Below are 72089 nucleotides of genomic sequence, written 5' to 3' on the forward strand. Positions count from 1 at the left end.
TCCGCTCATCTTCCACTCCACGTGTCTGTGCGGGGTTTGAAACTGGTGGCGCATAAGAGACACGTTGTCCAACGACCGTGCGCTGTATCGTCGCATGCCCACCAGTTGCATCGTTCGATAGCCGCACTGTGAAAGAGACTCGCGCTAATGCAGATGATAATGGGAAGTAAGGAGCGTCGCTAGTTTGCTTCCATCGGGGCCGTAACACCGCCGCTATAAACCGAGTTGCTGAACCAATTCTTGCTTGTTGCTGGTCCGTTTCATCTGTTTGATCATGCACGTTCCTGCGGGTTCGTGCGAAGGAAGTGAAACTCAACCGGAAACTGTGCATTTGTTACTCCGCCAGTCCACCGTGTCCGGTGTAGAATATAATACTGCTGGAAGTGGGAAAAGTATAAAGCAAGGATTTTGTCGCATCAGAAGAAAGCAAAGTACCGCCGGAAGTTGAAAAGTTTTGCGTTTGTTTGAATTTTGCACGGAGATGAATATTTAGAAAAAATCCATATTTATCCCAGGCAGGAAAAGGTGTCCTTGGATAATACAAAATCTAAATATTTGTAGTTAGCTAAATTAATATAATCATTTTTGTGTTTAGTGTTTAATTAATCGCTTGCATTAATCTTTTAATCATTTTTGTATACTCGTTACTCGAAATATATCGATAATAGATTGTTACAATATTTTCCATTACAACACAATGTCAATTTATTGTTTTTACATTTATTATAGAGATATGTTTAATATTTCGTAAATTATTCATAAGAGAACTTAGAACGTCCAGGTTTTTTTTTCGAAAAAAATAACATATTGTGATTCGTGCGTTCTTCTTTAACTGTTCAAAGAGATCTAAGTCCGTTGAACAACATTTCTAATAAATGATAACCATAAAACTACAAAATTTTGTTTTATTTGGATTTTGTTAATTTGCTTTTAATGTAAACCATCCCAATCACGCCGATTGGTCGATTCACCTTTTACGGCGGTAATCAATCACTTTTTAAAGCAAAGCCTATTAAAAGGCGCAAGAAGACAAAACCAACAAATTCCCTCCACCCGGTGTGACTGAATAGGTCGCATGTGTAACTCTATTTCAGTTATTTATCTTAAATTTTTTTATTTTTATTATCAGTTATTTTTTTAATTAATTTTAAGTAATTAATATTTTTTTTTAGTTAATTTTTTCCTCCTTTTTATATAAAATCTTATTTTTTGGTTATTAGCTTATCTTACAGTTAAGTTTTACGAAAAGATTTGAACGCTCTTCTCTACGAACGCAATTCGTTCGTTCTTTTCAAAGAACCGCCAAAAGATCACGCATATGATTTTTTTGACACAATTTTAATGAATCATATTATTCATAAATCATATATCATACATCGTAATAATGCCTAACAGATAACTAAGATACCTAACTAATAGATAAATTGAACTAAGTCATTCAAAAGCTGACAAAGAATAAGGTCAAGCTCAACAGTCGTATTGAACTCGATGCTAGTGGCAATTGTGCAAGCGTTGCAAGAGTCGCAGCTACAACATTTTATAAAAACTTATGTAAGTGCTATTATTGTAAAAACATAATATATACATACATAACATAACATACATATATACATATATACATACATTTACTGTATAAAACGATAAGATCAAATTTAAAACGTACTCTGAAAAGGTTTTACTTATATCGCTATTTCGGTGAACATTTCTGCTGAATATTGAAAGTTTAATTGCAACTCATTTGGGTGAGATGATAAGTGATGATGATTCAATTATATACAATCCCAACGAGCAAATGAGTGAGGAGGGGCAGTTTGGGTGGTCGTGGTACTACACCATTCAGAACGCAATTTCGAATCAATTGTGAATGTCACTCGGGTCAATTGATGACACGTCCTGTTTAATTTGTGACCCATATTAATTCAATTAGAATCTCCACACCGGCAAGACTAGATGGCGCACAATTGCGGTCAGGCTGATGATGTTGTTGGTGTCTCTAGCGTTTATTACTACTGCTGCGTGGCGATACCAGCACCTTCACACGGTAGGGTAGGAGATAAACAGAGTCTCGATAAACAGATTTATCTTACGTATCACCTTTCTTGAGGTTTTGTGTTTGTTTTCTTTTCGTTATACAGTGAGCCATATGGTAGATAGAGCAATTGAAATGTTTTTTTAACAATGTCGTATACTAAAACCCACGTAATAGGTAATAGATATGTTGATGAGTTTCAAAAGCAACAACTAAACAATGCTTGTTTGAGTATGAAATGAAGCGGAAAAAAGTTATAATAAATGGCAATCAACATGTGGAGCAGTCTATTTGCAACACGCACATGAATCTCGGATTCGATACTGGTAATTGAAAAAATGGAAACCAATTTGAGACATCCCTGAGCACGCAACGAAGGTTGGACACTACTGGGCAATTTTATCTACCACGCTGTGGTGAACCAAAACACGACGGTCCAGGGAGAGATTATATAATTCTTCTAGCTAATAACAGCTTATATTTATGCACCGCACTTGATCGTTACTGTCCCGTGTGTTCGTTTCTGTACGCACTTGCACATGCGCTTCTGAGCTGCCCTTCAAACCGCGGTGGTTAATAACCTACGGCCCAAGCGACCTGATCGGCGAATGATCTTGCTCATTAGTATGCATGCTCTCGGTATGTGACCTTCTCACACGAGTTATGTTGCACCGTCCATACCAGCACAGCATGCGTTTGAAATGCATTTTAAATGTTTTTTCCCCTCTTATAACCAAACAATCATTAGAAATAAAAAAAGGCCCTCGATTGAATTGTTTCGAAGCGGTGCTGCATGTACCTATCTTGGCAATTTGTTTTCGGGTCGCATTGTTGCAAAAAAGCCGCTTTTTTGCATACCTGTTGGGAATGAAGAATAATGAAAGCCTAATTTGCCTACCTCGGTGCTAATTGTGTGAAGAATGGATTTATTTTTTTGTAGCAAAGTTATACCACGTTCCAAATCGAATTCTGTTAGCTTCTGTTAAGAAATAGATTCTGCTCGTATGTATGAAACATTCAAACTTCTGATGTTCCGTCGATGCTATAATGAAACTCACTTCTCACTTTACATCCACTCAAGTTTGCAATTATCGCTGCATTTATTCCGATTCCTTCCAGTGCCGTCCGTTCATGGTCAATTCTAGGCCAGCGTTTGGCGATTTGATAGAATGGAATGCAATGCTATTTGGAGGTTAGCACGTTGCGGTTTTTGTTATTGCGATGGCTGTTGTTTTGTATCATTGAGATGGTGGTTAGATTTTAATTTAAAAGTTGACTCTTCCGGTTCAATAAAAACCTTCCTTACCTTTTTGATTGGCACATATTAATAAAACAAATTTTTGGATAGTTTTTGGAGTTCAGAAAAAAATAATTACAATCAAGTTTAAATACAGTACCTTCTAATTTCTAAATACTTTTTAAAACAGTATTTATTACAAAAATATTTCAAACCGTAGTAACGAACAAGTTGAACTGTTCCAGCCGGTACAAATACGCAGCAGTATGAAAAACAATAAACCAAGTAACAACGCACAACAATGTACCGCTGTTTTTCAAGATGAAAAAGTGGAATTTTTCCTTAAAATACGCCGGCATTTGTAAACATTGGCAAACGACAGTGCGCCGGTATGATTATTCCATGGCAAAACAGCCCCCAACGAACTGATAATTGATGGTACCCGTGCTGCCATGCGGTTAAGCCAAATGAACACCGCACAGCTGTTGCATGAACGCGGCCGCACGCGCGTTTGGTGGGGACTCGATCGTTCGAACTCTTCGATCGTGTTGCTGTTGGCGTTGAACGCGATCGACTGCGCTGCGAAAGACGCGAAAGGCTTCCGTTTTCTTCAACAGGTTTGTGACCTTTCACGGTTCAAGTGATGTCGCTTGGAGCGCGTAGTTATCCGGTAGGTGGATAGGAGACACAAACAACTAAATGAAGTCTGTTTTGTGTTTGCTAACGTTGATTGTCAAACGTTGTAGATTTTCATTTCATTTCATTAGGTTCTCTTAAGTTTTACTTGATGATGCTGCAACGATATTATTCTATTTTTGGTAAATAAAATCAGGTGACGGATTAAAATATTACAATTGAAAAATATACTGCCTTGATCGCCTGATATCGGTGTGCAGAAATGTGAAACATCTGTAGCATAAGGTACCAGCAGCGTAACTGGTGCAAGAAGAAGCAAGATCACTTGGCCTAGGTAGCCGCTCATGCTTGCGTGTAGGTGTGGAATACGCGATCATACGTACCGTCTGCTGTGTACGTGCTTTTACGCGTACGCGGCATTGTGTGGAACTGGAATTGCCGGTCCCACTCCGACCAACGATCGATGCTCGGGCGGCCCAGAATTCATTCGTGAAACGACCGTCGTGAGCGCCACTTGTGCGAGTGCGAGTGTGGAACGCGACGCGTGCAGTGCCGTAGTAAGGGTTTCGGTTTTGTTTGTTTCCGTCCGGAAAGATAGTGCCGCTTCAAGGCGTTATTTGTACTGGCTAAAGCCGCCTGTCAACAGAAACGCATATTTAAGATTTATCTGGGCGAATGGTCACCAGAAATATTACCAGTGGCAGCCAGATTTACCCGTGCAAAGGTGAGACAAAACGCACAGTTACGGGCTGGTGTTTCGCAGCAAGTGCCGGTTAGGTAGCGTGGCGTATACAAGTGAGCGTTGTAAACACCGTTGGGAATGGCCTACTTGATGACCCACCAACGGCAACCGGAGCCATAATCAGAATATAAATAAGCGAAACTGTCAAAATATTTGACAAGTGCACGCAAGGTGTAGTGCAAGTGTGTTGGTGTAAAGATATTCTGGAGTTCGCGGTTTAGGTTTGCCTGAAATTGGCAGCATACATCAATTCCTGCAAATGTGAATCCTTTTTCTATGGTGAAACAGTGACAGAAGGTAGTGTTCTTTACGGTTTTGTGTGTTTTGATTAGCAACGGAACATCTGTCATTGGCGGCGAGAATATTCGTTTGCGTGCATTACCGAACCATCATTTAACTGAACCGGCTACAAAATGATAGATCCCAGCAGAAAGAAGCGTCCTGGGTAAGCATATTTGCAGCTTTTACTTGCAATCGAATACACTAAGCGTGTACCTTTGGAGGAATCATCGTGTAGATCGAATTATGGAGATGATCTTCGGCTGAATCTGTGATGTTACTAGGTGTGAAGGAATTTATGGGGCTGAGATGTTAACTGCAACCGAATTCCTGTGTTATCTCTACTTTAGTCTTTATAGCTAATAATTGAAACAATTGTCTCCTCGAGAAATGACCTACGTTGCAGTCTGTATTGTAAAGCTGAACTATAGGTGCAACAGTTGTTATTCGCCTTGTAAGGCTTCGTTTTATATCTTCGTTAGCCTTGGTTTAACTTAAATGCTCGATTGTTCTTACACAGCCACAGGGATCAGGCTAAATATTTGTTTGTTTGTTTTGCAGTATGGATGGCAAGAAGTAACAATAATTATATGAAACAATCAAAATAATTATTAGCTGTAATATAATTATTAATTTTTAGAGTTTAGAGTAACAGTAATTAAATTTTTAGTGTTTCTCTTCTTTTGTTGTTAAATATTATTATAATTGGACGAGATGTAGACAGTCAAAAAAATATGTTAATAGGAAGTATTAAATTAACAACATCTAATTTTAAATAACATTAAATCAAGCAACAACAAAAAACTTTCGAATTTAATTGAATCAGGCTAAATGAAAATATTGCTGATAAAATTGATTATGCAATTTTGTAAAAACAATCTGCCGTGTAATTCACATTACTAATTGCACATTAATTTCTCAATTATTGATAATGAAAAAAAACCGGCAATGACACTAAAGGACGATAATTGAAATGTAGATCATCTAGTGCGCATCGTAAGTATAGCCCCGCCAGACACAAGTGCGCCCTTGATAATCACTTCCAACGAAGCATTACTCAACACCAAGCTCTACGAAAGGGCGATCGCGATAGGGGTAGGATATATGCAAAGCGTAACTCGAACAAAACTTTCATCGGCACCCGCTCCGCTCAACAATGGATCGCCCTAAGATGAGACGGTGTTGATAAGGATTTCCCATACGCCGAACATGCTTTGTTACATATTCACGTGGACGTCCGCGTAGACGGTGTGCCAGCGAGGCTGTAATTGATTCGATCAAACAAGAGTTTTTGTCTCGTTTACTGTGATATGGAGTTACAGTTTAGCCAGTGCTGTGAGAGTTTCAAAGTACTGCAGCAGGCGGATAATAATTGCCCGAGCAATCCGTGATGGTATGCCGCATATTAGCAGCCATATTGTTACCGATGTGCATATTTTGCATCCGGGAAGAGCGGCGAAAGAGAGAGAACGCCATCTTACGGTAAATCACGTCCCGGTTCGTAGTAATTTATGGGAAGATCCCCCGCGTTAAAGCGCACACCAAACGGCGAGTTACATCCCCGGGAGTCACACGGGAACGTGTACGGAGTTGATGATCAAATTTAAACCGTAGTCATCTCTCTGACAAATCTTGATTGACGGTTATTCACCGCGCAGATGAGGGACGGAATTCGTCGTGGAATGTCGAAATGTCATTCGTACAATTAAATCGTAAGTTCTCCTTGGTGGACCTTTTGACCTTCTGCGCGGCCAACAGTCGCGGTAGGTTATAGTTTTCCAATTAGCACCATCCATCTACTGCTGCCGTGCACCTTCGGGTCCAGTCTTTGAACGTGTTAATTGTGGAGTGTCTTACACCTCCCCACCTGGAGCTATAACTCAGCGCAGACGGAAAAGAAGTGAAAGGGCATACGGACGACGCCTAATGAAAGAAGGAAATCGTTCGAGCACCAAATGAAAATGGAAACGGGAAATGGTAATCTGAGCGAATAAGTGAAGAACCTAATCGATTGATAGAGTAACTTAGCGTGAACAGCACGAGAAGCAGTAGCCAGAGGGAAGAACGAACAGAAAAGGTCCCTAGAATGTCAGTTGCCTTAAGAAATCCACCGGTACGCTTTCTGAATCATTAAACAGCAATTAAGTTTTTTTCTCTCTCTCTTTCGCTATTTTTTCGCTTTTCCTTTTCCCTGCCGGTTATCGGGGGTTGTTGCTTTCCATCCATGGGTGGCCAGTTTGGAGGTAATCCATTCAGCGGCAGTTCGCGCCAGTGTTCGCGGGGATCATTAATCCATTGTTTTATCCGCCGGGAGTGTTTTTTTGCTTTATTTGGGCACGAATTCTTCGGTCGACGAGGGAATTTCGGGCATTTCTAAATGGTGCGTAAAGGACACACGTCTGGAGCGTAATACGAACACGATTGGAAGCTTTGTACATTGTTTCTCTCCTTTGTAGCTCTTCTTTCTTCGGAACGATTTGGGGTTTTTGTTTGGTTTATTCATAATTTCGCATTATCCTAATTCTTTGTGCATTAAGTTTTGGAAAGTGTTGCAAGGATTTGTCTTGCGTAACACGAAAAGCACCCCAAACGGGTCACTTGAAAACGCTGCTGTCAAGATGCTGCCCGTCGATGCGGAACGGATTTGTAGAGTGAAATTGAGATTTATTAATAATTAGTGCGGGAAACTTTTGTTCGCTGAGCCATCCAGGGCGTACACTTAATCCTCATCTGACAATATACAACAGAGATTGTGTTTTTTTCATTTTGAATAGCCAAGTGAACAACAAGAGCTTAGCTGGAGCTTTCAGTGTGAAATGCTTTAGCTTCACGAAAGGTTTTTAAACAGAAGGTTTCTGGAATCGATGCTCCTACAGTAGGTTAGACAAACATTGCTGCTGGGTAAGGAAATTAGAAAGAAGACAGCTTTAAACATACGATTGCTGCTGCAACACTCAATCTCAAATGAAAGCTCTTTTTTATGACGTCCCTTTTGCCGTGGCAGCGTCTTCGATCAACGTCAACGCAAGGTGAGAGTTCCGCTCCTGCCAAAAGGGCATTGAGATTGGCCGCGTACTCGGATCGGATCGCTACAAGCTCGATTGGAGTGTGGCGGAAACGAAAATCACTTAACCGGATTAAATTGCGCCCTTTTACACTGGCCCCACCAACACCAACATCGTAAGCTTTGCCGGGTTACACAAAGCACCGAGAGGTAATAAAAACAAAAAGTCGACGTAAAAGTCAAACGGAGACGTCTGTGTCCCGCACACTTTTCGGGTACTTGGGCGGCCGGTGGGCGTGTTGGTATGAACATTTTGTGAATCATAAAAATGCGTTCGTGTAGCTTTAGTGTGGCTGGGTAGTGGAACCGGCCCGCGAGGGTCCGATGTGAATATTCATTGGCTGCGATGGTGCGAAGGGAAAACCCTTGCAGATGTATTAATTTGTTAAGTGAACCATCGTGTGCGGAAGGAGGAGGGTTTGTTTGGACTTTAGCGGGAGCGGGCGAAGCTCATGCTTTGTAAATCAATCAAAAGCACATGGCCCATGGGTTGGATGTTTTTGTTTTGTGTGTCTGTAGGAATTGTAAAGTGTTTACAGTGGCAAGGGAAAGCTGACGATGTGAGAGATAATGTGCTGTGGTGCAAGAGTGCACAATTCGTCTAACCAGCACATGTGGGATCAATAGGCACATATTATGCTTCTCAAACGTCTGGTGCAATATTCGAACGTTCGAGACTGGCCTTCCAGATGATGGAGCCTTGAAAGCTTTCGACTCGTGAGCTTTTTGTATGTTAAGAATACAGTCCGAGTTACGCGAGACTCGAGATACGCGAATCCGTATTACGTGAATCTCAAAATTTTGACTGTTCGTGTAATGTTGTATGTGATATTCAATTTTTATGTGTCAAATTTCAAATTTTCCCAAAAATACGTTACATCGGTAAAATTATAAACATGAATTTTGGCAACTAATTGCTCTAATTGACGAAATAAGCGTAAAAATTTCAATTAATAATGTGATTCCTTATGTTAAAAGAAGAAATCGACTCCTGAATACTAAACACAAATTCGAGTTACAATTTCTCTGGCACGCATTATTCGCCTAACTCGGCAAAATACTGTACAGCATAACGAGAAAAAAAGCAACGAGCAAATCAAAGTATTACAAAATTGCCCTCTGTATCGAGCAAAACCTTGCGTTACAAGTTCCTGGGTTCTATGAATTGGAGTTCTTGACGATCAGTGCCGAATCATTCGATTGAAGAAACTTTGGCCTGAAGGTGTTCAAGTCAGTGCTTTCAGAGAACCAATCGTTGAAGTAGACATTAAATTCATCGAACAATTTCTTCGAATCCCCGGTAAACTTGTTGAATTACTGGGAGACAGAAGACCAATCCTCAATTTTCCGTCATTCTAAAGGCGTTGAAAGCGTGATATAATGTTTCATCATTTATGCTTTTCGTCAATATTTGGACAACAACAACAACTTTTTCAACTTATTAGGTTGATTAACTAATTATATTCATTTTGTATAAGCATTTTAAATCTCATGCTTATAGAAATCGTATGAAAAAAACCCTCTCGCATATTTAAGTTTTTGTATCAAGACTGATACGCTGGAATGTTTTAAACTCCATTTAAGAGGGCTAACAGTATCTTTACTACAAAAAATAGTTTGTTTTGTACAAATTTTGAAGAAACCATAGGAGTAAAATACATATATGTATATTACGGTCAAGATCTCTTTGAAAGAACAGAAGCCCAATAATGTCTCATAACACCGTTTGTGCTTGTTTGTGATATATTTGCGTTATGTTTGTAATGTAGATAAATTTCTCTAAGTTCAAACTTCTTAAATTCAATGAACAAAAGACTGTTATCAACTCTATCAACATTTTAGCATCGATTTTCTGTACATTGTTCTTCAATATTATATTTACAACATTTACAACATTATCACACAAAAACTAGGACATTCTACCGTAATTATGCTGTTCATATCTAGTACTCTATGGGCCTTCCTACCTTCCCTAAGTTCCCGTATCCACTGAACTGATTAATCAACAAAACCCGACAGCAAGTAAATGGTGGACATTGTAAGCATGGTACCGGTAGGCAAAAAAGAAAACAATAGGCACACACTTTCCGCGTTACGGTGGGAGAAAAGCAATGAGGTGGCGCGTTTGCTTGTGCCGCCCAGTCGTCGTCCATCACTCGTGGGACGACTTCGACGATAGTAATAAAGCGGCTTGCATAACACTGTTTACCACAGCTGAATGGAAGCCGCAATCAGTACGTGGCCGAATTAATTGTCATTGTCACCAGTCGAACCGAGTCAACCTTTTACCGGCGGTTCCCAATTCCGTCCCTTCCCTTTCATGGCACCGATCGGTCTTTGTTGGCTGATAATGGACATTGGAGGTGGGTAGCTTCCTTTCCTTCACCTGTGAAGTCGTTCCGGCCGTACCATAATGACCACATGCTAATAAGCACTTTCGTCTATCAGTTGTAGTTAATTTTTAATCGTTATCCAGGCTCTAGCTAAACGAACGAAATCGAGTGTTTGAATGGTTCTACCTAATGCAGGTGGAGGTATGATTGGAACTAGAGATGTGCGCGCTAAGTAAGAGTAAGTGAGTGAGTTGAAACCTTCGGGAGAGTGAATGAGTATAAATAAGCACGAAGAGTTTTTATGACTCCTTTAACCACTCTTTTGCGTTTATACTCACTCTCACTCTCTGTGCCGACTAGAAACTCACTCACGAGTGGGTAAAACTGTCTTATCACTTCTTAGATTATAATCACTCTATAAGAGTGAGTGAAAGAGTATTATCACTCTTTTGAGATTATAATCTGTTGTTTCTCTTGTTGGATTGTATACATTGAGTAAAACAGGAAGAGTGTAAAAGAGAGTGACAGTGTTTTATAATTCATTTTGAATTCAAATCAGTGAATAGGAATGAGTAAAAGTGTTTTATCACTCTTTGTGGATTTAAATAATGCTGTAAGTATATTAAAACTGAATAAATAATAATGTATCACACCTACAGAATTATTTCAATCCAAAAGGAGTGATAAAACAGTTAAACAGTTGAGTTATAAAACTCACTCTTACAGAGTGATTATAATCTAAAGAGTGATAAAACAGTTTTACTAACTCGTGAGTGAGTTTCTAGTCGACACAGAGAGTGAGTGAGTATAAACGCAAAAGAGTGGTAAACACATTGATGCAGTGTAATACTTTTTAATGAATCTCAAAAGAGTGAGTAAAGGTTTCAAAACTTTCAACCCACTCTTCGACTCTGATTCAAATCATTGAAAAGAGAGATTATTCTCATCTCTAATTGGAACACAAGCCATTAATGAATGAAAAAAAAACTTCCATCTTTTTGAACCAACTTCTTGCTTTTTGTGAGTGTTTGTGTGTAACTGTACGCCCTTCAAGCGCTTGCCATCGGAGGAAAAAAAAACAAACGCACTCGGTACATGATTACTGGCCAGCCACAAATCATTACGGAGTCTCTCACTTCAACGTTCTGACGCTTGAACCTTGGACCCACATGGAGGAGGACCACTGGATCTTGAGGAGATGTAATATACAGCAAAACCGTATGGGGGAAACCCACAAAACGACACACACACACACACACACATGCTTTAAATAGTTTTTCCCACTCTTCACAACTTCAGGCCGCCCTGTGGTCAGTCGATTTGTAATTCTTCGACCAGCAATAATAAATTTGTAGCATTAGCCGGTTTCGTCAAGCGATCTTTTTCTTTGTACCTTCTTCTTCTTCTCCCCCCTCAAACCTATGTTCCTTTCTTCCGGGTCATGCTCGGGTGGTTTGTGGCCACCCCAACCAAGCACCCAAAACGCACGGCCACGAACCACGAAGTACGGCGGCAAGTACGCCCACGGAACCGGTTTTTCGCACAATGACTGGGCGCTCTTTTATCTTGGGCCCGAAAATAGAACTTCCTTGAGGCTTCATTTGATTGGGCGAACATCGGGTTGGTTTGGCACGATTAGCACCTCTTGGGGGGGAAGTAAAGCGATTAATTGCCGTGAAGTCGAATATTCATAACTTTCACTGAATGGTAGGTAAGTTTTATGGTTTCGCAAAAACAAATTGCGTTCGGTTGGCGATAGCACGACAATTAGCAAGTCTTTGTGTGGTAATATGTTTATTAAATTTATCGAGGGAATGTTTTTGATTGATTTGATAATAGCCCTAGCAAATAATTACCTTTTTTTGGCGTTCTGTTCGGCCATGCTTGATGTTCTCTTTTAGGGATAAATATTGTTTTTTTCATTCTCGATTTATTTCTTCCTATTTCTGCATCAATCCAATCTTAATAAGCAGCATTTTTTTAAATTACCCCAAAGGCAAAAAAAACCCCAAAGAATGCTTATAATAAACCGTCTGTCAAGTTAGTAACGCCATCGAGGACTAATAAAAGAAAGCCTTCGGCGCGTCTCCCGCTGACAGCTAGGACAGTAGTTTCCGGTTGCGTGAAATACACCACCGGCCATTCACTTACTCACTCACTCCTGGCTCTGCAAGGCAGCATGGTGTTTCAGGCGGCAGGCTCATCACGATTGACGCGCAATGACACCGTCCAAACACCCGCAATGCGCCAAGGTCAGTTACACGGTGGGCATCAACACGGTGCCGAACCGTCCGATGCGCCTCCACGGTGACAATTGAATCAGCATCTGGTTTAGTGTCATTCGCCGTTTGCCGCTACCTTTCGCAGCAGCCTGGCTGCATTGCCGTACCCTCCGGCCAGCCAGCAGCCAGAACCTAGCGCAGCGCGAGGGGAACAAAGGCCGCACGAAGCGCGTGAAATTTAATAAAGTTTATGAGCCCCCAAGGAACTGCAGCAGTGGATGCCCGATGCCATTTAAGGAGCGACGGATCGGGTAAGCGAAACGGTTTGTAATCGTACCATGCCGGAAGGGAACAACCATCGCTTTTAGCCTGACAATGGGTCGATGGCTGTATCGCGGCTGGTCTTCCCGGAGCCGGAACTTTTGGCCGAACGCAAAACGGGCTGCCTAACCGGCGAACACAAAAAAGAATGATTGGCAAATGTTGACGGTAATGTTGCCGTATTTTGTGTGTGAGGTGGGGGCGTATGGTTCTTTTTTCCTCTCCCTCCCTATATTTTTGCCATTTTCAAACTTCCGCGAACTCGTCGGCATTGGAAGCCTCAGGTGATGTAGTGAAAGTTTTCCGTTATGTTTGCTACAAATTGAGATGGGTTTAAGTTCACCTCGGTTTTGGGGTTGTTTTTCTTTTTCCTTTTTGGTTGCTTGCATCCAAGCGGAAAGGTGAGTTCGGAGTGTTTCGGACTTAATTTAATATTTATTTTATGACCTTAAGCATAGTGCATGTTCAAGATTCCACCAGTTGTGCAAACAATCGTCTTTTGATATAATTTTTGCAGCGGGACAAATTATGCGGAACCTATTTCCTGGAATGGTTTCTTTATTGCAGATGAGTAAATCATTTGACCTGGGCTTACGAGTGTAAATTTCGTTTAAGAGCGGGGAATATGGGCATTATGGAACTTTAAATTACGATTTCAGGATACGGCTTTTCCCGAGTTACGCTAATAATGCGTGCCAGGGAGATTCGCGTCACTCGAATTCCCATCCATTCCGTTTATATTAAGTATTCAGTATTCGTATTACAAAAATCCACATTCAAAATTACACGAACTGATAAATTTTTGAGTTTCGCGTATCGCGAATTCGCGTAACTCGAGTGTCGCGTAACTTAGGAAATGATTGTACTCATCTGATACAAATCAACGTTGGTTAAATTCCTTAATTTAAATTATTGATTATAGTTTTTTTAAAAGTTCAAATCTTTCGAATACTTTCAACATGTTTCAATGTTTTGCTAGATCGGTTGAGTATTTGTTGAGATAAATCTCTTGGAATAGATGTCTGAAGTATTTCGAGTATAAAATGAAAGCCAGAAATGGCACGCCTAGACCCATTGAGGCTTTTGGGCCGATAAAGAAGAAGAAGAAGACTATTCGGATATAAAGGACTAGATGACTATTCGAACAACATTTAGGATTAGATGACAATAGTAAGCTCTGCCCCATCAGATGGTAGAAGGGTTCTATTCAGATTGCTATTTTAGACGATATTTAATCTTCGAGATACATACATAATAAAAGCATTTAAGATACATTTAGGGAGCTCACTATTTTAAATTACCACAAAAGCTGAGCATGAGATTGAAATTTATATTTTTTTTAGTTTTATTATATTTCGTACGTTTGTCTGACAATATGCTGCATCGACGATTCTTAAAACTAAGAGAATAAAACTATGTGAAAAAACTGAAACTAAACTTATGCTAATTAGAATTAAAAGTAGAAAACTACAATCCAATTTAACTTTATGCTTTATACATCCTCACAACAGAAAGAAAAAGAGTAGTAAAATAAAAAGAGGAAAAAGTAGAAAAAGGAAATATTACAGAATAGGTCGAAAACGATTACGATAGGACGACAGAGTGTGGTTGAAATCGAAGCAATTAAACAGGAATGTTTAGAAGAGGGCGAGTACGGAGAGACCAACGCGGGGCAAAGCAATCGCAGACAGTAAACCGGGAATGGCCATAGAATCTTATATCAGTGCAGCAATAATAGCAGATTGAGCTAATGGTCGGTGATTTCCAAAATTTTTCAGACCCAAAGCACGGTATCAAGCCAGAGAATAGTACACCAGAGTATTCGCTCGAAGCAAACCTTGTGAAGGACCTCTGACACTTTCCAAGCGATTGATGTAAAAACTTGTTAAGGGACACCAGATTGTTGAGCAGTAATCTAGTCTCGACCTAACCAACGAGCAGAAGAGCCTTCTGATGCACAATGCCTACTCCGTCAAGCCATATGGCGAGGTCCTTGATTAGAGTAGCTAGAGACCCTGGGGCATTGACAAGCTGGAATAGGATAGGAATAGGAATATAAGATACCTTTAACGTGTAAATGATATATCATTACGTTTTTCCCTACATTGGTCAATTAAAAACAAACCAGGAGGAAAAACGATCTATAATTTCTTGGAGAGTCGAACAATCCTCAGAGTAAGACACTGGGAGAAACATTTTTTGATCATCGGCGTAGAACAAAAAAACAGTCGAAATGTAACATTGTACACACATTGTTGATGAACAGAACAAACAGCAAAGGACTAAGGATACTTCCTTGGGGTTCACCTGCGCCGGAGAAAAAGGTCTTTATGTTTGACAGGTTATGAACGATCGCAGAGAAAGGCTCAGAGCAAAAATATAAGGGTTTTATTTATATGGAATGCAATCGAATGCGAACTTGAAGTCGGTGTAATCGGCATCGACTTGTGGGAAAGTATCTAATCGTGTGTAGATCTATGAGGCGTAACTCATAACGTTGGAGGTTGCGAAAGAATTCGTGTTCCCAAGGGATGACTAAAGGGAACACACAATTTATTAAGAAAGAATGGTGTATGATCTCATGTGCGCAATTCCGCGGTGAGACGATTATACCCCTTTAAACTCATTATGGAGCTTAATTTATTTGTTGTAATTTGTAGTTTGTTTAAACCTCCTTTAAATTATCTCGTTCAAACTATTTTAAAAGAATCTGAGTGTTAAGATTCTTTGCCTAAAAAGTCAGAGTACCGTATTTTAGCTTGTATAACGACCCCCCGTGTGTATCGACCCCCTAGATGAATTATCCTTGATTTTTGGAAAAAAAGATTTTATTTCTTTTTTTTTTAAACAATTGGAACAATTTTATTGTTACATTTAATTTCGAACATTACAATTCATAATACTCTTTCATATCGTCCTCACTGGTGTTTTTAAACATATTTTCATTGTCATTATCCCCGTCACCACTATCTTCATAAATTGCATAATCCTCAGTCCCATCAAGATTGTTACTGATTTCGCATATTTGAAAGGATTTGACGACAATCGCTTCGATGACTCCTGACTATGCAGTAATGACTCATTGTCAAATCGGTGGAATGGTGGATTTTTCTTATTCTTCCTTATCATACCCTTAAACGGTTGTGGTTGAAGCTGACTGGTTAGACCTTCAGGATTGACTTCCAGAAACGTTTTGCTTTGAGGAACAATATGTTTAACTTCTGCTGGTAGATGACCTCTCAATGCATTCAGTACTAGCATTGCTGATTTTTCATAAGAGCTCCAGGTCTCTTGTTCCAAACAGTTTTTAAACCACAGATTCATCCTTGTCTTATCCATCCATCCTTTTATTTCAACAAAACGTCCTTTAATCCATAAAGCTTGAACGGAAAAGTTACTACCCTTGTATAACGACCCCCTTAATTGGTCATTTTTGACCTAAAAGGGGGTCGTTATACACGCTAAAATACGGTGCTTCAAATAATTTGAACGAAATACGAAATATGAACGAAACATATAACAAGCTTCTTTTAATCAAATTTTAAATCATTTATTTATTTAAAGCTCCATAATTAAGAGTTCAATCAAACTAAACAAGTTAAGAATTTAATCTGATGCTACATTTAAGGTCCGTTTGTACCATCTTGAGTTTACAACTTTTGTTTAAGACTTGTTTGTTAAGTTTTAATTGGGGCTGGATTGAGCAAGAGTTTTCGAAGTTAGTAGTTAAAGTTATTTAATTCTCATAACCCTGTGACATTGCAAACAAAGAACTGTCGACCGGCCACAATCTGCCTCCTTTTGTTAGGTATAGACTTTTATTGGATGTCAGTCCTTTGCAACAGGAAAATATCTCGATGGAATTTTGTATCGACTCTGACGTGTCCGATCCGAAGACACCCTCACTAAACCTGCGGACTTTGAAATATTTTCAAATATTGATGTCTAAATTCTCTTAAATATTTTTTTTGTACTTGACTATAACTTCAGAGAGTCCTAAAGCACATAGAGAGTCCTGGAATTTCACAATAATTCTACTGACGTCAATGTAAAGGAATGCTTTTGTGTTGGATATTGCTGATAAAAGTAATGCAGATGAAAGACAAATGGAGCATTACCACTTCTCAAGAGTAAAACAAATTTCTCACCTTCATACAACGGCACCCCGATGGAGTTGTGAGAAATCAGCGTTTAATCCCGTACTGTTTGCGTCAATTACAGCTAAATCATTCAATTAAGAAGAATTATTGATCGATTGTGCTCCAACCCTTATTTGCGTTCGGTTGTCGTCCCTGCACCTCAAGGTCAGCAGGGTAGGTCGCCCCACGCAGTACACTTGCTGCAGTTCTTCTGGTTCTCGGACTCCTCCGACCAGAAGCGGTTGGGATCGTTATGCAGATTCGAGCAAGTGTAACGTGTGTGGTGTGTGTCCACCGTGGGGAAGTGATTGACGTGCGACTCGCGGTTGCAACTCGCGTTTGGGGCACCATTTTCGTTCGGAACTGCGTAGTGGGTGATTTGAATTTCGAACGGCACGGACGTCAGCATTCTGGCCGCGGGTAGCCCGACGCTGTGTGGGCGTGAACCAGTGTGCTCTACCGGCGATGAAGGGGCTTGGAATCAACGGACTTTTGTCAGGCGGATATAGCAGTTTCGAAGGAATCGTAGCCCCCGGGGGGGCGTGTGAAGCGATGAGTCGATGTCACGTGTCGGCTTAGTGCCCGGGTACGGTCGTGCTCATTTGTCATAAGTAGTAGCACACAAAAAAGGGGCACACAGTGTGTTATAAAGGTGAAACTAACAGGCAGCGATAATAGCATCACTCTCCTCACAATGTCCACCCATTAGACAGTTCTCCGTCACGAGTCTCACGAGCGTGGTACTAGTAGTACTAATGGGAAGCCGTTTTTATTTTGCCAAATTCTGCACCTTCCCGGGAAAGCCCAGACTCTTCGCACTTGGCGCTAATGCGGTACTTCCTGATCGTGATCCCGCTCGTGTGATTGCGGCTCAGGCTTAGCAGGCTGCGCTAAACGAGGTGCTGCTTCCGGAGCTCGTGACAGATGGCACGCTATCCTGCACGGGGGGTATTCCCTGTATTCCACGAATTAACGTCCCGTAAATAACGGAAATCGCGGCCTAACTAATGCCACAACACGCGGGGGTGGCAATCAATTGGATTTAATTGCCGCTTCCCGTGGTTGTTTGGGCTACACGTTGGACAAGGGGCTTTTGCTTTTAGCCGGCACCTGTGTCACCTGATGGCAGGTGGATCGGCACGATTCATCGAATGTCTCATAGCACACAACACACAATATCGTCCAGCTCTGGTGCCGCTTCTGCCGATCGGAATTTGTAAAGAAATGTTTCATGCGCCAGCGAGCGATTACGAGCGACAACTCTTTGATGAGTGAGTGAAACGTTTCTGCTCAGATTTCTTCACAACACGTGACCCCGGAACGTGGCGCACTACGCAGCGATTTAAATGCATTTAAAGCGTTGATTAGGGCTGGTGTGCGGCGCATCCGAGATGAGGTTGCGGTTTTGCGATGAATTCTGGTTTTCAATTTAGAAATCGCAGCGCTCACTATGCAACGGCAACGGCGTTTCATCAGTGAGTTTAAAAGCTCATTTTTCAATTCGACAACGCTCCATTCATAGTTCCCACTTTGAATTGATTTGCTGGCAATACCTAACCTCTTTTGTTGTTTTTTTTCAGCTGTCACTATAGAATATTACTTTTTTTTTTAATAAAGTCCCTCTCCTGTACTACTGAACGAACCTGCTAACGAACCTGAAGGTAATATGCTTATCACTGGTACGAGATGCAACACTATCAACCTTGGCTCATCAGAGACGATGTGCCAGGCTGTTCATGTTTCTGATGATGATTATATTTTTGTACTCCTATTGTTGCCATACCGAAACCTATTAGCGCGGGACAATGTTCGTGAACGATGGCTCACCGCGGCCAGCGAGTGCGATAAGAGGCCAACCACACTCATCCACTGCAAAATGGGGTGCTATAGCTATTTAAATTAACCGGCTTATGGTCTTAAATCACGCACCACAAATGGGTTTATTTGTTGTGGGTTGTTTTTTTGTGTGTCTTGCTGAGTTGCACAGCGTTTTTTTGTCTATTGGACATGGACGGCCCTTCGACACCATTTTCGTGAGATAGTCATCTTAACAAATGATTAGGCTCGTTAAACACCTTGGCTTGGGTGGTTGTTGGTGTGCGATACATGTGTCTGGTTGGTCAATTTGATGGCACGTTACTTTAATCGACGTTTTTGGAACGTTCTTGAAGTTCCTGTACTACTATATTTGGAAGGGGGCCTGTTGCAGTCAGGTTGCGTGTCATTGTATTGTTTGTAAAGGCTCCCACTACACACTCCACATCAGTGGCTTTTGTTGTGTTGAATAATGTATTCTTTAATTTTATTACGTACAATATAGCAACAATTATTAGTCGAGTTCCGTTTACGATAGATATATCTCAGTGTCATGACCTGTTTACTTACCTCCACCCATGCTATTAGAACTACCCGCAATCTCGCCATCCTGCACCCGGTTCCTGCTTTGACACGCAATGATGGATGCCTAGACAAATTAGAGTGATGAATTCCGGTGCAAAATTTACATAATCTCGCAACTCGCTAACCACACGATAGGACCCTATTACAGCACACCTGTTGCCATTTGAACTTATATTTCAGCGGGGGGGTTTCTTTTCGCATATTTCCCACCGCGTGCTCTGCCCCACGCCGGTTGAGAACATGTTTTATTCATTTCTCTACTGCCCGAGTCGAGGTGTGTTGTGCGATTCTCGAAGTCGTTGATTATTATCATCGTCTCAGCGCCGGTAGTGTGCCCATTGCGCTTCTTCGATGCACATCCCTCCGCCCGTGAGGGTTGTGAGCTCATGGCTAATGAGGATGGGTGAAAAGTCCCCAAGCAACGGCGCGTGGGCCAGATTGAGGCGGGCTTTTTCCTTTTCCCTTTTACGAAACCGTGCAAACCGATTCGCTCGCATCTGGTCTTAACGAGCCGGGTCGTAAAAACCTGTTCGTAGGTTACAGCGCTTTCGTTTTCTACTCGTCCGTTCCGCTGTGCGAAGAGATAATGAAATAGGTGGCTTAATGACTGGGTGCCGACGGAACTTTCCTCAGTTTGCAATGCGTGTGTAGGCATAGAATGAACGTGGTGTGAACGTGCTGAAAACGGTTGAAAACATTTGCATGGACTTTGGCCGATAAAAGTTTAGAAAGTTCTAAATAGGGCGCACATGGCAGCCAGATAGTGAGAAAATTAATAGTTATGTGACTTTATGCTTGTGTTTCGACGTAATTATCTAGTTTGATGGAACATGTCCAAGCTTAAAATTCATTGTTGTGATAAAAAGGACGAGAATGTTCAATATTAAATTGTTGCGTGTTTCAGATTTCGTTGTATCAGTGACAATGTAAATTAATTGCTCTCAGGTGTTGTTTCATTTTTTCTAGGTACTAGGTTTCTAGGTAGGTGATTTTGTTTTTTTATATTGTTCAAGAACGGTCAGGCCGTATTGCTTTATGTGTGCTTTATGCTCTTTGATACATTACAAACACAAATTTCAAAAGGAAATTTATAAAAAAAAACACCCCAAGGGATCAATTTTTACCCCCGTTCATTTACCGATTTTTTTACTTAAAGTATCCGTTAAGCACATCGTACTACTGTAAAATTGACTGTTTAGCTTACACTCAATTACACTGTACACTGTATTTCGTTTAAATGGATCGATGGATATTTTATTTGAAGCCAATAGCCTGTTTAGTTGGTTATCAAAATCAAGCAAATAAGAGCATGAATGACTGGATTATATCTTATCTGATCATGATATTAAATCCCAATATCATTGTCTACATTTGTTAACACTTGTTGTAGTCTACGATGCATGCAATTGATCATGTTATTTAAACTATTTGGTTCGATTTGGCCCGTTCTGATCGTATAGCCCCTGGGAATTGCTGGGCGAATTCGTTGTTTTGTGTATTTTTAAACACATTTTGTTTAAAATTCTTCAGTCACTGTCAGTCGATTCATAAAAGTAAGTTTATTTTTCGTCACTGAATAACATTATTGCGCAGTCTTCTTGGACAAAATACTGATCGTATAACCTTGAACTGTACAATGGCTGATATTTTGAGGCATATCAATAAATTATAAACAAAATACAAACCATCACATTTCAAAACAAGTTGTTGACTTGAAATACGAAATAGTCTCGTAAGTTCTTTCATCGCAAAACAGTACTTGCCTGTAGTTGTCATTTAAACGGAGTATCCGGTAATCCCAATTATGGAAATTGCAGTAATTGATTAACTATTTACAATGATCGACATTATTTGGAAACTGTGCATTTAATAGAAAAGTGGTGTCAAATGTTGCTACTACTAGCACGTGTAAATGTTCTTCCAGAGCAATGTTTTTCCAGAGCAAGGAAGCAGAGATTCTACTCGTTCCCAGCTCAAGCAACCGCTTGGACCTGTTACAAAGTGTAGTAAAGAGTGTGTGGGTATGCGGTATCTATGATAAAGTGGTACTTCTGATAAATGAAACCAAAATTATGAATGTTTTACAAAATATACATCCAATGTACAAAAAATGTTGCAGTGCGCTTCTTTTCCCATCCTGTTGGGATTTATCCGACACAAATGGCACTGCGTATATAAACAAATTTTTAGACTTAATTCTTAAATACCTCGCAACTGATAAGCAGTGTATAAAATGGGATGAAATTGGAAATTTTCTATTCAATAAGTATTAAATAAATGAAACTGCTCAATTTTAAATAAAATGGATAAAATATCCGAATAACGAATGAAAAAGTTGTCCGTTTTAGACCGCCGCCGTCCCGTAGTGCAGTAGTGATGGTACCGCATACGTTTATACTCGCCGGAGCGGATCGGAACGTATCGAGCAGCTCGAATAGTTCGGAAGCAAAATAATAGCTGCATGAATGGTTTAAAAGCATATTTATGTGCGGGTTTCTGTGTTTTTAGATTGAAAAAACTGGATTTGGGGTATTAAAATAGATTAAAAGCGTTTTTGGATAGCAAAGTACATGAAATGAAAATAAAATTGTTCGTTCAATGCGCGTGTAACTGAGCTGTCAAAATTTCTCACCGGAACGGAATGGAACAATTAACCAACCGCTCATTCTAGATATTGCCCTCATGACGTGCAGCTCCCACACGTCAGGAAAATATAAACATCTCGTCTAGCTTAATTTCATTGTTTTGAGTGTTTTCGGTTTTGCAGTTTTGATGTTGTGAATTAAAGTGCTTAAGGATTAGTTGTTAGCAATCTTCCATACATTCCTGCAACCACCAATTCCGTGTACACGCTTAGTAGTAGTTATTCGAAACCAGTGTTTGCCATTTGTTTGCTTGTCTGAAGAAGCACCACTCATCGCAATGGTGCCTGTTGTTAATTTTCCTCAGCAATGGTACGGTGTCGGTGTGGAGCACTAGTACGGCCGGAATCGATACGGTACTCGCCACCACCCTCGGCACGACGGTAACGCCCAAAACGTACAGTACCGGACAGCTACATCAAACGGGTCTCAGCCATCAGCCGAACGGAAACGGAAACAGTCACAACGGGGCCGTGCATCATCACCCGAACGTAGGCAACGGGACGGGGCTGAATCACGCGCACCTTCACCTCGGCAGCAACGGTAACAGCCACAGCGGAAGCATCGGCAACAACAGCACCCACAGTCTTACACCGCACGCCGGCCACGGCGCTCCCAGTTGGAACAACCGAACCAGTATTTGCAGCACGCACAACAAGGTAAGAGTGGCGGGCCGTAGAGTGCTAATATGTTACCCTGTTTTTCCCCCTTTTCGGCTTTTGAATCTGTTCCATTGCTGCCCGGTGAGTTCGTGTCGGCAGCGGGATGACGCATTTGCTACTAACGCTCGCCACCGTGTTTGGGTCACTTTTACGATCGCGTTGGGATCGTCGTGATCGTTCATCGAAATGTAAATATTTACCCCGGTACCCCGCGGTATACCGTTTGATACATGGAATTGCGATTGCAGTATTCCCCGGATTGCAAGTGGCCTGTTTCTGCTGGTAAGCTGCACACGGTGCTTCATAAATTAGAAATGCCGTTTTATTAACGGAGGGAAGATTTATTTACCGTTCAAGGGAACATCACTTAGAGGCTGTTGGGATGCGCCAATGTATGGATATTTTTGGACTCAAGTTCAAATAGGAAGATTAATATTGTTAGGAGATCACTTGTGCAGTTGAGTGTGATATTGAAGCATATAATTATGAAGCTTTTGATGAACAGTTTGGCCACTTATCACCTACTTTGTTGGAATTAGAATTCATTGATCGCTTGCCTGACGAGTGTTATGAGCACACTCAAACCAAAGGTTGATAGCAAGAGGTTGTTGGCCGACATGTCCCTGACCGTGCTGGCGTGCTGAGGAATGTTTTCGTCTAAACAACAGCAGGGAAAAAGAACCCTCCCACAGAGATGTTTAGTGGGAATGATTTATTGTTCTGTTCGGTGTGCCAGAACGCGTAGGACAAGCAGCTAAACCGTTTCTTGGGAAACGTGTCGTCTTAACACTTTCTTCCGCACACCAAAACCTTTAGTACACGCCGAAGCATAATCTGTATGTAACCATCACCACCTGTTGCGAGTCGATGCGATGCACTGATTGCAGTTGCATTCTCGCGCTCTAGAATAAATGCATGCAGGTGTGCGTTTGTGTGCGTATCGCTTATCGATGCTGCCACATCCTACCGCGAGCGGTGGTGGGGCAATCATTCTGAAAATGGGCTATGATCAACGGCCACGTGAGCTGGTTGAATGGCGGGTATGCTGGCGCGTGCGCTCACACACATACACTGCTGTGGCTGTGCGATCATCAATTTCCTTCCTTTTTGTGAGCGGATCGGGTGGGCGAAGGGGAAGACAGGACAGGGTAGGTGTGGTTCTCAGCATAAGACGGCTAAACCGGACACATGATAGTCTGTTCCGCGGGTTAGGTTACACTGGGGACTGGGTTTTGTAGTTTAGTATGTTAGTAGTGTGGCTGGTTTCGGTTCGGCTCTCGTGCCGCGCGCGCTCTCTCTTCGGCCGTATGCGTATGCGTGCTCGCTGCCAAATAAGCGCAACTCCTTCGTGTTTGCCTAGGGACGCCGTACGCCTTCAATAGACGGATAAACCTTGAACCGTCCGCAGGGACGATGGAATATTAATCTTTTTCAAAAACACACGCATCCAGCGGACACGAGTAGCGGCCGAATTGTGTACTTTTTTTTGTGATCGTCGGGCGCAACATTGATTTGGTTTTCGGTGTGTTACATTGACGAAAAGGAAGAGCATTGTTCGCGTGCAAACGAATTTAGCTGTGCGATCGATCGTACTACGTGGTGTGTTGTAACATGTGATTTTGTTGTAAAGCTGCAACGGTTGTTGCATTCGTGGGTTCGTGAAAAGTGTGCATTGTGTTGTATAAGCTGCTTGAAACCAAAGTATCAAAGTTGAAAACGTTCTGAGTGGAGCGATAAATTAGAATAAACAATATTGTTTTATTTGCTATGAAATGTTGATATCTATCTTGCTTATCTATTGGATATCCTCCACCACTTATAAACTTTATGAGTAATATTGTTTACTTCTTATCGTAAACCATCCAGCCGTGTCGTTGTTATAACACACATTTCACATCCATTTTTCTTACCAACCACTCGTTACTTCCCACCGTGCCCTCTCTCTCTCGAATGTTTGACCCCGAACAGCTGCTCGTTCCATCATCTCGGTACGCCACCGTGGAATGTGCAAATCGACGCGCATGAATTAACCCCGTGGCGGTGCTCTGGACTCTTGCGGGCGATTCTCTACGTTTTTTTTTAGTTTTCCCACGGAATGGCTTTGACTAACGGACGGGAATGGCTGCTCTTGGTGCAGGGTGAAAATTGCAATAAAAAACCCCTCCACAAATACACACCTAAAAACACACACACTTTACGATCATCTGTGGTGGTAACGGTAGTACGACGTGCAAAAACAAAAACGGAATGTTTGGTGATATTTTTGTCAACGAAATGTGTCGCCGCTAGTTGGCGCCCTGGTTTGCATGTGGAACCATCACATCGCAGATCGTTTCCCACACCACTACATTAAGTTCGAACAGCAAACACAATGATCATGTGTTGATCGTGATCATCGCTTTTCACACATTTGGGAAAACTTTTGCGCTTTTCTTTTTTGCAGGTAAACGTAGTTGGGGACACTTTCCTTTGTGTGTTATTGAGAGAGAGAGAGAGAGAGAGAGAGGGAGTGGTAAAGAGAACATTTGGTTGAGTGAATGATCACCTGCCTTGCACATCTGGTGTAATTGAGTTTCAACGTGGGACGTGCCATGATTTATGCGGTCCTGACGGTTTAATGACACAAACTGTATTTGTTCTGTGCTGTTTTAATACAAAAGTTTTGCAGATTAAAGTGGATGAATTAGGGAAAGAAAAAAAACAGTACTGCAGCACAAGGACAGTGATCAGAATGCTCGTTAAAAGATTGCATAGCTTTAGAGGTTGAGTGAGTTTTCCCTTTTGATGAGAGGTGCACGTGTTGGTTGCACACCTTCCACACAAAGTGCTTAGCGCCAGCATAAGATCGCAATATTCGTCGCTCCCCCCTTTCAAACAACACACAGCACGACATCCGCGACGTCGCGTGTGTGAGTGGGGAGTAATCTGGTGAGAAAATCGTGTCCACATACAACGGACGCCCGCTCTCACGGTAGCCCGCGAGAAAAGACTGCCCGGTGTACCGATCTCGCGATCGCGCACCTTGGCCGCGAAACAATGCATTTACATCCGAGCTGCTCACAATCGAACCTGTGCCTGAACTCGCCACTGTACCGCAATTTCAACCATCCGGTCACGGCGACAACGACGGCACACAGGGTTAGTCCGCAGCCGGCCCCGAAGGTACGTACGTGCCGTTCGCACTCGTCGTCGTCCGCGTTCGGTGCTGGTGGTGGTGCATCATCCGGCGTGGGAGACTTCTGGACCGGTAGTGCACATCCGAACAGCTGCACCGTTAACACGGGCCTGCTCAGTGGACTCGGTCCGGCCGCCAGCTGTCACGGGGGCGCAGCGTCATTCTTGGCCCAGGAAGCGATCGTAAGCGTGTTGTTCAAACCTTCCCATTCCCATCCCTGTTCCCTGCTGCACGGTTCAAGTTGCTCCGCTCAAGTGTCCACCGATTGCTTATCGCTTGTATTGTTTGTTTTTTGTATTTTCAGCGACGATCCAACCTGAGCACAATGTCACAGACGGGGGATGATCTGCACACACCAAACTATCTGTCGTGGCGCAAGCTACAGCTGAGCCGTGCGAAACTAAAAGCTTCCAGTAAAACGTCCGCGCTGCTGTCCGGCTTTGCGATGGTAAGTGAAACACGGTACAAAACACCGAAAACCGTCACACGCGGGGTTGATGTGCTCATCGGCCGTACGGTCTCAATGTCGTGCATCATCGTTCTATCAACCCCAATTCTTAGGGGGTCAGTGTCAGTGTCGTTCAACGACACACTCTAGGAAGCGCCGCACGCTATGTGTGGCAGATTCTTTCGATGCCTTAGGCGAGGGCTGACCGGTTGCCGGCCCCCACCGGGTTTTCCGGTGCGCCGCCGGGACTGGCACGATGATGCTGCTGGGCGGAACGAACGAATTCATGCCAGGTTGTGGTTCCCCGTTTATTTTAAAAATAGTTTAATCCTAACGATCTGCAGGGTTTTGATTCAACCTCGCAATATACAAACACGCTGCCCAGGTTGTGTTTTGATCTTTCATTGAGGCCCCGTCTTTGAGCGAGTGGAAACCCGTGGCAAGGAGGAGGTACCAATTTGCATTGGCAACAAACATACGCGACAACGACTCGACGCATTTCGCCTCCTCGCCCGTTTGCACTGTTACGCACTGTTTTTTTTTTGTTGGGCATCTTAATGCCGGGCCGCGGTCACCAGCAAACCAGCAACACACAAATCACCAACGATCATAAAATTTCGTGACCGAGCGCTCGTGATCTTTTGCCGTGTGTGTTCTGTTCCGTGTTCTGCTGTTACCGAGGTACACATTCGTAAAAAAGGAATAGAACGTGGGTACCGAACACAACATGCGGCATCCATTTACCGAAAACAATCGCAACAATGGCGGGAAACATTCCAATGGCTCGAGGAAACTATAAGAAATTCGTGGACCATCTCATGCTCGACAGGATGATTATGATTAACGAGTTTTTCTGTTGGTGGACATTGTAACCTGGTACCTGGGAAGGTTTACTGCTGTACGCTCGAGCGACATAAACTCTATTTTCGCATGTTGATATGAAAATATGTATAATGCTTTTTATTATTGCTTTTACGTGTTTTATTCCAAACCAAAAGAATGACACAAAGTACCGTGAAACGAGAAGATCTCGTTTAACTCTTCATTATACCTATTTCAAATGGTGATTGTGAATGTGATTTTGCATTAGAATTTAGATATAAAGAATCACTTTTCAAGTTCCAATAATAGCAGAGTTTATCGAATACTGATCCATTTATTATACATGGTGAACATATTTTTAGCTTGAATAAATTTAAAATTTCTTTTGAAATAGACTGGAATAATTTAACATTGTATAGTGCTATAGCTATAGTGGAAACGTAAGCAAAGAAACGTTAGTAAAGGTGTATAAAATCTTTAATATCCATCATTGCGATCGCCTCCCTTTTGACATTTAAAATATTAAAGTCAATCCTTACAAGGTTGGACCAAAAACATTCTATCGTTCACAAGTGAAGACCATACGAAAGATGGCGATTTTTGGTTCATTAAAACATTATTAGAAACCTACCGGAATTATTGTATTTTGGGACGCTGTTTAACACAAGAGGATGATTAAAAACTTCTGAGCTAACTTACTACTGAAGAACTACCAATTTGTTACGTACCTCGTGGTACGGGTTTAATTTTTCCCATAACCTTGCTCGGAGGTTAAGCTACTTGTAACTCGTAGGCATTTTTCCACTCTGAAACCCCTTGAATTGAACATTATCAATCAAAAGTGCTAACAGAAGATCGTTATATTCTTCCCAGGTGCGATTTTAATTTTAATCGGCTAATTTTTCTCCCGTTCAGTATATAGCCGAAATGAGTTAATATAATTGATGAAGGTATTTAATTTAATTGTACCTTCATCAGTGAGATTTTTATCCGCGAACTCTACAACTTTCTCCTAGATTTCCAAGATTTTGTAGATCTCTGTCTGCTCTTCAAAACAAATTGCAGAAACTGCGAAAATATGGATTTTCGATTAACTGGGCGGCGCCGGTCTTCACACGACAGGATCGGTCCAAAATCCCATCTGGACAAATGCTCAATACGCAGAATAGCCAGGTGTGCTAAATATTTCATAGATTGTAAAGCCGTGTCGTGTCCAGCGGTGGTGTGTGCGAATGTTCGTATCTCGAAGCGAAATATCGCTCGCTTGGTGGCTCGTATCTGAGGAAAAACCTTTTCGCCAGGGTACTAGTATCTCGAGTTAACATTTTTTTGACTATCCAAGGAATAAATTAATCCCTCTCCAGTCATTTATGAGGTATGAAAGTACTACACATGATAATTATTTACATCGTTCTCGGTGTCAATATTCATCTGGTCTAGGGGTTTTCTTTGCCATTTAGTCTGTTTCTCTGATCTTCAGGTAGAGCTTGTAATTAGAACAAATCTTTGAATGCAGCTGTCTAAATATTTTCGTATCGCCGAATGCAAATTAACTGATAACGTTATCAAATGTTGCGTATGCTCGGTAGGATAACAATAGAACACGACTCTTGGTGAAAGGGTACTGATTCTTTTTTCATTGTTATTATTTAATAATGCATTAGTCAGCTCATTTCCTGATCATTTTGGGTTCTCCTATATGTTATAGTATTTGTTTGAATACTCCTCGAATATTAATTCGATACTTTTTTTTGTAATTTTAGGTCGCCATGGTGGAGGTACAGCTGGATGAAAACACCAAAGTGCCATCGGAAATGTTAATAGCGTTTGCCATTTGTACCACGCTGCTGGTCGCGGTCCACATGCTAGCGCTCATGATCAGCACCTGCATCTTACCAAACATCGAAACAGTCTGCAACTTGCACAGCATATCGCTGGTGCACGAGTCGCCCCACGAGCGCCTACACTGGTACATCGAGACGGCGTGGGCATTCTCTACGCTGCTGGGGCTGATACTGTTTCTGCTCGAGATTGCCATCCTGTGTTGGGTGAAGTTTTACGATCTCAACACGACGGCCGCCTGGTCGGCATGCATCGTGCTCATTCCCGTGTTGGTGATCTTCGTAGCGTTTGCGCTCCACTTTTATCGCTCGCTGATGATGCATAAGTACGAGGTTACGGTTTCCGGCATACGAGAGTTGGAGATACTGAAGGAGCAGATGGAGCAGGATCATTACGATCAGCAGCAGCAGCACCATCACGGGATACTGCATCCGTCCGGGCTGCAGATCGTATGATGCGTACCCATCGTTCGATTTCCACTACTACTTCTTACAAATTACACCAACTGTGATTTCATGCTTCAACATAAATCTTTATTGTTTTCCTTTTGTTTTTGAACCTCGATTAGATAGGGTCCTGTTTATTGTTCTTGTGTAATTGTAGACCATTTTGTGTAGACCCATACTGTCACAAAACAGCCACTGTACGATACCTCCTAGTGATGAGCGGATGAGAGACCCTAGAATACTGTTGTAATCGATTATGTTGTTTCTCTGTCCCCATCTCCCCTAACCGTTAATGTAACGCATACAAAAAGACATCGCGCAGGAGAAGAAGCTATTGTTACTTACCCCCTAACGAACACGTGTAGAAAACTAATTTAATTGCTGCGAAATATATGACGAGTGTATGTGAAACGTTGCAATACACAGTGCAAATAAATCACAATTACAAACATCGTAACACGCTGCGTATGTTATTTATTGATGGAGAAAAGGAATAATTTTTCCAATAAATTATTGGAATGATAGTTTTTTACATGATAGCTTCATGATAGTTTTTTACATAAATTAAATAACAAATGAATGAAACAAGATATTTTGTGACGTTAATTTACGTTAAATGTACGTTAATCGTACGTTTGATCGTTATTTTGATTTGGGTCTGTGGTTTTAATTAGAGAGAGCGTATTTTATTTTATGCTGTCATCATGTGGTACATAAACCATCAAAATCATCATCATGGTTGAAGTCGTTGAAGTAAAATTAAATAAATGGATTTGAAAATAGTTTCGTTCGAAATACCGTGCTGTTTGAAAAAATTAATCTCGTTCGATTTGAAACCATGTTCGAACACAATGACTCCGGGTTCGAACGCTCCGGAGAAGAACGACTGTTCCGACAAGCGGGAAACGTCAACGTACTGTCAATTTCTTAAAATGGTAAACAATAGGAGTCTGAATTTCTAGAGAAACAGTTTGGCGGTGTCTTGTGGAAAGAATTATTGAAGCTACATTTTTACCATGAACGAAAATTCAAATAGCCTGCATTCTAGTTCAAAAGGGCGAGGAATTGAAAACGACAGCGACATCGAGTTTGTCGAAACAAACGTTTCAGTAGTTTGTATTGATGACGATAATGTAGACCTGACGAACTCCGAAACAAGCGGTAACGCACCGCTCGTAAAGATTCACTTCAAAACGCACGAAGTGTATCAGAAGCTACAAAAAGCAATATCAACTGCATTACAAGCAGTCTTTCAAGAACACCTACCGAACCAACCGGTTACGATAAAGCCGGGTAAAGATGGCTGCTCGATGGAGATTAATGAAACGATTGCACCGGCGGACACGGACGCTGTCGACTCGCTGTTCGTCATTGACTCCACACCCATGAAGAATAAAAAGAACGATGGTCCGATACCGAGTTACAAAAAATCGCTAAACAAAGTATACGATGGGCAGACACCGCCAACAGCTTCCAGCTCCCTATCGAAGCGGCCAAAAGCGAAGCAAACCTGCTGGAACTGTGAGGGTGAGCATGCACTGAAAGACTGCAAGGAGCCACGAAATTATACGCGGATCCGCCAGAAGAAGGAAGAGTTTCAGAAAAAGACCGATCGCTACCACGTAGACCAGGAACAGCGGTACGGGCATTTTGTGCCCGGCACATTAAGCTTGGAGCTGCGTAACGCTCTTGGTCTAGGGCCCCGCGATCTTCCACTGCACGTGTACAAGATGCGCGTGTATGGTTATCCGCCGGGATGGCATGAGGATGCAAAAATTACACATTCCGGTTTGCAGCTGTTCGGCTCGAACGGTGACGCCGTGCAGGACTCGGATGACAGCGATGGCGAGGTGGACAATGCGCGTATGAAGTACGATGTGCGCAAAATAATTGCCTATCCCGGGTTTAATGAGCCACCCCCTACGGAGATGTTTGACGATTCCAAGTTCTTCAATATGCCACCTTACACCGAAGAATTAGGACGCGACAACATGATTCGTCGTCTAGAGGGCACGTTGGTCGGAGGCTACCGTAGAAAGAAAATGAAGCTATCGGTCGAACCGGGCGCGGAAAGTGTTAATGATTGTACCGCAAACACGGAAATCATCGACATGGATGCGATGGAAGGTAGTCCTGAAATTCCGCCGGAAGTTCCGAAACAGGAAGAGCTAGAGGATGGGGAACTATCGTCTGACAATGAATCAAATCAGCGAACGGCTGCCGTGGACGAAAGTGTCATTTTGGTGGAGAATCCTGTGGAGGTGATCACATTGGATGTTAGTATTGTAATGCTTTTCATAAGAAATAGCACAACAATCTTGTCAATTTGTTAACTGTTTCTTTACCTCACAGGATACACAACCACCCGTTCCGGAACCCGCCCCTCCATCGCCCACTTTGGCCGATTTGCAGGAAAAACAGAATCGACTTGTGGAAGAGTTGGCTAACAGTTCCACTGCAACCGAAGACTGTTCCTTTATGAATGACATACTGCTGGCGGAGAGACTCGCGACTGAAGCAAATACCTCGATGGACACGTTATCCGTCCCGATGGAGCCACCGTGTGCATCATCTATGCTTCCACCACCGGTACCTCCATCGAAGCCACCGTCTCCACCGAACGGTAGCACACCCACATCTGGGCCATCGGAACGACCGCCCGAACCGGAAACGTTTGATCTCGGCGAGATAGCGATGAACAAAGTACCGTACATTGACGAACCAGCGAACGTAGGCTTGAAGCGAATGTCACTTGGTACTCCGATTCTGAGTGCGTTCACACCGTACAGTACGTTACCGAGCGGAGAAGCGTTTTCGAAAGGTGTTAGCGATGTGATACATTTCGAGAATTTACCCAACTCGACGGGCAAATACAAGCAGATGAAATCCCTCCTGTCGGATGTTCGGGTTAAGATGCACCACCATTTGCGTGAGACGGAGGATGGAAGTTAGGACGAAAAGGCCGAGAGATTTACAGAATGTAAGTCCAGATGATTTGCATTTACAGTTTAGCAGGGGATAGCTTTAAAGGAGTACTGTTTAAACTATCAGAAACAGTTTTTAGGCCCATTTACACGAAAAGAAGTATTCTTGATCTATTTTCGAGTTAGCGACTCTTCTTCGAGCAGGAAATAATATCCAGCAGCTCCCTGGACATAATACGGTTCGTTAATGCCACATTACCAGATTTACACGTTTGCAAGCAATATTTACAAAAGGATTGCGAACCTTTTTGTCTTTTTACTTAACGATGTTTTGACATACGATTTATCTATTATATGCATTAGAAAGGACTTGACCGTACTTGCGAATTTACCCTGTGTTTATTATTTTGCATTTCGAACCTTTCAGAATCCACCTGTACGTTGAACTTTTTCTTTAGTATGACAAATCTTGTAAAAAAATAGCTTCTATTCGAAGCTAATTAAGTACAATTGATATGGTAAATATTACGAAGTTTCTATAATGATTACATGCTTTAGTATTATAGTAGTTTGAGTTATTTGGTTTTAATGCATTTAGATGAATTTATATCACTGTTGTAAAAAAACATCCCTCTATTTCGGTAGTCGTTTTGGGCTGTGCTGTTTCCTTATCCTTCCTTTCCTATTGTTTGTTATTGCAGAGCGAAGCCTTCAAATTGGAATTGCGAAGTAATTTCTTTGAATTGTCAGCAACCAGTGTGCAGTGTGCGGGATTCATGGATCGCGAACCAGTTTATCGTAATCGGATTACAATCAGAAGACTCAATGCGTCCTCATCAAAATACATACGTTTGCCATACTGCGCGGTCGTCTTCTATTGCTTGGATTGCTTTGTAATTACCTGTTTTCCTATAGGCGATCTACATGATTTCGAGAGTTGGATCTTATCGTTTCTTTTGGTGTAAAACCTATTCATGAGGTTAGGTTCTCCATGATCGGCCGGTTGAGATTGTTTTTCATCTTATTGTATGTTGTGTATAACATTATTCTACGTCTAGAGCTTAAATTATAGAACAAAACATATTTAACATCCAGTATCACCTACAGTTAAGCTGAGCATTCATTGTAGTCTCTTTGAAGATGAAGTTAACCTTAAAATACCTCTTGTTCACCAAGATCCCCGTTTGGACATTAAAACCTCAGAAAGTCTTGAGCCGTAGGAAGGTCTTCTCGTTTCTGACTTATCTTGAGACTATTTATTCGTAGTTGATAATGGTCAAGCTGGCGTATAGAGGTTTTATTCGCAAGGGTGATAGTGAGTAGCCATAATTTCTGTGCATGTGAATGTGGATGAGAATGTTGTACATCAAGGATCTCTGTATTACACCTGCCACCATTAATGTTGTCAATATTTACTATTTTTGTGTCGTGATACTTGAGTAAGCACAACGACCAGATGCGTCCAATACGACAACAAGCCAGATATGTTTGCTACAGCGGAATTTTGCTCGAAGTTGTTAAATATATTTTTGGAGCTCATCGAGCTCTGCTGTGAGTTGATCTTTATAAAAACTTAGATAGGTCTTTGCACGGACATAATAGATTGCGTTATATATACTCTAGTGTGTAAGGAGTTAAACATCTATAAAATTTATTTGGTTCTAAGTCCCCTGAGCTCGCATGAATTAGATACTTGATAGCGCCAAGATTGCACTAGACACTAAATCTAACAGATCAGTCCCAATGTGCATCATGTTGTTGCAGACTGTCTCCCAGATATTGATTGTACATCTTAACATCTTTGGAATTGTATGACATGGTCACAATGGTTGAAACTTCGGATGTCGGAATCAAACGTAGAACTGAATTTCGATAAACCACTTTTGAACTTCTATGAAGTGTGGTTCTATGGCATGGTTCTACCAAGTTTCTCGAGGATCATTGATGGTTCCCATCTTCCATGGCTGCTTTGTTGAAGTTATTGAGATTTACTTTGTCTTGTCTGCCTATTTGAACGACCTCAGAACATAAAAGTCTACCCAATATCGTATCTTCTCCTGTTCTCCCGGTTAAATGGCTTGTAGATATAGAGCGTTAAACTTTGCAAGTGAATTATAGTAATTAAAATTGTTTCTTCTAGAAGAATATAGCATTCTACAAGATCTAGAATTTGAGACTCGAGCTGAGCTTGGTTGCCAAAGCCGGATACAATCTCTTCTCGCTTCTCAAGATATTTCGAAAGTTTGAAGGAATATTACCCAAGTTCCTAATCTGGTTACATGCAGCTCAAACGAAGATTCCAGTGAAAGTTCCCGCTATTGCCAGCAAGTCCACGCCATCTACTAGTCCGCTTAGAAGATTTAACCTAGAACAGGCAAACAAATTCACGGAAGAGGTGATGACAACGCGAAGGTGATGAGTTACTCCAAGATAATATTGAGGAAAACGGATAATGAGCGATTCATTATATCACCAATTACCGTAAACGGAAAAAGGAATTAGTGAGCGCAATTAAAAGTTCAGTTTGTGGGAGTTTGTAAAATTGAAACGTACGCGCTGTAAAGTGAAAGTGAGCTAAAATTATGTAAATTTTGTTAATAAGCTGCCCATAATAAGCCATTACGTACGTTTCGAAAATGTTTCGGGCATCATCCATCCCGGCGCTAGTTGTATCGTGCGTGGGGATCTCGATAGGATCGTCCATTCCAGTTTCAAAAGTTTACCGCCAGACGCAGTTAATGAAACGAAATCATCACAACACTTTGTTATCTTCCATCGTTCCAGGAGCCGCGCTAAGACGACGCACGCTGCCGAACGGTGTTTGACCATTTGCTGCATTTGGTGGCTCATCCAGCCCCCGTCGGGGTCTCGCCGGGATGCTCAGCTGGCGTTGTCTAATGTGTACTTTGAATATTATATTTATTACCTCTCGCATTGCAATGAAATTGTCGTCCTCGATGGGGTAGTAATAATTTTAATAAGAGATAAAATATAATTTCACAAGCGCAGTAGGCGTTGGTTGGGGACGGGATGAGATGAAACGGCTGACGGACTGCCTGAAACGGTTAGGTGTGTTCGGAACCTTGCCAACTAACCAGGTGGTGTAGCAAACCTAGGGAATATCAACAAACAACAGGGTAGCCGTAAAACTTTGGTCGAAGCTTTCGCCTCGCCCGTCGTCAGGTGGTTTCCACCGCCATGCCCGGGAACCGGACCCCGGGGGAGGGGTGCGGGATGCGTTTGACTTGGTGGTGGAGAATTTATGTTGCGAAGGGATTAAATTTTACGCTCCGTGAATACTAAAGAATAATTAATGACCGCACCACCACGCTGACGATGGGGAGATTGGTTGATGCCGATGCCATCCGGGTGCTTCCGGTGCTTTTGGCTCGGCTGTCGTCAACACAATAATGCACGAGCCCGCGTTGACTGGAAATGGGTGGAAAATTAGCCGTAACTGCGACTATCCGTCCTCTCGTCTCCTCTGGCAGCCTCATAAAACGCTCACAAAAAATGACTTACCCATCGAATGGCCACGGTATTTTGTTGCACATTCGGTCTCGTGTTGCTCGTGTTTGCTGGGGTGTACACCTAACCGGGGGAGGGCGACACAATCTTGCAAACGCAAACGGCGAACCAACGGGGAACTCAATTCATTCTCCCATTCATCGCTCCAACGCTGGGCTGGTTTCGCCGGTTACAGCGGGCGAAACAGGGCGAGAATAATGTTCGGGGGCAATGTTTTACCTCCACAAGCTAATCCTTCCTAGCTGGCGCGGGTGCTGCTGGGACCTCTCAGTGGATCCCACTGACAGAGGCATTAGCGTGTTAACACGCTGCACGTGGACAGAGGACACGCACAGAAACAAATGCTCTTTTAATTCCGTGGCGGGAATAATCAGGGCGGGGATAAATCTCTGGGCTAGTGGGCTAGCCCTTTTTGTCTTCCGGCGCTCGGTTGGCCGGTGGCGAATTGATTCTTTGGCGTGCGAAAAGCGACGTTTGGCAGACCTCGAACTCGCTTGGGGGGGCTTGGGGGTGTGTTGTCTGAGTGGCTCGAATTTACTAGGTTGTATTGGCATAAATTCCGATTTAAATTATTTATTGCCACCCGTTGTTTTCCTTCTCACACCCCCCTCCGATTTCCCCCCTTTTTGGTTGTCTTTGTCGCGACAAGAAGGGAGAGAGAGAGAGAGCCTTGCGTTGTTTGGTGCGTGTGGCATCGAATAGAAACCCATTAGTTTGGAGCCTGGGCCCAGCCTGGTCGTATTTAATGCTGGAGTTGGGAGTGAGCCACCCCCATCCCCCACCCCCCAATATTACTAACGATTGGCCATGGTTGGTCTTTTGATTGCGGAGAGTTGGTCGCATCGGTTTGCCTGTGTCGCACTTTGTCGGTGGATTTTTGGTGGAGCTTGAGTAATGATGCCACTGCCCAACCGGCGGCACCCATCGATACGGCCTGTGTTCCTGTCGGGTATCTGCGGGTCCAAAGAAATGTGATACTGCGACTGTCGTCGTCGTCGTCATTGGCGTTGGCGTTGTTGTTGATGATCCTATTTACAAACGCCAAACCGAATTTCTGTGCCACGGCGTACGGAACACGCAGCGTGGGGTACGGAAGGGACCCGCTATTTATTAGACCAAGTACCGAAGAAAACGCAACAAAACAAAAACCAACCACCCGCCCGGAAACGCCGGACGCACGTTTGCGTTTTGGTCGGTGCGTGGCGCCCGGGACGGCTCGATAATATTTGTCTCGAGCAATTTGGGCAATTGAGCTAACCGCACACGGGCGGGCAGAAAGGCGGTTGGACGGAACCAGGGGGCGAGACATTGCAAACAAAAGCCGCGTTAAAGATTTATGCAGTACTTTATCATCGTGGCAATGCTTATTTCGTTCCGCTGGCTGATTACGAGTGGTGAAATCATTTTTGGGTGGCGTGCCCCACGCATCGAAGGTCCCACTGACGGGTTGTTTGGGGGGGTGACTTTTCAAAAGCGTGTGCAAGTGATAGAGTTGTAAAAGCGAACGGTTTCCACCACCACCACAACCGCACCGTCGATAAATGGCGGGAGCGTTTCGTTATTAGAAACTGTAAAGCGCCCATTTCCGGTCGGTCCGTGGCTGTGTGTGCGTCGAGGAAGGATAAATCATGGCGCCTTCGGTTACCGATCGGTGGCTGACTGGGAGGGTGGCCTGGGTAGGGGAAGGAGGAGGACGGGCGGCTCGGAAGAGAGTAATTGAATTTCAAATTTATTGTAGACTGCCGGCAGCATTCCATCAACCTGATGATGCCGGATGGACTGTGCGAATGCCATAAAGTGCATGTTTAGTACTTAATGGCGTGATTTTCGGAAGGCCCCCACCATGGCAGGCAGTGCCCGGTAATGGATGATGCGCCGTATTCAAATTTAATTTGGCATGTAATACACGCACTTTTGGCGGTGCGAACTATGGCTGCGGTGCGTTTGTTTTGCTTTTTATGGCAACTGGCGATGGTTGCTTTGTTGTTTGTGCTTCCTTCTTTTTTTCTGGTTGTGGTATGATGGTTGTTTAATTTTATCTGCCCGTGTGTGTGTGTGTGCTAAGTGGGTTCGGGTTGCGGGTTCTGCAATGCGTACGAAGCAACATTATTAACGCGCACAGTTCAATCAAAGCTGAATGGTGAAAATTGTTTTTTAGTTGTTGGTCTCATTAGGTAGGCGCTGGAATGTGAATTAATTCGATTAATTTCACAGTAATTGCACAAAAGAATTAGAATGATAGCATCGTTAGCACTGGAGTAGATTAAATCGTTTGGGTACATTACATCAATGATTATTTGGGAATATTTGTTACAATAATTGCCATGCTCCTTACTTATATTCCCTTAAAATTAATTTTTATATACAGTGCGTGCCATAATTATAACCGATGCCGGTTTTTGTGGTTTTAGATTTGCTTAAAATTATGTTATATTCTTCTTTTTCTTTATCGGCAAAACAACTTCAAGGGGTCTAGAGGTCTGCCATTTCTGCCATTCTGGGACTTTATTTGCCCGCAGCTGGATAATCACAGTCCTGCGTACGGGGGGATTGGGCCGGATGGGTTTTTCCCCGGTGCTGTCGTGTGAGGATCAACATCGTTAACACCATGCCACTGGGCCGCCACAATTCATGTCGAATTATCTTACGTGAAATATGATCACGGACGCCTTTCGGAGTTTCATCCCCAGAAGGTCAACTACGACAAAGCTTGTGCAATTCATGAGCAACTGCAAGTCGACGCCATTTATACGGACATCAAAGCTGCCTTTGAGAGTGTGTCTCACATTAGCTTACTTGCCAAGCTCGACAGGTTAGGCTTACCAAGGCCTTTTGTGACATGTCTCAGATCATACCTGACCGATCGTTATTACTCAGTAAGGTTGGAAGGAGAATCTCCTTCAGTCGTTTGCGATCATCAGTGCTCTTTAGTTATGAGCTAAACGACCAAATTCTCGGAAGAACTGAATGCGTCAAGGACCTCGGCGTGCCTATTGATAGTAGACTCTCTTTCGATGAACAGCTTGATCATGTTGTCGCAAGATGCAACCCACTGTTTAGAAACGTGAACATGAAACGTGAGCTTGAGGACCCTTTATGTGTCAAGACGTCGTACTGTTCATTAGTTTGTTCACTGATGAAGTACGCCAGTATATTGTGGTGGCCTTCTTCGATTCGGGCCTTTGCGCGTCTCGAGTCCATGCAACAAAGTCCATCTGTTCGTGCCTGCCAGGACGCTTTGTTCTCGGGCAATGCCAGCCATTTCGAATCCCAGGACCTCATTTGGCTCTCATGACCCGCTGACGCGTATGTGTCGCAAGCTCAACTCCGTGGGCGACAAGTTCGAACCGGGTATATCAGCGATGGAATTGACTACACGCATCAATGTCTTACGAACCTGCCATTCAACCTACTTAGCGTTCTGTCTGTCTTGGGGTTTGCATGCAAAATGTTTGCTCTGATGGAATGCATTGTTAAGTATAAATTAATATGTTACACGTTTACGATACCGAGAAGGTTTTACAGTCCATCGGTGAATAATAAAGATTAAAGATTAGTGCTCGAAAAGAATGCCGATGGTGTTTGGTTGTGTGATTATGACAGTGAGTAAAAGGTCCACAACGACTTATCAGATAGCGCTAGGGAAAAAGAAAAGCGACAGACAAGAGGCAGAAAAAATGGAAAATCCCGAGCGTAAGATGCGCCTGCGTTCTCTCTTAGAAGAGAGACCAACCTGAACCAACCTGAAGAATAAAGACCATGTTTTTGACCAAAACTACCTCTTCCCCCCCAGAAATCAGTGCCCTTTTTGCTAAACATTTACTGCAGTGTAGTTTATGCTCCTTCGGATAGTCCAGCTACCTCGGCTCCTGGTGCCTAGTGTTAATGCCTTCGACTGTCGTATCATGCTGATGAGCACTTCAATTGTTCATGCGGCGATACCTAATCATCCTTTTCGCCCGGACCTGGCGGTATAACAGCATCTATTCTTGAAGGTTGTAGTGATGTCTTAGCTCCCATTTTCTGTATTTTTTTGTCTTCCTTTACGTTCGTCCTTGTTTCCCTGTGTTTGGAAACAGTACTGGTAAATACCAAATGTTTAAAAGGGTAACTGTAATGATGTTACTAATTACCGCGGTATTGCCACCCTTTGTGCTCCCTCCAAAGTGTTTGAGTGTACAGTTTATTGTGCAATCGTTTCATGTGCCCTCTCTACCATTATCCCTCCGCAATACGGTTTAACACCTTAGCGATCTACAGTAACAAACCTTTTATCTTTCACATTTCGTGTTGACACACTATTTACTTATTTCAAAGTGGCGTACGATCGACTATTGCATTGGCTGTTACTCTAAAAATTAGAATTCAATTCTGAGGTCGGCAGACCCGTTGCTAACTGGATTAGCTTCTTCTTGAACAACCGCTGTAACCGTGTTAAAGTGGGATTTTGTGCACATGCGTGCCTCAAGTTAATGTACTGAGCTCCTTGTTATTTGTACTATTTGTCAATGATGTTGCTTCTGTCCTTCCGTCTGACGCATTCCTCTGCTATGCGGATGATATTAAAATTTTCCTTGCTGTCAAATCTATTCACAACTGTATGTCACTCCGAACCTTCTGCAAACCTTCTGTCGCCTAATACGTATCAAGTTATTTCCTTTTGCAGATCCCGCAATCGTCTAGAATATAACTAGAACCTTTAAATTTTAGGCTTTTTTTTACAGTTTGTACCACCTTTGTTCCCATGTTCCCTAAAGTCCAGCCTCTCAGACAGGGGTTATTCCAATCCTGCACCTTGCATGAACGTACATGTTGGGCCTCATTAACTCTATATCTTCTAGGTACGTCGTGGTGACATGGCAAGATCACCAATCTGTTTCCAGAAAACTCGGTGAAGGGCTACTTTCCTCCATCCTTGACTGCATACAAACTCCGGACAGTGCCTCGTGCCCAACGACGTTCACCTTCCTTGTAGGACATGAGTTCGTCCGTGTCCCAGGTATCGTGTCCTTTAGGCCTTGGCCACCGTCAGGATGTCTGCTCCGCCAACTAGCTCAGCTAGCGAGCAGTTTGTTTTCCTTCTTCATACGCACTTTTCACAAATACCCCCATAGTTTGATTCGTAGCACCAGTCGTTCCAAAATGGCGATCGTAGCTTGATCGTTCAATACCATATAGGACTTCCGGACGTATCAGTGTACGATTTATGCTGTTTTTCCTGTCTTGTTGAAGTCTTCTGAATCATAAGAGTTTGTGCAGCCCATAGTAGGTACGATTTCCATTCACAATGTATCTTCGGATATCAGTGCTTTGGTTCCTCTCTGAAGTTATGATCGTGCCAAGGTAGCAGAACTCCTCTACTACCTAGTGTTCGTCACCGTCAACTGATACTGTGCTTCTCAGTCGGTCTTTATCACGATCAGAACGTCTGGCAAGGCAGGTACTTTGTCTTTGTCGCATTGATTCTTCATTCAATCATTAAGGCTTCACATTTCAGTCGGGTGTGCGCACACCGCCGCAGAACACTAACTCTATATCATCAGCAAAATTGGGAAGGTTTGGGCCGTGTGATTTGAGAACCAGAGTGGCATCATGGCGTTCAACACTCTGGTAAACTTCAAAATCTGTTGTGTGAAAAACATGTGATATAGACCATCTTAAGGGTTCCGGTACTGCTTGCAAGAATAGTAAAGGTAGATGTACATACTGAACGTGCGTATCATGGTTCCTGTAGGCCATATCACGACGTTGAACTCCACGAGGCTAGAATGCGAAGAATTCCGTGTGATCCTTTGAACACAGTGGAGGATCAATCCCCTTGAAGGCCCAGTGCGGAAATATAGTTGGGGCCTCTAATTTTAAAAACGATGCAGGAGGGAAAGGGACCATTGAGGGGACTTGAACTGAGACAAGGTGAAAAGCGCAATAAGAAGGGGCCTACTCCGCCTACCGTTTGATCCGCCGCTGTTTGAACATGAGTCATTTAGTATCAATGACGTACAACCGATCACTATTTTGACTGGCGATATATCCGAAGAATGAAGATACTGATCAGTTTATTGTCAACGTGAAGAAATCAAGCAAGCGCGGTTTAGCACCGACCCAAATGGCCTACCAATGACGCAAATGTGGTAAGGAGCTATCCGGCATAGGTTTTGAGGTTTTGTACAGTTGTGAATCCATAGGTTCTTCTGCGAATCTAACGCTTTCTTGGGTGTGGTGTACTCTGCTATTGCCGAATGTAACTACATTATGGCAATTTTAATAATAGTGATGGTTAGTAAAATTTAAAAATGATATTAATAATAATAAGTTGGTGAAGCTGCTGTTGAGAATAAATCGACATTGGCATTATGATAACAATAAAAAAGGAAAAAGAAATACTTATATGAAACATATAGACAAATTTAAAAGAAAATGACAAAAAAATGAAAATAAAATAAATAGTAGCTGGTAATTTATAAATTTTTAAGTAGCATTAATCAAGCATTAAAAAACCATCGAAAAAAGTAAATTAGCTACGAGTTTTGACGATTTTTAAATACCTTATGTTATGCTATTATTATCTAAATAACAAAATCTACTGAAGTCTGTAGACTTGAAAATTGAAGAGTTTACACAGGTTAATTCCACACCCCGATTTCTGAAACAATAAGGGTTAGCAAAATACAACAAAATTTGCATATGTTAAGGTAAAATTAAATTTTCCATAAGCTATTCCAATACTGTTTTATTATTACCTTCTGAATTTCAGGCGATTCCCAAAAAAAGAGTACCTATTATGTTGTGGTAAGCACTGCATTAGCTTTATCATCGTATACAATTAGTTTGGTTTTTAATTCTTTCAGTATCGTTTCATTTTTCATTCACTGCAGGAACCACATTTTGTGAACGTTTCATCCTCCAACGTCAGGTGAAGAAATCCTCAAGGTAATCCGAGAATGTGAAGGAATTCATCCCGAAGAGTTTAGCTACCGTTGCTGCTGCGAGGCATTATGCTTTCGCCTGTCGCGTCCAGTTAACTACTAACTACTCGTGTTCGGGTAAACTAATCCTGCCTGCATATAAGGTATGTGTTATGGGAAACTTTTAATGGAGCTGGTTGTGTGATGAAGAAACCCCGCGCCCACGTTCACATGTGCGTTTCCGGGAGCTAAATTTGTGCCGCCCAAAAAAGGCGGCCGTACACACATACACACACACATACCGTAAGCACACGGATCCAGGACGAATCCAGAAACGATGCACGTGAGATATGTGGGACAGGTTGAAGAAGATGGATTAATTGAAAAGTTTGCCGCGGTATCCGTACGTTCGTTCGTTTCTGAGTATCTCCTGAGGTGCGCGCTTAGTAGTTATCCCATTCAGCTGTTCAGCTCCATCGTCATCCAACTTGCTCATCCTGCCGTGCGGAAGCTTAATTCGTGGCTAGAAATGATCGGTGCATCCATGTGTTATCAGATTTGTGCTGGAAGTTGACGTAAATCTGTTTCGTGATTGTGAGTGTGTGTGTGTGTGTTTAATCCGTTCCCCCACCGTCGAGTAGTTGACGAAAGATTTATTTTGTTGCTTGTAACTCCGTCACTGCTTTTAGCGTTTGCTGTTTGAAAAGGCGCTCTTTTTGGCAGGCGTGTTTGTGCTGATGGGGGAATTTGTGTAATGTGAGTCTCATTATATTTTAAACATAAGCGAAATTTGTAAAATTGGGTTAACAACAATAGACCATGTAAAGAGTGCTTTTGAAATTTCCATTTCACTTTCTGCTTGATATTGTTCTCCTAGTTTCTCGAGATGAAGCTTTTAGCACTGAAATGAAATTAAAGAAATGATGAGGTTGTTTAATTTATATGCACGAAATAAATTCGAATCTAACTGTAGCTAAGTTTAGATGATGCACCATCTCGGTTGTATAAATCTTGCTATCAGTAATAATTTTACTTCACAAACTCATAAATCTCAGATAGTGACCAATTGTTACATCGAAATTATCTCACTAAAAGCTTAGTGCTTTCCATTTTCATTTTTCCATTTTCAGCTTCATTTTCAGCCCCAGTTTTGTCATCATAAGGAATTCATAAAAATTGATATATCCGCTAAATCTTCAAATGGCTACAATTGGAGCGTTGTAAAAGAGCGTTGTCCCATACATTTTTCCGCTTAGAGCCCTGCAAGTGTAAATCTGCCCTTGTTGAGGGAGGTCCTTCGTTGCGGGATCAATTAGAATATAGGGATCATTGAAGCATCTTGTATTTCGACTTATCTGGAGGAACCCCGATTGGCGGATAAACTTTTTATTGAGACTTTAAGCTGAGCAGCTACATTCGCCTCTTCTTCTTCTAATTGGTAGGTTGATAGTTTGTTGTTCAGCTCATATACTCTCCGCGATAGCGGAGGTATAATCAGAGCCGACCTATCGCTTTTGTGGAAGCAGACTGTCATCCTTTGCTCTGGTTTTGGTTTTGTAGCTGTTGTTTATAGTGCCCGGTTAGTTTCTTCTTCTGCTATTTTCTTGATGTCCTTGTGCATAATCTGGATTCTTCAGTGATATTACTATTCCTTTTGAGACCTTTTTATATTTTTTATTTATTTATTTGTTTTTTTGTTTTATAGTTATTTTTTTTTGTTTTCTTTTTTTTCTTAATCTATTATGTTGTTGCCTACATCTATGTGTACTAAAACTAACAGGTGGGCTGATAATTGTTTGGCCTAACACATTTATCGCGCTAGAAGATTTTTATCCATATCATATTTCGTTTGTACCAACCTTCAAACGAACTCTGTCCAAATTTGACAGCACTCGGGCCACAACCTAATGAGCTAGAGCATTTTGTGTGACGCAACTTTTGTGCTTTGAGTAATCATGGAAAAAGAAGGAATTTCGCGTGATGATAAAATATTAGTTTTTGAAGGGGAACATATAGTTAAAGCCAAAAATTGGCTTGATGAAGAGTCTTCGGACTCTGCTCTACCAAAATCAACCATCAGATATTGGTATGCTAAATTTAAAAGTGGTAAAATGAGCCCTAAGGACGGTGAACACAGTGGTAGCCCAAAAGAGGTGGTTACAGAAGAAAACATTTAAAAAAATCACAAAATTATTAAGAACACCCATAATGTGAAGCTGATCGAGAAAGCTGACACCCTAAAGATGTATAAGGAACGTGTTGGACATATCGTTCACGAGTATTTGGATATGAGATAGCCCTTTGCAAAATGACTGCCGCGCGAGCACACATTTGACTGAAAACAACAACGATTTGATGATTCGGTGCAGTGTTTGGAGCTGTTTAAGCGAATTTAATCGGAGTTTTTGCGTCAGTATGATACCATGGATGAGTTTTGGCTTCTCCATTTTACTCCAAAGTCCAATAGACAGTCATCCGAGTGGACTGGACGCGATGAACTTGCTCCAAAGCGGAGGAAAACGCAACAATCAGCTGGCAAGGTTATGGCGTCAATTTTTTGGGATTCGCAAGGAATAATCTTCATCGATTATCTTGAGAAAGAAAAAATCCATTAACAGCGACTATTACATCAAATTTTTGGAGCGATTGAAGGACGAAATGGCCAAAAAACGGCCGCATTTGAAGAAAACAAAGTTTTGTTTCGTCAAGACAACGCACCGTGCAACAAATCAGTGAAAACAATGGCAAAAATTCATGAAATAGGCCACGAAATTCTTCGCCACCCACCGTATTTCGTAGATCTGGCTCTCAGTGACTAACTCCATTTCTCAGATCCCAAAAAGATGTCCTCTGAGAAGAAATTTTCGTCGGATAAAGAGGTGATCGCCGAAACAAAGACGTTTTTTGAGGCAAGGTGCAAATATTACTATAAAAATGGTATCGAAAGACCGCTATAATTGGTGAATCATCCTTGAAGGGACGTATGTTGAATACAAAAAAAAAATTTGGTCAAAAAAAAGTGTTTTACTGTCATAGGCCAAACAATTATCAGCCCACCTGTTATGTGTTCTAAACCTATGTGTTGTGTTTTATGTTTCCTATATATTTCAGGTACAGGTGTTGTTGAGGTGTTTCAGGTATCGATGTAGTTGTTTTCGCCTTGTTGTTGTTTCTCTTCTTTTGTTTATTCTATTTTTCCTTTTTTTATGATTGTGTTATTGTTGGGTGGGGTTGACTTACTTTTTCCTTTAATTTCTTTTCCTATCTTCCTTTGTTTTCTATATTTTTGCCCTTGCTTTACGCTCCACTCTGTAGTTTCCCTTGTTTTCCTGTATTGAGGCCAAAGTTGGCCTGTAGTTGGTCCAAAGAAAGCTCCAAAAGGAAGGAGAAGAGGTTAGTTTCTGGGCACCACTGCTGGCATCTTGTTCCAATTTGTTAACATTGGAAGGATGCATATCGTGGCCCCTGCAAGGCGACGGAATGTTCGACTGTAGGCAGGAGACGGATATATATGTAGTTTTTTGTATTTGGTTATCACGGAGATACAGGGATGTTGCACTAGTATGAGTTGAGTTGTTGTTGGTGTGGTTGTTACATTAAGGGAAATAGTATACAAAAAGGGCTTTATAATTTAAAGTTCAAAGTGAGAATTTGAAAACAGGGTGAAAAAAGCGATGTGACGTCAGTTAATTAAACAATAAATAATTGTGCTAATAAGTATGATAAGGAACAATTAGAATAAGTTAATAGAAATAAATAAATAAAATAAATAAGTAAATAAATATATAAATACATTATTGAATAACATTCGCCTCTATTTTCAGTCATGGTGTTGTTGTTTTTATAGAGACAATAAGCTTGGCAGCTACATTCGCCTCTATGTTCAGTCAATGTATCAATAATAATATAGGCAGTTCCCGATCCCCGACTATTACAGCGAACCGCTATAACCCAGGCTTTCCTGGGATTCCGCGTATGCCGAATTCGGATGTAAAATTGTTTATAATTCAGAGCGATCTAACTTATTTGTTTCTTATTATTTGTTCATCAATTCTGGAGATCAAATTAATTAGTTTTAATTAACATAAATTAAAAAGAATTGATTTTTTATTCAAGACGGCCAGACCATATTACTCACAACTAAAGGTAACTTAATTTAAGATACAATTCGCGTTCGTTTGAGGACATTTAAGGGTCCGGTAAAAGGTCTCCTTATCCCAGGTGTACTTAGGTCGATAGCAAATCTTTTATATGTAAAAGAAAAGGATTTTCGACTAATTTTCGACTAACTAATTCCAAATTTGCGTATAAAAGGAACCACGTATATCGAGGATGGTCTGTATATTACGTATGTTTATTTATTTATTTTTTTTATTTAATTTCTATTATGACGGCAATGCTGTATTTTCAACACCGCTTTTGTTGAGCGATAATAACAAGTGGCACAAGGCATTTCCTCCTTGCAATTTGCCTTATCCCGGGCATGCTCGGTTGTACTGGTAGTTGGCGTATTTTGATGTTGTTTGTCGTTTGTCTATCGTTGTTGTATGTGATATGTCTGTTGTCCTATTGTTTTGTGTAATGGTATTGATCCGGGGCTATTGTTTTAGTTGTTGTGATGCATAGTGGTTTATGTGTTGCATCTATTGTACGTGGTGTGGCTGATGGGCGATTGCGTCGCTCTTCACTGGAACAACCTACTATGTTCGACATTGGCCGACCCTTAACGGAACTGGAACAAAACAAGACAACAAATGGATTAGACGGACTACAAGTATACACCTATAAGTCTGCCTCCCTTTCAGTGGTTTTGGCGTTGTCCTTGAAGGCGACTGTTTCCTCATCGGCTCAAAGTGGCACTACATAAAACAATTATCAACAAAGCCAACAAAAACCAAAGGATGGACTACGAAGGGATATGGGAACAATGGAAATTAAGGATAGGAATGAAAGGATAAGTCCGATATCTCGCGCAAAGCAGTAAATGAGCCTCATAAACTTGAGGTCCCTACACCCCAAAATGTCGCGTATTGGAGTACCCGGGAGCCTTCCGAGTATCCCCGGCCGCATCCAACAAGGAAGGTCTGGCGGTTTCAAAATCCACGCAGGACCACAGAAGGTGGTCCACATAGTGAATTACATATGTTATATATGTATATTTTCAAATACAATGGTCAACCAATTGAATATGAATATTATCTGAAATTGATGTTTAATTTTCGAGCGATCGAAAACACCTTTGATTGCCGTGATTGGCGGGAAACTAATAGGTTAATTTCTCAAAAAAGCACGTAAAGAAATAATTAAAATGATTAACCTTTTAAACTTGAAGAGGCCTGTTGTGATCATATGTGCGATGCAATAATGAAACATAAGCAACGTTTTTGTGTGAATCAGTTTTTCCTTAGCATTCGAAATCACGACGTTGGGATAGCATCCGCTAGGTGGTTGATTATTAGAAAAAGATGCAGTAAGGATAGGGAATAGGAAATAACGAGTAGGGAATAACGATGTGATATCCTTCAGAGTCACTGTATGTGGTCAGATCCAACATCACTCCCTCTGTAGGATTGAGTAATCCATTCTCTTTATTCTAATTTCGTACATATATATAACTTACATTTATGTTGCGCAACATAATGTCATGTCATGGATAGGGCGCTTGGTGATAGCGACTTACCCAAATGCAAGCACATAGCATATGAATTGCTGGCTTGCATTTTAGTTGCATCGAACGTGGGAACGGACCAAACGATGCGGACCATCGATTAGCTTACAGGTCAACATTCGGGTAACTGCATTCCAGGTTGCTTATAAAGGCAAGATCATGGGAAAATGTTCTCGCAAATAAAGTTGGTAAAGCCAAATCCGTCAGGTATATTTGGTATTTTTGGTCCAAAATCCTATCCGGATCTATCCCCCCATACGCTGTAGTGATTATCAATACCGAATGTAGAAATCAAAGAAGGCCAGAAATGCCAGACCTTAAACTCTCTTGTGGTTGTGAGTTGGTAAAGAAGAAAAACTCTTACAAATTAATTTAAAATTTTTATAATAGAATTCATAAAAATGGTTTTGGAAAATTTATATTCCTACTTTTATTATTCAAATTTGTTTACTGACGTACTATAAAAATTAAGGCAACATGAAATCGTTTACACGGAACAGTTACAGGAATTATAAACCTTGTCAGAGAAATCTAAACACCTTGACGAGTGATCTAGAGTAATTACATGAACTTTAGGATTAAGCAAAATGAACTCATGTAAATGCAATTAATTTCTGACAAATGATAACACAGTAGCAAACCAAAAGGTGGGAAGAAAAAATGCTTAGACGACTCACAATATCACAACCAGTTCGGTGAATATTTAACAACACGTTGCAACATCGTTCGAACATCATCGATGGAGACGCCTGGTGGTTCATTATAAATCCAAACCATTTTAGTAGTTTTGTGCAAAATGGCAAACAGGGCAGTCATGATTGTAGAACAAGTGCTTTCTGGGTTTACGTAAATAAAAAAACAATATGTAAACAACAATCATAACCGGGGTGCGTGAAAATATGGAAGCATAAAAAATCCGATAATCAGCCCGATCAGGTTACAAATGAACAAAATGGAGCAATTTGTTGTGCGTAACAAGAAAAAAAACCAGATTAACTTACATATCAATCGAGGCACGAAATGGTGCGTAAGGTGTTAATACGAAACCAATGGAAATAAATAAATCGCAGCGCTCGTAAGCTTATGTGTGCGTGTGGGTTGCGTTTGTGGCTGTGTGGTTAAAAGTGTGGCGACCGTTTACCTTAGGCTGTCGGATTATCGTTAGGCGATGAAATGTTCCATCGTTTGTCTACGGCGAGCGCTGAGACACCATATGGTGAACAGCGATAAATACACGGTGTCCGTTGTTTCCGCTTCGTTCGCTGTCATCGGTTTCGGAAGTTTGAAAATGTCTCCCCACCCAACCCAAAAAAAGGAAATGTATATGTATAAAGCAAAAAAAAAAAGGAAAACAATCCTTTTCGGCGAAAGCCAATAACCGCTGGGAGTATAAAGCCCACCGATAACCGTTCCGTCATGTGCCGTAAAATGCCGGACGTTCAGCAAACGAGCGCTCGGGTTCGAGCCGGGGTCGGAACACTCGATCGGCGCTGTGTTTGTTTGTTTGTTTATTTTTGGTCAGAGCCACGAACGTTTCGATGCGGCCGTCGACGGGCTGATCAATATGCGGTTTTCGGCAATGAATGGACCAAGGCTCCCTCTCTCGGTGGGGGGAAGGACGCTTACGGAATGAATGTTTTACGCACGGGAGGTCCCATCCAGTTTTGTCACGGCTGTGGCTCATTCCAAAAATTTGTTTATCGAGTGATCAAAACGAATAGCTGACCGCAGTTTTCCGCCTATTTCGTGCACACCGTGTGATCGTGAGAATTTCGGGTACCGAAGCGAAGGGAACCTCATGCGCATCAAACATGCATGAAGGATCGGTGGTAGGGAACGTTTTCAGAAACAGCACGCAGAACTGTTTGCCGAAGCAGTACATGTTTGGGTTTGGGTGTGTGTTGTTAAGGTGTGGACAGAATGTGCGCCTTTTATAATTGACACGCACAGGCATGCTGTTTCACCGGAATGTGCCGCGTGTGAAACATGGCACGTTATTTATTGCAGACAAAGCATTCATTACTTATTAGAATTTTGATGAAAATTTACTAAAATTAGGAAATGTTTTGAAACTGAAATTCGCATATAATTAGACCCTTGTAATATACATTGATTATTAAATGTATTTTTCCCCCTAATTATACCGTTGATGCTCTCTGTGCCATAAAAGCCATTCTGGTCTTGAAGCGTTTAGAGCGAACCGGTGGGATAGTTAACAACTGGCAACATAATCAACGGGTCGATCACTTCCAATGCAAGCGGGTTCGTAAACAATTTCTGATTGACAGCCTTAGAGCGAGGAGGTGTTAAACAACCGCCGACAAATGGTGGCAATTAGTTAACAATTACCAGCAACTATCATTTGCTAATTATTGGTAAATGAGCATGAATTGCAGTGCGATAAAGCTTAAGTTTAATCAGCTCTGCACACTAATGCGCTTTCACCAGCGGTCGTGAGGTACCCTTTTTATGTATGACATGGCGCATGGTGTATCAATGCGGAGAACACGAGCGAAATCAGAACGCGAATCAATCAGCGAACAGCCAATCAGTTCCATTTTGCGTGCATTAAGACTGCGATGGTGGTAGGCCCGATGGAGGTGCATGAACGGGGCAAACTTATGACATGCATCAAAACAGTACGCTAGGAAGCACGCTACACAGGAAATATCATACGTCAGCCCAAGCTTGCAACAGTTATGCTGAGGTTGGTTTAGAGAATTATCCTTCCAGAGTCGAACCGCAATCGAGCGGAGCGCTGGAATCTAGCTCGGTATATTGCTTTCTACCGGAGCCGATGCTTTTTCCATCCCATGAACTGGCGGAATGTCATCCGAAAACCCCCCGGTCGAAATGAAAATTCTTCGCATTTATTAAGCCGCCTCACGTTGACATCATGTTTTACGATCGCGGCAAGTAGGCAAGCGGGAAGTGGGTGTCGGTTTGAAGGAGCAGCGGTCGCGATTGTTTGTTTGAGATTGCACCGTAATTGCTAGACATCTGGAAGACCTTTGTTTGGTGAAAAATGGTTACTGTACGAAACCGGCACCATCATGCACAGTGCGCGCGATGTTTTGGTGCGTTGAGCGGTGGTGAGCGAACGTTAAGCATAAAATACCAGTGTTACACATTCATGCAATTATACTCACCCGCGGACCCGATGAGCGGGAACTTCTGGCTGAAAGTTGTGAGGTACCGGGCATTAGCATATAAATTTGATAACGAATTTATGTGCTTCCCGTTCCAGCGCCGGTGACACTGGTGCTTCTGCTCGGGTCTTTGGGCATACCACCGCAGCAGCAGTCTTACCGGTGTGCGCACCTAGCGCACATTTGCACACGACCGCACCGCTTAACTGCGACTGTGTTACCGGAATGGCCGTTCAAGTTGTTGTATCGCTTGGTTGAAGTTCCCGGCCGCATACCGCCACACTCTGGGGAGCCGTAGTTGGAAAGTTAACGGAAAGGCAAAAGATCGGTGTACGGTTGTGCTGATTGAGTCCCGGTGCGGCCACATTGGCAATCTTTCGCATATGGCTGCACGGGGACACATTATGGATGGTGTTTCGCCGACGTTTGTCGATGAGTTTTTGATTTGTATAATTTGTGGTGTGAATGAAATATGGCACTTTAATTGTTCCGGGAGGTTTCTTCGGTGAGCGGGGTGGAAGAACATTCCTTCCGAATCGTTAAAAATAATTCGAAAAGTTGTACAAGGTACATTCCGAGAATGCTACAGTCTATGCGGTTTTTTGTTGTTAAAGAAATACGTTTTGATACTTAAATAGCTAATTTTATCAATTTGTTTGTGTTTGTTTACCAAATTATATATTTTGTATTTATGAGCGTGAAGGTTAAGATGCCAATAACATTTAACAACATAGATATGAATAATTTGGGAACGTCACTCTGGTGTTAGATCCTGAATTCTGGTAAATTTTTCGGTGAAAAGTTTTGCTAAATGTGTGCTAAAGTGCTACAGCGTGTTATAGAGGGTTTAGTTACTGAAATGAATGTAGTTTGGGCCTCATACTCCAAATCAAGCTAATAAAAAATGCGAGACAAGTGCGAGTGTGCATGATTTTGGAAGTTCTGGAGCCTCAGAATTTGGAAGTACTTTTAAATTTGAATTATTTTAAATTAGTGTACTGTGTACGATGTGCAGAATAAGACTACAGCGTGCTTTTTTTTGAGATAAAAAATTACAGAATGAAAGGACAGCGTGCTTTTTTTGATAAAAAAAGACAAAAAGGGAGATAGACTATATCGGACTACTGCGATTATACGATATAATTATACCATGTAAAAGTTCTTCTGTTTCATCAAATCCTCAGAAGCAGTTACCTTGCTGTTTTGACAGTAGATATTAAGTGTTTACACTGTCAAAATTTGGTTGCACAGAAAAGGATAGATATAAAACACGAAACAGAGCTGAGTATGTGGGATTATAGTGAAATGTAGCTAAACGAAAAATGTTAAATGGGTGCCTGCTATAATTTTTTGTAACAAACTTTATGGACCGAATAAAGATTCATTCCTACATGTATCTTCTCCTTTGTGCTTTTAAATAAAGCAAAATAATTTAGATAGACAAAGGAAAGAAAGTTGTTGTTGATATTGAATCACAGGACAAAAAAAAATTTGAACTCGAGGTACCGGGTAACCGGACTTACCCTGAACTTATTAAAGGTAATTTCACAAGAATAATATTGTCATGTAATACATAATAAATATTCAGATATTCCTAATTCAATAACCAATAAAAAAAAATCAGAAATCCCAAATATTCTTCTCGCACGTTAAATTCTCTACATAAAGCTGGATCGCTTGTTGCGGTTATAAATCTATCAATATCCATCGGTATTTGTTTACTGCCTATAGATGAATTTTTCGTTGCATTTTTTTCACCGCACACCGTATCGTATCGTGTTCTACTGCATTATTATTAACAGCTCGTGATTGATATTGGAAGAGGGTGTTGATATTCTTAATTCTTCACATTCATAGCTAGGGACCTTTATGCTTCTGTTATGGTAGACGCATTAGTGTCGAAATATCTTTGATTTCTTGTTGAATTCCTGTAGAGGAATGTTTCCTGTGAGAAGAATGGAATTTAATTAAAAGCGGTCGAAACTCTGCATTACATTATTGGCTTTGAAAGAAATGTGTCTGAACCTACCTACCTTTACTATTCATTTGCTTACATGTTAACCAGAATACCTTTTGTATGTTTGTCCATTCACTCATGTACCCCACGTATGAGCGAGCAAAACAAACTGGAAAACGGTAATCAAGTGATAATGTTCGAAGATAGTTTCAACAATAAAATCCTGCATATGTTGAATGCTAGTAAGTTACAAGATCATGGAACACACAGCAGCAGAACCGGTCGGTGGTTTAAGTGCTTGTGTCGGAAATTGAATGTTTCGATGCTTATTTCGTTGTCGTATCATATCATACCGATTCCGCTGTGCTGCTAGTGAAAGCAAATTTATGAGCGGAACCTCGTTCAGAAGCTTCGTGCTTTCGTCAGCTTGAAACGCCAAAGATCCTTGCGAGCTGGAGTGGATCTGTGGATCAACGCAAAACAAAAGCGCCCCAAGAGCAAAGACCAAGCAGTGCGATTCGATCGCTGGAAAAAAAAATCGCTCGGGGAGGAAAAAAACCCGTCGCTACCCGTCGGTCCCTGGCAGATTACTTCTGCACCCGGGCTCGCTTTGAACCGATTACTGCAGTGGAAAACCCCATTTAGATGCAGAACGTCGACTGGGAAAGAAAGCACAGAGCGCCAGGCTGCAGTGATTTGCATTTCTATGCGAAACTTCTCAGCTTCTAACATCTATTTCCTTTGCGATTCAATTTCAGACGGTAGCAAATTGTCTGTCTGCTTTTATGCTGCCGGATGGATTACATTGGTTGATTTTCAATCATTTGGCATAATGAAATTCTTGCACTGTTTCTGGGCTTGCACAGCAAACGATGTTAAATGTATGCTTTATTTTATTTAAATTTAATTCAAAAATTAAATCACTCTGCGGCTAAGCGGAGCAGACCAATCTAAAAGAGTTTAAGCACTGGAGATGCTAAATTTTGATTTGGCGTATACCGTGGTGCAGTTTTATTGCGATCGATTCATCTGGTTGGCTTATATCAATTATCTTCTATCATAATAAATTCCTCCAATTTAATTTGAACTGAACGTTAATCTTGGTTTATTGTGATTTAGTCAAACAAATATCCAATTTGTTTTAAATGCGAAGTACTGCCGCGATAGATCTTAAACTGTGGGGATTGAGCATTGGATATCTTCTGGGCATATATTCACGCTTCTTTCGGGGACCTTTTGGATAAAGTTGGTCTCATATTCGAATCGGAATAATGCATGTAGACTATTATTCACTATTACGGAGGGTAGAGAAGGAGAAAAACCTTTTGTTCTGTATGTGTAGGAAAGGATACTTATAAAAAATAACCAAAATACCGAAAATCTCAAAAAGGAAACTATATTTGCTTATGTAGCCTAACTAACCTAAATAAATATATAGAAGGGAAAAGAAAAAGAGAACAACTTCTTACCGTTACCAACTTTCTATAGATTTAATCACACGAATAATGATCATATTTTAAAATGATTAAAATTAAATAAATAATTCTTAAATGATTCAACCACATCAATAGCCCTGGACTAAGACCATCATCATAGGAGAGACATAATCAACAGCAACAATAGTACGATAATTATTGAACCATTTTGCAGCAGCTTCCATAGCATCTGCTGCTGTAGGATTCATTTAACTTAGGTATAAATTGAATTGAATTCGTCATATAAGGTGTACGTTCTTAATTACGCTGGGGCAATCAGAATCATTTTAATTGTATTGTATTATTTTGTATTTTGCTTGATGCGTAAATTTGGATTTTTTGTTTATAACTGATTAAAGAATTTTAATCAATCTGTCTGTCTATTATGTTTTCAATGTGATTTCTGAAGGACTTTTTTTCTAGTACGCTGCTTCGCATTTATGGCGGTTAGTTTCCATGCAGTGCAGAACTTTTCATACGCGTTTGATGCTTTGTTTAATAAACTAATAATAGAAGTCGCTGTTGTGATTGCAAAATCGTAATCATATCAACAATTAGTGCACTTTGTTGAAAAGCATTGGCGATATGACGCTTCTCTAGGGAATTTCGACTGGAGGGGTTCTTTTTCAGATTAGATGATTAGATCGTATCGGATTTAGTTTATCCAATGTGCACCATGATATCCTATGACTTCTTAGAACTAGATGCTACTTGGTCCACCATTTTTCCGTCCTTTTCCAAATCCATTAGAATGTTAATCTAAAGTACAATTCACATTAGTTTGGAGACGTTTTCTTATCGGAATAGTGAAAGGGGACCTTATCTCGGGTGTACTCGACCGTCCAAATACTGGTTAGTGCCAGATCTGGGAAAATTCAACAAGCTTTCAATGAATACTGTGAACATAACTCAACAAAATACTCAAGATATTCTTCTTGGAATGAAGGTTTCTGTTGGTTCGTAAAATATACAGTCTTGCTAAACATTTGAACGTTTATCAACGTGTAAATTCAAATATGTTCCATTTCAATAGCCTTCTACGATGGGACGGACAAAACTCTTTCTTTTGAATTAATATGTCAAAAATTGTCATCACCAATGGAAGAATATTTCCTAGTACTGAAATACTGTAAGTCATAGTCAATAGATACCTCTACGTAAAACTTATCACACATTTTAAACGAGAATGGGTGTAAAAACCCACAGAGTTCCCGGAGCAGCTGAAATAATATAGAAAATGTATATTTCCATTCTCGCTTCTGAGACACTTCTGACAAAAATATACAAAGCTCTAAATTTCACTTCGACAGAACTGACGCTAACCAATATTTCACGCTTCGGCACAGAACGTCAGCAAGCAACTCCGGTTGTCTTTTTCCTTTGATGTATTGTCCACATTGCCCACAGGTACAAGTTTAAAATATTGTCCACATATATTTTCAGAAATGTACGATGAACAACCGTCTGTAGTTTTTGGAAAATATTTCTAATAAAGTTTTTGGAAATAATGTACATATAACGCTTTCAGAATTGAACAACGACGAGCTTCCTCCTGTTTTCTGGAAATTTAAATCTCTCTCTGAATGCAGTGGTGTTTGACGCAAATCTACTTTGCGTATCGATAAAATAAAAAGATATGATTTTTGTTGCACTCAAAATGGTTGTAAAGATTTGCTTTTTTAGTTATTAATGGCAATTCAACAAACAAAATTAGTCACGTTGTGAATCTGCCATAAAAAAGGTATTTTTTAATAGAGATGTATGTATTTTCAATCACATACATATACATTCTTAAACATATCACTTAAATATATCACTTTAACATAAACTTAACAGCTTATCACTATAAAATTACTTTTCTTTACTCATGTGCGCGACACAAACGGATGTCTATCATACGATTGAACAGGCGCCGGTGGACCTTGGATAGGAGATTAATGAGATAAAAATCAAATTAACCACTAACTTAAGCAGAGGTGACGTAGTTATTGGTGATCGTCAAATTGAAGTCATTCAATAAATCACCTATCTAGGGGCCAAAAGCCTGTATTAATGTACACTCCATTATTTCATTAATGTACTATAAAAAACTTATAGAGTTCCAGTACTCACATACGCCTCTGAGGCATGGATTTTGTCCCAAACTGAAGAGACAAAACCCTCTTAGTCGCGTTCGAAAGGAAGATGTTCAGTCCTTTTCAACCACTTGGACAGAGAAGGCGTTGTAGGCCCAAATAATGATGGAGTGATGGCGATGATGCGTCCTCCTGATAGGACGATATATTAGATAGGTAGACGACGGTGCTCGACCGTGAACGGGATAGAGGTTTCCTGCTGTAGGTCACGACCACGAAAATCCCAGATTAATGAGTATTCAACTAATCATTAGAAAATTTTTAACGATTCAATGATAGCTTTGATCCACTTTCACCTAAAGACCAACCAATTCAAAGGTTAAATTCATAGAAATTTTAATTTCATTGTTTTTTGTACGTAAAATGAATTTGAACAAAAAAAAAATGTAAAATCCATGATTTGCCCTAAAATTACTCTATCTCTATCATACCATGACGATAGACAAAGAGAGTTAGACAAAACCTGTCCCGGTTCGTCATCGGCATGTAAATAGGATCAATGTCCACTGGATGGTGTCCCTTTTTGCTGTCCCGTAATTGATGCGTGTAACCCGGCAACATATCAACAATATTCTCGACTGCAAAAGCAAACAGTACGGCACACCGGTGCACCAGTACGGTGGAAATAAATCATGCAGGTAAACAATCGTTATGGTTTAAACTGTTTATCAATTAGCAAGGGTTCAGCTGTTTATCAATTAACAAATGGGTGCAAGTTTGCCACCAGTGTGTCCACCCCTCCTCCCCCCTGGTGCCATCACGTCCATCCGTTTGCATCGCACCAGGTCCCGTCCATGAGGGGTCCGGGTATGTTCGGCCCTGGTGCGGTTGGTTTCAGGGCTAAAGAGAAGGCACATCGTACGCTTACTGGAGCCCCGGTTGTACAGGCACCAGACTCGAATAATCTCTCACCCAAACCAGGGTAGGCTGTGGTTAGCTTTTTCTCTGCAACACGAGCGAGACAGCTAGGGAGGAGAGAAAGAAGGACAGAAGGAACCAACAAAACAAAGCGCCAGAAGGAGAGCGAAGGATAGCGTTTAGAGTCGGTAGAACTCCACGGTCCCCGGGTTCGTATACAAACAGCAATAATAATAGAGCAACCGGAACAGAACCCTCTTCCAGTGGTAAAACTTTTCCCCCTCCCCGCCCCGCATCCCGCATCAACCACCCACCCTCCCTTCCCTTCACATTAACGGGGGACCGCTCCGATCGGGTCTCGGGGATAGCACCGACAATAACGAGGAAAACCCAAACGCCCAAACTTTGCCTCCCGCTGGAAACTTACACTGAAGTTAATAAATTTTACTTTATCCCCTAGGATTTCCGCCCACCGGTGGCACACTCCCATCTCCAACCCGTGGGAATGGCGAGGGCGCGGGTGTTAGGGAGGGAGGTGTATGGGACGAAATGAGTCGTTAGCCTCAAACCTCATACATTGTTGAAGGGAAACCACGCACCGATCGGGTTAGGAACCGGTCTCGCTCGCACACATACACATTGCCGTGCGGCAAGTGGATGAACATTATCCTTTTGCTAGCAGAAGGACCAGAACTGTGCTGCTGCTGCTCCTGCACGAATCGTTGGCCACCCTTTGCAGACGATATTGTTTGATCGGTTTTCGGTGCGTGGCGTGGGAAGCTTGACACCGAATTGTCACTCGCCGTGTGCGTATTTGTTTGGGACCCCACTGTTAGCCATTGACATCGAGGAGGGTTCATTTTGATGGTTCAAACAGTGGGGATCTTGGGGACAAGAAGGAAGTAACAAAAAAAATAGAACTAGTAAAATATGTTTATGTTGAACAAACGAACGAAAAGAACTAACCACACTCACATGACCACTCACACACACACACACACACACACACAGACACACAAATGAGGGTCTGGCAAGTTTGGGATGGGTTCCATTTTCCGTGATCGTGCAGCGACCCGTGGGCGCAACGTGGTTGGCAGGCGGTAGGGATATCCTTTCGATCAACTTTTCCGAGTGCTTCGTCCGGGAGTGGTTTGTTTAAATAATGAGGATGCTTTGATTTCTGCACAGTTTCGTGAACGGGACCGTTTTTTGCTCCGACCCGAACTAGTTTCTACGAGGTAATCAAGGTGGATCAAAACCGAGCAAGGTGCGAACAAGATTTCCCAATCAATAATAACGCGTTCATCGAACCTTCTTTTCGGTCACGGCTTTTGCGAAACTGCTTAAAATGAGCAGAACGGAAAAAGGGGGCAACAAAAAAAAACAAAACAAAATGTCGGTAGTGATTGGTTCGGAATATGGTGCCACATCTCGGTGCGCAAAACCAAAGCACCAAAGCCTTCAGCACAATATAGCGCAAAGCCACTCCAGAAATTATGCACCCACCCTTTAGCCGACCCGAAGAAAAGTGCAAAGCAGTCGGGAGAAACCAGGTCCGGGATAAACTGGACCACCGTCACCGGTGGCCATTGTGTTACGGGAGTGATATAATGAATTCTCATGACTCCATTTCACACCCATGGGGCAGTGGCACATATTTTGACGCATTTTTCTTGCTTAGCGCCTGACATTCTTTTGCTCCGACATGAACCCACGGGGCAAGTTGCGGCAAGAACAGGCAAGGAGGACGCTTTGTGTGCGAATGAACCGCACGGAATGGAGATATGGCAGTGGTGGGGAAGAATTTTGGTACAGAGACAATGAAGTTCACATTCTTCCCGCGCTGGAGAGCATTCGCCCGGTTTGCTGGTGTGGTTCGAGGTGGATGGTTAGTTTTGTGTGTGTATGCTTTTTTTTGGCTTCATGCTAGTCTTGTCGCTATTCTTTGCGAGAACCTCTCGGGGTGGTCGCGAATAAAAAGCATACCAATTTGTTGCTGTCCACCGTTTTGCTAACCAGCTCCGGTGCTCTCTGCAAACAGGACAGGAGTATCCCGTCCACCTCGAATGTCCCGACCTCCACCCCCCCTCCCCGGTTTCCATATCGGTTGGTTCATGAATATTGAACGTCAACGGAATATAAGCGAAATAATGGGACTGGGGGCCCCAAAAGTTAAGGGGTGAAGATGATGCCTCGAGGGTTCGTCCGTGAGCATCCCGTGACATCGCTGATCGAACGGGACTGGTGGCAGGAAATGGAGAAGAATAAACGTCACGGTGAACGTCCGGGATGCTCCTGTACACGCATACACAGAAGACAATGCTTGATGCTGGAGACGTATCGTATAAGTTAGCTATTTGTTGCCGGTCACAATTTTTCGGACGGTTCTGATGGGTGGACAAAAACAAACGAATGGCACGAGAAAAAGCAAAAATGCTTGTCGCCCAGCAAAAGTCTCACATTTTCCGTGCTTATCTGACTGGCGCATATTACCAACCGTAGCAGCGGCGGCAAGTAGCAAAATGTTCTTGGAAGCGCTTCCAACGCATTGTTTACATTTATTGTGATAGTATTTTTTTGCCCGGACCTAGCGAGCTCCATCCACCCATTTGTGGGTTCATGCGGGGCTAAATTCACTCATAGTCCACTATGGGGAGGAAGAAGAACAAATTTCGGTCAAAACAGTTCATTACATCAAATATAATAATATAATGTAATATTTTCAATAGTAATAATAATTAATTTATGTAATAATTTAATTTAATAATAATTAATATTAATAGACATAGGCATTGTATGATGATTCCACTGAAAACGAGGTTTAAATCAGTTTTGCTTTGTACTGAAGCAAATGCCATTAGATTCAGTTATTTTAAATTTATTTGGCAGTAATGTGTATTTATTTATCTACCTGGGATATGGCAGTTTAATTGTTGCAAGTATGTGGAATTCGGGCGCGCTAAAAAAATGTCCTAATGCCAGCACGTATTAATTAGTTTTTTTATAGATATGAGAGTTTTAATATACTACAGATAATTTGGTTTCCCTCTGTCTCCATCTCTGTGTCGAGGTATAAGATATTAAAATCTAAATTTTAATTACTAAAACACAGGATATAGACACTAGATTTAGACTAGCACGGTTGCTGTATACATAAGTTGACTGATCAAAGTTTAAATAAATTCGTTGCATTATGCTAAGTATTATAATTGTTAGGTTTCTTTATTTATCCATATTGTTCTCTTACAACTCCGGCAGGGTGAGTTGAAGCTCCACTTTACTTGAAGGACCAATGTATTCTCTTCTCCTGTCACTTATATACTCTCAACGTCATCAGGACGCGGTAGTGATGGGCGAGCATTAGGGATGGGCACACTATAAGGATGGGAACACTGTAAGGATGGGAGTGCGGGAACGAACTTACTCCGTTTCAATGGGAACGGAACAATAATCATCTCAACGTATTATCACATTCATAAGCCTGTTACGGATATAAAGAGTGACAATCTTCAACTGACGATCATTTTGATTTCTACTAAATACACACCAAAACCCAATCTGAGTTTATTTTCTAAGAGAATCTATCGACTTGCAGTCTCCGAGATGGACGATATTTAGTACACAGACATTCAGAAATATATTTGTTTCCTTCAAATGTGTATAATTTTTTCCTTCTAAAAGCCGTCTGAAATGCTAAATAAATAAAAAAAGCAAAAAAGCAATTCGACTTTGCAACAATGAAGTATAAACGATGTTGCACCAGTATGAATAATATTTAGTACCGGATGGAGGCGCCCAGTGGTTCAACGATTAGAGCCGTTCGTCCATAGCAAGGACTGGACTATCCAACTCCAATGTGGCAAAACTATATCTATTTCAGGTCTCTTTCTCAAAATTCAAAGGTGAATTCGTCTCCTTCAGTCCTGTAAATAGGTGTGAGGTAGGACATTAACAGCATAGAACTTAAGAACCTTTATACCTGAGGATTCGGATCAAGATTGATCACATTTAATTTCAACTGAGCAGTAAAATCATAATCATTGTAGAAATCATAGAGTTATAGTAATAATAATATAGTATATTAGAATACACAAATCATCGAAATTATTAACTTATTAAACACAAACTATAATTAAACTTTTGACCGATTGTATACTACAGTGCGACGAAATTATTGCTGTCCATTATAGCTCTCCCAACCAGTGCTGGCCTTTTTGTGGCCGCATCGTAAATAGTGATGTGTTCTTTTCGCAGGTTAAATAATGACAGCAAAACGCAAACTTCAATGCTGAACGGTTGAAACGGAAAGCCTGCATCGTATCGTCAGGATTCGATATGTTTGATCGGAATGTGTGGAACCGGTTTCATCAACCGGATTGATGGGCTGGTAAATACCTCAGGTGATGGTGTCCGGGTAAGAAACAAATGTACTCGTTCGGTGCGCATAATCAAATGGCGCTACATGCACTGGAGTAATTGAGATTGATTGAAAGCAACACTGATTTTCACTTCAGTTACATCCAACCTAGCAACGGAGCTATTTCGTTCGAGTAGGCTAGGGTTGTCTGTTGCATGCAATAAAGAAGGAAAAAAGTCAGAAACGGGTCGTAGGAAATTTTTCCCTTTATTGAGCCTGTGACTTTTCTGTGAAGTGTGTTAAACTTTTGGAGTAATCGGAATGTAAATGGAAACACAATCTTTCGCAGAAAGCTAAAGCGCACAACCCTACCCAGCGTTGGCGAAAGTTTCCAGAATTCTTGGTTGAAATTTCTTGCTACCATTTCTTTCGGGAGGGGCCAAAGTTATGCCAACAATTGTAGTAGGCGCAGCGAGTGAGCAATTCGAACAATCGCCGCAACCATAAAATGGGTACTGAGAATTGGGTAAGACGATAGTCCCACCAGTAGTCAGTCGGCTTGCTGTATCGATACTTCCAGTCAAATGGGCAGCTGGAAGCTCATCCGCCAGCCGGTACGAAGTCGACGGGAAACAGATTGCTGAACGATGGCACCGAACGATGTCAATTTTGTGTGAACGTTCTGCACCTTGTCGTAGGAGCCGTTCCGGTCGAACAATTCCACTAGAAGCGGCAACCGTGACCGAAAGTTTATCTGTCTGGACAAATGAACGCAAAACCGAACGGGGCCGGACGGAAAACTGGAAAGTGGCCCAATCATAAGGTCAGTGGATCATCTCGAAGAAAAAGCACCCCTCGGTCCGAAACGTGATGGCCGATCGGTGGAACCGGGGGGTTTGGAGGGAAAACGTTGGGATTGTTGGGTGGCGGAACGAATCCCGGCCCAACAACAGTGTGTGTACAGTGTGCCGGATGTACACGCCAACACTTTCGGAACGGATTTTGCACCGTACCGAAACAGCAAGGTCCTTTTTATTGACCCACTCAGTAGCACAGCCCGGAATGCTTTTCGCTGCTCGGGTGAAGATTGGCCAACAAAATGCTGCTCTAGGAGTGGAATAACTTAGCGAACAAAAAAGCATTTTTATTGGTAAGCAGGAACGGTGTGAGGGGAATGATAAGATTCTTATGGAATCGTAAATCGGAATCGTTAGGTTTTTTTTTGTTGGGAAATTCCAAGAAAAATCGAAAAACAATCCCGAGTGGGGTGGTTTAAAATGAAGCACCGCAACTCGTTGATCACGAGGTTTATAAAGTCCAGTTGATAAAAGCGGTCCACCACCACCCAATCGTGAGTTGCGGTTTGCCAGAGTGATCCTGGGACATCGATTTTATATTGGGCTTAACCACACAAAGCGGCCAAGCGGGGAAAAAACTAAAACACAATACGGCCTCGCTATCGCTTTTACGGCCTAGTTGAGGTCATCGATTTGTTCTCCACGCACTCCGTCCCACTAACCGGATGCTTATCCTGCCTTAGGAGCCGGTCGAATCTGTGCGGTTGATGTCGAGAGATAATGCTCACTTCCGGCCACAAAATTCAAACAGCATCAGGCACTACTCGGAACGCAAGCACTTGTGCACCGTGCTGAACTATTTATTCCACGAGTGCCTCCGGGGCGCACGGTGCAGACCGTCCGTCGTGTGCATTGAACGGAAGGCGGATGGGTGGCCCATCTTGCGAATTCAAATTCGGCCGAATGATGTCGTTCGATTTGTCCCGCCCGGTACCGGAAACATAAACAAATAAATGCAACTTTCTCTTGAATGATTTTATCTCGTACGGAGTTTCAGCATCCGACGCCTGTTCGCGTCCGCTTTGTCCCGGAATGGTCCCTAAGGTAATACAGCTTCCTGCTGGATCCGGGACACGGGACGGGTGCTGTCGATGAATCTCCACTATTCGAAGCAGTGGCGGATACGGGCAGGGTGTGTGTAGGTGTGTGTGCCACTGGCGACGGAAGCATGGCCGTTCTTTTCTTTCCTATTTACGGCGATAAAAAGTAACTGCAAATATTTCACTTTCCCTTTGTTGGGTGCTGCCTCGTTTCCTGGCCCAGTGTTCCGGGTTCCGGGATGTGTATGTTTCGGTGCGAGGAGCACTTTCACCAGTATGCTTTTCCAGCGTGCTGAGCTGACTTTATTGCCGAGCCCCGAACTGTTTCATGGTTGGGTTAGTATTTACATCATCAACGTACGTATTTCCCTTTTTTCCGATCGTGTCCGAACAGCGCAAATGAGCTGAAAACGGAATGTCCACGGTTACTTCTTTCTGCTGCAACCCGCGCTTTCCTCCTCACTGGTTCCGTGTTATGCTTTTGGTTCAGACCGGTTATGATATTTGTTCGACTGTTTGTTTGTTAGTTCGACGTTTGCTATTACGCCTAGGCTGATACGGAATCCATGGCGTGCAGATCTTTACACCAGAAAGGGCTGTAAAGGGTAGTGGGTAGGAAAGGAAGGGAAGGGGAGAATGTTTACCATAATCAATTCCAAGCTTTTCTTGTCGGTCGTTTTTCTTTCATTGGGATTCGTTATTTTTAGGATGGGCCCGGCATGGTATGGATGGTGCAAACTGGCAACCAAACGGACAAGCGATCGCAACATCGCTCTCCAAAATGAGAAGCGCTCGGTTGTTAATAAGTTATTAGTGCAGTCAGCCGTGGGGTGGAAAAAGTTTCCACGCCGGTACACGCTGGAAGCAAAGTGGGTAATGATTTAAGGTGGTTGTGTTTTTGGGTAAAGTTTCTCCCTTGTAAAAGCAAACCTCCTCGACCATTGGTTATGGATCATTGATATTATAAATGTGGACGGTGAATGTATTGGATGTAAATGTTATAGCATTTTTTTTTGTGTTTGGTTTAATGTGTAGTTTTCGTTTGTTAAAGCCATTAAAGGATGCTACCCGGGTTTTCATTAGTCAATGAATTCTGTTGGGGATACGAAACAAATATTAAACATTCTCACTTCATTCATCACGATGTTCTGCATGGGTAAAGATGCATTCATTACACAACTTTGAGCTTTAAGGTGTCACTTGGCGCTTTCTGTATCAACGGTGCTAGTTCGACTTCAATTACACGGAGTTTAATAAGTTTAAATACTCTTTCCAAATAGAATAACAAAGAATGTTTTGTAGAGGTTTGTGTTATGCTCTTGGGTTGAACCCTTCTTTGCTCTTCTTTGAACGTTTCTCGAGCACGTCGTCGTTGTTCACGCACGAATTGTATAAGCATTGTCAGTATCATATTTTCAGAGTTGCCTTTTTGGACTGCCTTTTAAACCGGACCCTTTCTCCACCTTTTTGGACTGAATCACGATTGCATCGTTGTGCATGTTGTTTTTTAATAATCTGTAAGACGCAACAATAACCTTCTCCGTAGCAAAGACTGACTTTACTAATACTCGTTTATGAATAGTAAAATTGGGGCCAAGTAAATATGTTCTATATCATAGATCATCATAGTTCTATATAGATATGTAAGCTTCAAACTTTAGTCCAGGAAGTCGGTTAATCCATTCCGACAGCACCTTAGGATGTGTGACCATATTAAACTACAGAACACAACTGGAAGCTCAAGTGTCATCAACATAAATACCCCCTTTCCGTAAATCGATCATAACATTTAACAACAGTTGACGACCTGTTCTGTTCTTATCGTTGCTGTGCGGATATTAAACAAACAGGACCCGTACCAAACACCACCAAACCGTTCCTGCGTGGTTTGGTCAGACTAGATCAGCTGTGGTTGAATAAAGCCAAAAATATTAAAAAGAAGAATATTTTGCTAACGAATTGTTGCACACAAATGGAAATATTGTGACAACCGCTTTTCTATTGGTATGTTAGTACATTGAAAAGTATTTAATATTAGTAAAAATCTAGTACTCCAATATTTCAGCATGTGTAGAAATGCACGAGAAAGGTGGAAGGACAATAAATATAATACTATACTAAAAGTATTCGCGAGTCTCCAGGTATTAGTATTAGTATTGTCATAATCAATTACATCGTGCAACACATGTTAGTGTTAATTTGTTAGATCTCCGGAAGGAAAAAGAATCAGCAATCAAAATTATGGCAAACATGCTGTACACTAATGTATAATAAATACTTATTACACGCTTCACCCGAGATAAGATGCAACCTTTGGATGGTAGAAGTAAATGTCGACCGTCTACATAGCTTTACGTAGCTTAGGTTAATAATGTTAAATAATAAGGATAATACATTAGATATAGAGCCGTTCTCACATTGAAAGAAAAACAATGCCCTAAAAAAGTGAATTCCATAGATTTCTAAATAAAAATATTTTATAGATCAGTACAAAAGCATAGAAAATTTAAATTGTTAAATTATTATTATTCAGGGGAGAAGTGAATAGGGCAAATAATAATTCAAATAAATAATTCGTTGCATTTTGCTACCATTTAAAATTTACTTTAGTTATGAATCGTATATTAATTTTTTTAGGAAACAATTATTTGCTATATAAAGCTAATTGATAGCGATGGAGTAGGGGTTTGTTACATCGGGTGGGATGTGGAGGGGCACGTTCAATTATTTGCTTCGTAACATACAATAAGATTCCCGCTTCATTATTTTATTCATCTATTAACAATTGCTTATTTTTCGTATTTTAATACAAATTTCTTGTTTCCTATCTACTTATTCATGGAGTGATGAACCCAGTTATCATCCATTGTCATATGTCAAAGTATTGCGCTTCAAACAATCTTACAATCCTTGCGCATTTGAGCAAATGTGGCACACATTTTCAAATCTTCTAGCATATAGCCACAATGCTGATCAATATTGTAAAATACATTACCTTGGCTGCACCAAGGTATCCGCTGTCTCATAGAATCATTCATCATTCAATATTATTAATTCTCGAATGTTCATTCTCTGAACAATAATCGATTTACGACTACTAGGGTGTGCGTCATCATGATCGGTGATTGTATGATTGTCTTTTAAGTAAAAAAAAATTAGTCAACTAAAAATAGTTGATTTTAATGGTATTCAGTTGCACGATGATTATCCTTTTTACCGTATTTTTCTCAACAAATGCAATGTTTTTTTTTAAACTAAATTCTATAAATTATAAACGCGGTTGTAATAACTGATAGCAAAATTGATTATTAGGTTGCAAGGGTAAGTAAAGGAATTAAAATTTAGAGCTAATTATGATACAATTCTATAACCTATCAAGCTGCTGTTGTACAATTAGATAGGCTATTTCGATCAAGTTTGTTGAATGCTCTACAACATTAAAAATACACATGTATTACTTACTGTTTTCCGTTGAAAGATACTTACTGAAATTATATGCGTCGAAAAGGAATATTCATTATTATATTTAAACGAAATGTTATACACTTTAAAAGCACAATGTATAGCTTTTTGATATGCACCAATATGCCTTAGTATTTTAAGCATGTCAGCATGTCCTTTGAAAACTATTGACAGAAGGTAGTGTACAAAGGTCGATTAAAAGAAAAGTTTTTTAAAAATGTTACATAAAAACCCTCAAACATATTAAAATACTTTGTACCTTATCATTTAAGTTTTAAGAACTAAAAATGAAACATGATGTCAAGTATGTTAACATTGTTCATACACAACTTGCGAAACACAATCATTTCTACAGTTTGTGTTGGTATATTTTTGTTTATTTTGTAATACATAAATTTCACCATTGAAATGGCTTCTCAGCCGAGGAAAATTGTATTCTAATCGAATGAACGTTTCACCTTCACATGCCACAGAAGCAATCGCGGGCTTTTCGCTTATCGCACTGACGAGCGCTAACATATTTTATGCTTCCCAAATTAAAAACTCTCTTTTGTTTTGCTTTTTAAACCGGTGATGACACTTTGCTGGCGCCAATTGTCTGGCAATTTTTATTGCTCCCGGTACAGCGGAGCGGTAAGTTCCAAGGGTTATGGCCACACTTGAATGTGTTTTGTGTATGCGGGCACCATTTTGTGTATTGTCCTCCCTCCTCCTCATCTTTTGCAAATTGCGGGTGGGGTAGTAGCGGGAAATCGGATCCGGTTTACTGTGAGTGCTACTATCAGTTAGGTTCAGTAAATTGCAACATAACGAAGGGAGAAAAAGACGATCACGATCACTTCGCAGGTGTGGTGTACCCTGTGTGACAGGGCATGTGTGCAAAAGCAAAGCAAAAAAAAGGGTATGAAACGATGGAAGAGTTCGAAGGGATGAACCCACGAGCCCACCAAATCGATTATTTGCGAGCGCAGCAGCAGTTCGTATGCATGAAGCATGCGGATAGCAATTTCGTGCGAACGAGTGTCACTGGGGATAAAGCGACATTACTCAATTATGTAAACGACATCCGTGGGACCCAACTCCCCTCTACCCTTCTCCCACGGTATCGGTGGTTGTTTGTCCCCGCTGTATGGACTTTACACACGGTGCGAAGAAGCGCAAAGGTGTCTACCGGACGGGTGCGTGCGTGTTTGTGTGTATGTATCCCCGAAATCTGGATGATGCCTAGATTGGATGAATCTGTTCCACTACTGTTCGACGGCATGAAGAACTTTTCGGGCTCCGGATACGACAGACCGTGGGGCGGAGTTTTGATTTTGAGTATTGCAAATGAAGTAGAACAAACATTTACCGAGTCGATGTTCTGGGCCGTGCGCCACACCTGAGGACCTGTGTGCTAGCCGGGAACCTGGCTACTGGCTGGGCCGTGGGACGACGAATGAAGCGTGAACTCTGGCAGCTTTATTATAATTTAGATGGAAATGGAAAAAGTTTCAATGTGATAACTTTGCCAACAGCTTGAATTAATTGTTGCGTGCGCCTTTGCCTGGGACTGTGTGCATCCGAACCGGGTTGGTATGCGTTGTGACACGGTGTGTATGTGATGCGGTATGAATACACTTAAATTAATGAATGAAGCCTGAGATCACCGGTGAGAAACAGCTAAACTTTTTCCACCCATTCCGGTGTAGAGAAGCTTTCCGGAGTGCTTCCGGTTGCTGGCGTAGGCATGATGTCGATGGTGGATCATTGACGGTTGTCTCGCACTAGGTCAAACGGAAGTGTCATTAAGTTAAAAAATGGCAAATTAACGATACATTTCAATTATGCATCAAGTTCACAATACTACAGCGGCTTCCCAATGCGGCTCAAACCCAAAATGCGAAAGAGTGTGGTGCAGTTTTAGCTCCACACTAGCTGTGTGCGGCGATAATACGATGCTGCTGATGGGAACTGATTTCATAAGCTCAATAAAAACTTGTGTTAAATAATTTGCATTCAATTAATATTATTTTACGCTTCTTTTGGTTTTTCTGCCTTGTATCTTCATCACCGCTGGCATCCGCGTTTGGTGTGTGTGTGTGAGTGTGTGATTTTGTCGAACTTGATGCGCATGTTTTGCAGTTGCCATACAATGGGCACAGCTGCCACGTAAGCGTCTTGTCCGCCTTGTTACTTAACCCCCGGAATTAACGTTCGAAACGATGTTGGCTTAAGCGGAACATTATTTGCATAATTCGTTCGTAACATCGGTGCCGCGATGCCGGCGGTACATTGGTTTGGTAAAACGCGAATCCTTTTTCGCATGAAGGGCGTCCAAATGCGGCGTCCCCCAAACCCCGAATGCTAACATTCCGACGGTATGAAAATGACAATCTGCTCGCTAGTGACGACCTGCCATAAAATGTGCAGCAGTGCCACATTCCGGCGATGCAGGATCGATGCAGGTGAAACAAATTTGCTCTTACACATTGTAGCTTTTGCACCAGACAAACAAGCAGAATGCTGTTTGCCGAGCGAGTTTTGGGCTCCGGCAACTCCGGCACACGGCTGTTCAAGTACGTCGTTTGGCGTTACGATTGTTGGGAAATGTTGAATTTCATTTAATTCCGAGAATGTTGCCAGCAGATTGCAGGTGGATTGTGAGACGACGTTGTTTATGAAGTAGGGTAAATTGTGAACCGATGCGAAGTTTTTCAAGACGGTGTTGGGGAATAAAAAAGCTGATTGAATGTGCAAATTTAAACCATGGAAAATAGAGCATTGAGAGTCTTAGGAAACGTATGGTGGGATGATATTTGTATTTGAGGGCTAAAAAAGATTTACTTCAACTCAACTATTGCCGCTGAGAACTGAGTCAAGAGTTTTCTATTTAATGGCTGTGTGCAATGGTTATAAAATTTATGTAATTTATTTATAAAGTAAATTGATTGTGAATAGATTGCGATAAATTTATAATTTGAATCATTTAAGTTAATTTCGTTAAGATTTACCGAAAGGGCGTTATTAAAGAGATATTTAAATAACTCAAAATCAAATTCGGTAGCATATGATTGTTCAACGATATTTCTATATTAAATCTGAGCTTAATATATAAGTGATATTTTTTTTATTCCAATCCTAGTGAGATAGTTGCACAACAAGTAACTTCACAATCAGTAACTTTGGTAATACACAAAGCATTAACTGACTCTAATTAGTTATGAGTGAAAAGCGTGGCGTAATTTTAAAATTACAATTAAAACACTATCTTTGTCGGGACTTTCCGAGATCTGACATGTCAAAGGGAAATGATCGAGAACATACAGAAATATGTGAGGGGAAATGTATATTTGTAGCACTACAAAAAGGCATAAGTGCCAGAAATATGTATCTAACGGATAGAAGAGTATCGAAATAATTTCAAACATACGACCGCTTGGTATCGTTTAAAATATTCTGGTAACGGGGATCTGGATCTGACAGAATAATATTGTAATGCAGCATGTCAAAATTGTAGGAGAAGCTTCATAGGTAACCGTTCTTTAAGATAAGGTAAAGAAAAGCGATAATTAAATGATAACTTTCCCAGCTGCAATCATAGGACTAATCCAGTGTCGAATAGGATATGAGTGAAATGCTTCTGTGTAGAAGTAGAATATATAATTGATGAATAGCCCATGTAGGAAATTATACATTTATAAGGTTTTCACCGTACAGGTATATTGAAAAAAAAAACATACGAATAAATCTGTTAGAAGGTCATCGCAAATCATGTTACATGAATATGGAATTTGTGATACAGTGATACAGTGATACATAGTGATGCAATTTGGATGCATTGGATTGATTAAAAATACGGGGTTTCCCTCTGAAAACAACGATATCCTTCATTCACCCCAACGAAATTAATGAAAAATATTACTTTTTTTTTAAATATTCTTTTGTACCTATCTTGGTGGTAGGCGTGTACTACAGTGGCAATATGGTTTGTTCAAAATTTTATCATTTAAACATTCCAGTATGTACGGATGAGGTAATGGTCCAATGAAAGCTCAATTGAATATTGCAAAGTTTCCGATGCAAATGATACTACGTCCACTGTTGAAACATGACTGTGTTTAGTTGCTATAATGATATTATCAAATAGAAATTAGGGAAAATTTACATTTATTATTATTCCTGGAGATCGGCCGTATTGCTAGGAAAAATATAATCATAAGCCTCGAATTTGCATAACTCAATTGTATTTCTGCATGTTCTTAAAGATTTCAAAAGGTTTTAATAATATTCCTGTGAGTTATGCACTTGTGAAAATGTTATTACTCTTTTTAAAACTTGTAAAATTCAACATAC

The 72089-nt window shown here is 41.4% G+C and overlaps 2 protein-coding genes across 2 annotated transcripts; both read left to right on the forward strand.

Annotated features, from left to right (window-relative positions):
- The first annotated feature begins 4408 nt into the window (after positions 1-4408).
- LOC128300660 (calcium release-activated calcium channel protein 1) lies at positions 4409-29887 on the forward strand. The gene is made up of 4 exons (XM_053036794.1): positions 4409-5089; positions 22352-22703; positions 26186-26329; positions 28915-29887. The coding sequence occupies exons 1-4, from the start codon at positions 5058-5060 to the stop codon at positions 29446-29448; spliced, it is 1062 nt and encodes a 353-aa protein (XP_052892754.1). The 5' UTR covers positions 4409-5057; the 3' UTR covers positions 29449-29887.
- A 561-nt stretch (positions 29888-30448) lies between these two features.
- LOC128303694 (zinc finger CCHC domain-containing protein 8 homolog) lies at positions 30449-32742 on the forward strand. The gene is made up of 2 exons (XM_053040740.1): positions 30449-31715; positions 31792-32742. The coding sequence occupies exons 1-2, from the start codon at positions 30456-30458 to the stop codon at positions 32389-32391; spliced, it is 1860 nt and encodes a 619-aa protein (XP_052896700.1). The 5' UTR covers positions 30449-30455; the 3' UTR covers positions 32392-32742.
- The last annotated feature ends 39347 nt before the right edge of the window (positions 32743-72089 follow it).

The sequence above is a fragment of the Anopheles moucheti genome, chromosome 3, assembly GCF_943734755.1.
Source record: "Anopheles moucheti chromosome 3, idAnoMoucSN_F20_07, whole genome shotgun sequence".
NCBI classification, from domain to species: Eukaryota; Metazoa; Arthropoda; class Insecta; order Diptera; family Culicidae; genus Anopheles; species Anopheles moucheti.

Coding starts and splice junctions, on each gene's coding strand:
- LOC128303694 (XM_053040740.1), top strand. CDS start 30,456: ATGAACGAAAATTCAAATAGCCTGCATTCTAGTTCAAAAGGGCGAGGA. Junction 31,716..31,791: donor TGGAGGTGATCACATTGGAT/GTTAGTATTGTA, acceptor TTTACCTCACAG/GATACACAACCACCCGTTCC.
- LOC128300660 (XM_053036794.1), top strand. CDS start 5,058: ATGATAGATCCCAGCAGAAAGAAGCGTCCTGG. Junction 5,090..22,351: donor AGCAGAAAGAAGCGTCCTGG/GTAAGCATATTT, acceptor AATTTTCCTCAG/CAATGGTACGGTGTCGGTGT. Junction 22,704..26,185: donor TTTGCAGCACGCACAACAAG/GTAAGAGTGGCG, acceptor TTGTATTTTCAG/CGACGATCCAACCTGAGCAC.